This window comes from Oncorhynchus clarkii, chromosome 19 (genome assembly GCF_045791955.1).
Source record: "Oncorhynchus clarkii lewisi isolate Uvic-CL-2024 chromosome 19, UVic_Ocla_1.0, whole genome shotgun sequence".
Classification (NCBI taxonomy): domain Eukaryota; kingdom Metazoa; phylum Chordata; class Actinopteri; order Salmoniformes; family Salmonidae; genus Oncorhynchus; species Oncorhynchus clarkii.
In genome coordinates, this window is record NC_092165.1 from 15,710,475 (window position 1) to 15,782,563 (window position 72,089).

A 72,089-nucleotide genomic window follows, 5' to 3' on the forward strand; every position below is an offset into this window, starting at 1 on the left:
GACTAAGTCTAGTTATTGTTTTGGGTTTGACAGTCTGTTTCTGGTTGTGGTTAAGAATGTTGTTCCTCAGCCCAGAGATGAGGATGCTGTCCCATCCACTGACCTCCACTATGTCGCCTCTGGTGCTGGCCAGCTCAGTGATGTCGTCCCCCAGGCCCTTGGCTGCACCCGTCTGGGAATCCAAAATGGCCGCCCAGTCTCCTCTGTTAGCCTCCAGCCAATCACCTACAGAAAGAGGTTACAAAATATACTTTGCAAACATGGCAGAGAAAGCTCTACATGAAGTTTTTTTGTCAATTACCAGGTCAAGTTCATACATTGTGTGTTTTTGTATGTAAACACAAGTTTGTTGATTTCATTTTATGAATGAAGAATAAATAGCCAGGTTGTTACTGTAATTTAATTATGCCAATGTGTTTTCATTAATTGAAAACCCTTCATCTATTTTATGAGAATTTGTAAGATTCTTGTTTGCATAAAATAGACGGAGACCAGCCATTTCAATAATAGGTAACACAATTTATTCTCGGAGCGCGCTGCCACGTTCCCACGAGCAACAGTTTATATACAAATAACATGATGTCATTTCATTGCTTAACAGAATCCCCTCCTCTCGACCGGGACAAAGTGAGGTGAAAAGTTCATTCTAACTTACTAACACACTCCCAGGTAACTTTTGACCCCTCAACATTATCGATCACCACTCAGCTGACAGTTCTAATTAACAGAAAACCAGGAATGCACTCACTGTCTTATCTTAAACACCCCAGAGCTCAGTTTCGTCGGTTCAGCCATAGGTTAACGACCTTATCTGTTTACACAGTCCACTTCTTTCTTCCTAGTTGGAATGGTGTTTATTAACTTGAATTACTCCTTGTCTGTGTCACACAAGTCAAGGCAAGGGGTATGAATACTTTCTAAAGACACTGTAGTTATGAAAATACCTTCAAATAAAAAGTGACATTCTGTACTGTCACCTCACATGAAACAGTTGACCTCAAATCCAAAATTCTGGGAATAGAGCCAAATTAAAAAATGTAGCTTCACTGTCCAAATAAATACTAGGGGAGTGTAGATCAGTATACATACAGCCAACTTTGAGTGTGTGACTTGTGTGGCTGAGTAAGTAAATGATTGAGTGGCAATGTTTGCTACAGACATGAGGGATTCATAATATCTAGGTTTAGATCCAATTAGCAACAGATTTTCATGCGAATAAATCTAACATCTGCATAAAAACAATGTGCACATTTTCCCACCAGAGATGTTTCCATCAAAACAACTTGTTGCGGATGAAAGACCGAGTCTGCGTCTCTCACATGGGTAGACAGACCATTCCATAAAAATGGAGCTCTATAGGAGAAAGCCCTGCCTCCAGCTGTTTGCTTAGAAATTCTAGGGACATTTAGGAGGCCTGCGTCTTGTGACCGTAGCGTACGTGTAGGTATGTACAGCAGGACCAAATCAGAAAATAGGTAGGAGCAAGCCCATGTAATGCTTTGTAGGTTAGCAGTAAAACCTTGAAATCAGCCCTTGCCTTAACAGGAAGCCAGTGTAGGGAGACTAGCACTGGAGTAATATGATATTTTTTTTTGGTTCTAGTCAGGATTCTAGCAGCCGTATTTAGCACTAACTGAAGTTTATTTAGTGCTTTATCCAGGTAGCCGGAAAGTAGAGCATTGCAGTAGTCTAACCTAGAAGTGATAAAAGCATGGATTAATTTCTCTGCATAATTTTCTGATTTTTGCAATGTTACGTAGATGGATAAAAGCTGTCCTTCAAATATTCTTGATATCAAAAGAGAGATCAGGGTCCAGAGTAACACCAAGGTCCTTCACAATTTTATTTGAGATGACTGTACAACCATCAAGATTAATTGTCAGATTCAACAGAAGATCTCTTTGTTTCTTGGGACCTAGAACAAGCATCTCTGTTCTGTCTGAATTTAAAAGTAGAACATTTGCAGCCATCCACTTCCTTGTGTCTGAAACACAGGCTTCCAGCGAGGGCAATTTTGGGGCTTCACCATGTTTCATCGAAATGTACAGCTGTGTGTCATCTGCATAGCAGTGAAAGTTAACATTATGTTTTCGAATGACATCCCTAAGAGGTAAAATATATAGTGAAAACAATATTGGTCCTAATACGGAACCTTGAGGAATACCAAAATTTACAGTTGATTTGTCAGAAGACAAACCATCCACAGAGACAAACTGATATCTTTCTGACAGATAAGATCTAAACCAGGCCAGAACTTGTCCGTGTAGACCAATTAGGGTTTCCAATCTCTCCAAAAGAATGTGGTGATCGATGGTATCAAAAGCAGCACTAAGGTCTAGGAGCACAAGGACAGATGCAGAGCCCCGGTCTGACGCCATGAAAAGGTAATTTACCATCTTTACAAGTGCAGTCTTAGTGCTATGATGGGGTCTAAAACCAGACTGAAGCATTTCGTATACATTGTTTGTCTGCAGTGAGTTGCTGCGCCACAGATTTTTCAATTTTTTTTGAGAGGAATGGGAGATTCGATATAGGCCAATTGTTTTTTACATTTTCTGTGTCAAGGTTTGGCATTTTCAAGAGAGGCTTTATTACTGCCACTTTTAGTGAGTTTGGTACACATCTGGTGGATAGAGAGCCGTTTATTATGTTCACCATAGGAGGGCCAAGCACAGGAAGCAGCTCTTTCAGTAGTTTAGTTGGAATAGGGTCCAGTATGCAGCGTGAAGGTTTAGAGGCCATGATTATTTTCATCATTGTATCAAGAGATATAGTACTAAAACACTTGAGTGTCTCCCTTAATCCTAGGTCCTGGCAGAGTAGTGCAGACTCAGGACAACTGAGCTTTGGAGGAATACGCAGATTTAAAGAGGAGTCTGTAATTTGCTTATTAATGATCATGATCATTAGTGTTCAACACCATAGTGCCCCCAAAGCTCATCATTAAGCTAAGGACCCTGGGACTAAACACCTCCCTCTGCAACTGGATCCTGGACTTCCTGATGGGCCGCACCCAGGTGGTAAGGGTAAGTAACGACACATCCGCCACACTGATCCTCAAAACGGAGGCCCCTCAGGGGTGCGTGCTCAGTCGCCACCTGTACTCCTCCTTTTTTCTGGTCTATCCGGTAGCTCCTCTCTGAGAAATTTTTCCGCGCAGTGTGTACATGCGAACGGCCTTTCTGGACTTTCATGTGTATTTTCAGATGGTGCTGGGGGGAGAACCTCTTCTCACACAGTGCAGATGTAGGATTTCTTCCGTGTGGACTCTCTGGTGCCTCTTCAGGTTGGACAACTGGGAGAAACTGGCCCGGTACAAAGATGGCAGCCAAACTATTTCTCCCATGTGCATCCTCTGGTGGAGCTACACTTGTTTGGGGAAACTGAAGACTTTCCCAGAGAATGAACACAGGAAGCGCTTCTCTCTGCCACCGGATCTACTGATAGCCTTACTTCTACTGTCATTTGTCAATGGGCTTGTGTTGCCATTTAGTGTTGAGGCACAGGCATTGTCTGAGGTCTGGTTTAACATTAGGAGAGTTTGAGGAGGACGAAGGCCAGGGGGTGTCTGTGTAGTCGCAGGGTCCATGTTCCAGTTGATATATCCTATAGAAGGCAGGCTGAAGGCAGCACCTGTTAGGGGGTTAACCTGAGGCGCCATCAGTCTCTCTGAATCACAACTATAGGAGCAGGACGGAGCATCGCTAGCCCAGTATGTGTCTGTTCTCTTCCGCTGCATACCAAAACCTCCCCGTCCCGCAGACAAAATCTATACCTCGCCCTGGTCTCAGTCAGTCTGTTGTCATGGAGACTAAGTCTAGTTATTGTTTTGGGTTTGACAGTCTGTTTCTGGTTGTGGTTAAGAATGTTGTTCCTCAGCCCAGAGATGAGGATGCTGTCCCATCCACTGACCTCCACTATGTCGCCTCTGGTGCTGGCCAGCTCAGTGATGTCGTCCCCCAGGCCCTTGGCTGCACCCGTCTGGGAATCCAAAATGGCCGCCCAGTCTCCTCTGTTAGCCTCCAGCCAATCACCTACAGAAAGAGGTTACAAAATATACTTTGCAAACATGGCAGAGAAAGCTCTACATTAAGTTTTTTTGTCAATTACCAGGTCAAGTTCATACATTGTGTGTTTTTGTATGTAAACACAAGTTTGTTGATTTCATTTTATGAATGAAGAATAAATAGCCAGGTTGTTACTGTAATTTAATTATGCCAATGTGTTTTCATTAATTGAAAACCCTTCATCTATTTTATGAGAATTTGTAAGATTCTTGTTTGCATAAAATAGACGGAGACCAGCCATTTCAATAATAGGTAACAGAATTTATTCTCGGAGCGCGCTGCCACGTTCCCACGAGCAACAGTTTATATACAAATAACATGATGTCATTTCATTGCTTAACAGAATCCCCTCCTCTCGACCGGGACAAAGTGAGGTGAAAAGTTCATTCTAACTTACTAACACACTCCCAGGTAACTTTTGACCCCTCAACATTATCGATCACCACTCAGCTGACAGTTCTAATTAACAGAAAACCAGGAATGCACTCACTGTCTTATCTTAAACACCCCAGAGCTCAGTTTCGTCGGTTCAGCCATAGGTTAACGACCTTATCTGTTTACACAGTCCACTTCTTTCTTCCTAGTTGGAATGGTGTTTATTAACTTGAATTACTCCTTGTCTGTGTCACACAATCCCATCTTATGAACTCATATTGTTAATCAGATATAATAAAACAGAGTATAAGTTTACTTAGTCACAGTTCCATTTAAAATGATTTGTTCAGTCATTTAATCATACTTTTACTAACACAGGTGCATCACTATTCCAATTGAAGATGTATGCAGGCTGTATGCAGGCTATATGTATTTCTCTCTTACCTTGCTCCCCCATCTTTAGTCCACTCAGCAGATCGATGCTCTTTGGTCTGTCTTCTATTGTCTCCTCTTTGACAAGCAGCAGATCAGGCTTCCCATCCTCCATGTCTACTGGCTGTAAGAGATACAGAGTGAGAGGATGTTGGATCAAGAAATCTGATATGAGCATCCTGCTATCGAGCATCTTCTGATTGAGCAATGAGGGATTGCTATGAGTATAGTCTCGCATTGCCATACCTTCGAAATCACATCGTTGTCACGCCTCCCTTGAATGTCTGGAGAATTTTGTATTGCAAAATTGGTTTGAATGGGCTGCTGGCTCCCAGGGGCAAAATTCTGAATGGATGTTAAAGTTCAAGAACCCTCCCCCATAGCCCTGTAGAAGGGTTCTGCGTGTCACTGTTTTCTGTCCGGGTAGGACACATTTTGAAGAGAGTTGTTGCGTATGCTTGTTTCAAGTTATGAAGTGTGGTCGACAGTCTTGCGATTTATATTTATTGAAATTGAAAGTGGATTACGCTGGTAAAGTCAAACGTCACAACACATTCTAAACCGCTCTGGTGACGTACACACCTTTTGCCCAGTCTCTATTCATCCACATGGCTACTGGCTGCGCTTTGCTACCACCGGATATATATCTTGAACATTGTCCATTATTTCGTTGTTGTAAGGACCCAAAAAACAGAGGCACTGTTAGCTATTCAAGTAAGTAAATACATTTTGAAAATGTAAAAAAAACAACAACTATGTATTACAGTACTAGTAGTAGGCTACTTTGTAAGATAACTCAACTAACTTTACACCAGTCGTCACCAACCTTTTCTGAGTCAAAATAATTTTGTGGGAGGACATTATGAAAAGATTCTCCAGTTCCAGTCCCTAGAGGAAAACTATGAGGACAGAGAGATAATAGCAACATAATATTCAGTGATGTCTAATTTGGAGTCTAATGAAGCCTGTGTCTTTGAGATGTTTTCTGTCCTAAGATATGGAAAGCTGTGAAAGCCTCTGTTTGCAGATAAAAAGAGAGGTCCCAAGAGACTAATGACGCATTTCCATATCAGAGTTTCCATCTACGCGGGGCAGCACCCGTATCTCACCGGACCATGGTTCTGGCGGACCTGCTCTCACTTTGGGCCCAAGGCAAGCCACTGGTACTTTTCAGCTAACTGTGAACATTAACACCTTCTCACAAAACAACTGTGTATATTATCAGGATTTTTCCATTCAACATGTGCTAACATAGGTAGGCCTACCTACAGTGCATTCGGAAAGTATTCAGACCCCTTGACTTTTTCCACATTTTGTTACATTACAACCTTATTCATTTTGTCCTCATAAATCTACACACAATACCTCCTAATGACAAAGTGAAAACAGGTTTTTGCAAAGTTATTCAACATAACAAATAGATACCTTATTTATTCAGAAACTTTGCTATGAGACTCAAAATTGAGCTCAGGTACATGCTGTTTCCATCGATCATCCTTGAGATGTTTCTACAACTTGATTGGAGTCCACCTGTGGTAAATTCAATTGATTGGACATGCTTTGGATTGGCACACACCTGTCTATATAAGGTCCCACAGTTGACAATACATGTCAGAGCAAAAACCAAGCCATGAGGTCGAAGGAAATATCTGTAGAGCTTTCCACACGTGGATTGTGCAACATTTGCCCATTATTCTTTTCAAAATTCTTCATGCTCTGCCATAGATTTTCAAGTAGATTTAAGTAAACTGTAACTCGGCCACTCAGGAACCTTCACTGTCTTCTTAGTAAGCAACTCCAGTGTAGAGTAGATTTAGCCTTGTGTTTTAGGTTATTGGGCCTGCTGAAAGACAAATTCATCTCCCGGTATCTGGTGAAAAGCAGACTGATCCAGGTTTTCCTTTAGGACTTTGCCTGTGCTTAGCTCTATGCCGTTTCATTTTTATCCTAAAAAACTCCCCAGTCCTTAACGATTACAAGCATACCCATAACATGATGCAGCCAACACTATGCTTGAAAATATGGTGATACTCAGTAATTTGTTGTATTGGATTTGCCACAAACATAAGACTTTGTATTCAGCACAGCGCAAACAGGATGCATGTTTTGAGAATATTCTGTACAGGCTTCCTTCTTTTCACTCTGACAATTAGGTTAGTATTGTGGACTAACTATATTGTTGTTGATCCTTCCTCAGTTTTCTCCTATCACAGCCATTAAACTCTGTAACCGTTTTAAAGTCACCATTGGCCTCATGCTGAAATCTCTGAGCAGTTTCCTTCCTCTCCGGCAACTGAGTTAGGAAGGACACCTGTATCTTTGTATTAACTGTGTATATTGATACACCATCCATATTGTAATTAATAACTTCACCATGCTCAAAGGGATATTCAATGTCTTCTTCTTTTTTTTACCAATTGTGCCCTTCTTTGTGAGGTCTTTGTGGTTGAATCTGCGTTTGAAATTCACTGCTCGACTGAGGGACCTTACAAATAATTGTATGTGTGGGATACAAAAAACATGCAACTTATTATGTGACTTGTTAAGCTTTTTTTTTGTTACTCCTGAATTTATTTAGGCTTTCCATAACAGGGACGTAATACTTATTGACTCAATACATTTCAGCTTTTTTATTCATTTGTAAAAATTACGGAATACATCATTCCACTTTGACATTATGGGTTATTGTGTAGGCCAGTGTCAACAAATCTCAATTTAATAAATGTTAAATTCGGGCTGTAACAACATTTGGAAAAAGTCAAGGGGTATGAATACTTTCTAAAGACACTGTAGTTATGAAAATACCTTCAAATAAAAAGTGACATTCTGTACTGTCACCTCACATGAAACAGTTGACCTCAAATCCAAAATTCTGGGAATAGAGCCAAATTAAAAAATGTAGCTTCACTGTCCAAATAAATACTAGGGGAGTGTAGATCAGTATACATACAGCCAACTTTGAGTGTGTGACTTGTGTGGCTGAGTAAGTAAATGATTGAGTGGCAATGTTTGCTACAGACATGAGGGATACATAATATCTAGGTTTAGATCCAATTAGCAACAGATTTTCATGCGAATAAATCTAACATCTGCATAAAAACAATGTGCACATTTTCCCACCAGAGATGTTTCCATCAAAACAACTTGTTGCGGATGAAAGGCTCTGCGTGATCACGTAGTGCACATGCAAATAATTTTAGAAGTTATGTTTTCATGTACCGAATAAAAATCTACTGATTTGTCACAAAAACTGTTGTGTTAAATCGCAAATTCTCTGGTCTTGGCACGTGAGCCCTAGCCAACAGCTCACAGATACAGTGCGGGAAGGCTGTGAGGGTTGGGTAGTCTAGGCTACATGATTAAATTATTATGGATAAGAGCTAGAATATTGTCAAGCATCGATCATCAAGTCACCAGAATCAGACCCTCTATATTTATTGGAAAAAAGCATCAAGATCACCGTGCACTTTAACCACCCTGTGAACTTCATAAATTATTGAATCTGTAGCCTAATAAACTGCATGTTTTCCCGAGTGGTAGTGGGAGGACCACACACCATATCATAGCAGGACTCCACATTTACTTCGATATGCAGCCTCGGGATATGTGGTTTCAGTTCACATAGAGTCCAAGAAGTTATTTCGGGGCCGTTGAGGTGTCTGCTTGGGGGGGATATACACGACTGTGATTATAATCGAAGAGAATTCTCTTGGTAGATAATGCGGTCGGGATTTGATTGTAAGGAATTCTAGGTTAGGTGAACAAAAGGACTTGAGTTCCTGTATGTTGTTATGATCACACCACGACTCGTTAATCATAAGGCATACACCCCCGCCCTTCTTCTTACCAGAGAGATGTTTGTTTCTGTCAGCACGATGCGTGAAGAAACCAGGAGGCTGTACCGACTCTGATAACGTATCCCGAGTGAGCCATGTTTCCATGAAGCAGAGAATGTTGCAATCTCTGATGTCTCTCTGGAAGGCAACCCTTGCTCGGATTTCGTCTACCTTGTTGTCAAGAGACTGGACATTGGTAAGTAGTATACTCGGGAGCGGTGGGCGATGTGCCTGTCTACAAGACCAGAAGACCTCTCCGTCTGCCCCTTCTGCGGAGCCATTGTTTTGGGTCGCCTGCTGGAATCCGATCCTTTTTTATTTATTTTTAATTTTACCTTTATTTAACTAAGCAAGTTAAGAACAAATTCTTATTTTCAATGACGGCCTTGGAACAGTGGGTTAACTGCCTGTTCAGGGGCAGAACGACAGATTTGTACTTTGTCAGCCGGAGATTTGAACTTGCAATAACAGAGGATCCGCTTCGGAAAAGTCCTATTCCTGGTCATAATGTTGGTAAGTTGACGTTGGTCTTATATCCAATAGTTCCTCCAAGCTGTATGTAATAAGACTTAAGATTTCCTGGGGTAACAGCGCAAGAAATAATACATAAAAAAACAAAATACTGCATAGTTTCCTAAGAACGCGAAACAAGCCGGCCATCTCTTTTGGCGCCGAATGTTGATTCATCCTTGATGTTTCTACAACTTGATTGGAGTCCACCTGTGGTAAATTCAATTGATTGGACATGATTTGGAAAAGCGCACACCTGTCTATATAAGGTCTGACAGTTGACAGTGCATGTCAGAGCAAAAACCAAGCCATGAGGTTGAAAGAATTGTCCATAGAGCTCCGAGACAGGATTGTGTTGAGGAACAGATTTGGGGAAGGGTTCCAAAAAATGAAGGACATTGAAGGACCCCAAGAACACCGTGGACTCAATCCTTCTTAAATGGAAGAAGTTTGGAACCACCAAGACTCTTCCTAGAGCTGGCCCCCTTGCCATACTGAGCAATCGGGGAAGAATGGACTTGGTCAGGTAGGTGACCAAGAACCCGATGGTCACTCTGACAGAGCTCCAGAGTTCCTCTGCAGCACTCCACCAATCATTTCTGCAGCACTCCACCAATCAGGCCTTTATGGTAGAGTGGCCAGACAGAGGCCATTCTTCAGTAAAAGGCACATGACAGCCCGCTTGGAGTTTGCCAAAAGGCACCTTGGATTTTTGTATTTTATTTATCTAACCAGAAAATGATTGTAAACTGTCATGGTCAAAACATATTAATTGAGTGGTTGTAAAGATGGAGAGAGATCTGTCCATGATAAAGATAATGCTCTGCTTTTTTGACACCACACTCCACAAAGAAAGCTCTAGTTTTATCTCATCTTGATTATTGCCCGGTCTGGTGCTGCAAAGGACATAGAAAAACTGCAGCTGGTCCAGAACAGAGCGGCACGTGTTGCCCTTCACTGTAATCAGAGAGCTAATATCAATACTATACACACCAGTCTCTCTTGGCTAAAAGTGACTGCATCACTTTTTTTCATAAGAAACAATGTGTTGAAAATTCCAAATTCTTTGCATTGTCCACTTACACATAGCTCTGACACACACACTTAGCCTACCCGACATGCCACTAGGGGTCTTTTCAGTCCTAAATCCAGAACAAATGAAAGAAACATACAGTATTATATACAGCCATGATTGCATGGATCTCTCTTCCATCTCAAATTACTCAAGTGAACAGCAAACCTGTTTAAAAAAAAAACAGATTAATGAACATCTCATGTCACAGAGCCTCTGCCCTATTTGACCTAGATATTTTGTGTGTATGTGCTCATATGTAGTCTGTGTGACGTTTTAAATGTATGTAGTTCTGTCCATAAGCTGTTCTTGTCTATTAATGTTCTGTATTGTGTCATGTTTTTTGTGGACCCCAGGAAGAGAACCTGATGCTTTTGCAAAAGCTAATGGGGATCCTAATAAAATACCAATACTAACAAAACTCAAGCCACACTGCTACAATTTCTCCATATTGTGGACACTCCTGTGTCTGATAAGGATACTCAGGGAGAAGCTCTTGTAAGATACACTATATATACAAAGGTATGTGGACACCCCTTCAAATTAGTGGATTCACCATTGTGGAAGGACCACCAGGGGGCAGGCTGGTCCCACGGATAGTAGCCTAGTCCGGCATGTGAGTCAAGGTGATCAGAGGCACGTAAGCACAGCTGACGGTATGAATTACCTATTCTCTTCCCCCTACAAGAGAGAGGAGGGAACCGGCAGTGGGGGAGACTGGAGAAAAAAAAGAGTGATTGCTTCTCCAAAGGTGAAGACCTACCGGATGGGAGGGAGAAGAAGAGGACAAACGACCTCTTGGGAATGGCAACCATGGATCCGCAACACCACCAGAAGGGAGCTCTCCACGAACGGATAGTTAAGGCGGGGACACACCCGTAATTATGTTATAGTGAAAGGTTGTGTTCCTTGTTCCTGTAAAGAAGAAGATTTCTGTTTTTCTTGTGAGATCATCCTTGATTGTGTGGGATTCTTTGAGAAGTAAGAAAGACATCAATAGACAACTTTGTTCAATGTAAGAAAACCTGCTCCCGACTTGTTTATTCCACCTTTCAGCTTTAGAGCAGCCTCAAAGGTCTTGGTCTGCTCACACCATAAACAAATATTGGTAGTGGAATGACCTTACTGAAGAGCTCAGTGACTTTCAATGTGGCACCGTCACAGGATGCCACCTTTCCAACAAGTCCGTTTGTCAAATTTCTGCCCTGCTACAGCTGCCCCGGTCAACTGTAAATGCTGTTATTTTGAAGTGGAAACATTTAGTAGGAACAATGGCACAGCTGCGAAGTGGTAGGCCGCACAAGTTCACAGAACTGGACTGCTGAAGAGCGTAGCGTGTACAAATTGTCGGTAGCAACACTCACTACCCAGTTCCCAGCTGCCTCTGGAAGCAACGTCAGCACAAGAATTGTTCGTCTGGAGCTTCATGAAATGGGTTTCTATGGCTGAGCAGCCGCACACAAGTCTAAGATCACCATACGCAATGCCAACTGTTGGCATTGGACTCTGGAGCAGAGGAAACGCATTCTCTGGAGTGATGAATCACGCTTCGCAATCTGGCAGTCCAACTTCACCATGGCAGTCCGACCGACAAATCTGAGTTTGGCAGATGCCACGAGAACACTACTTGCCCGAATTCATAGTGCCAACTGTAAAGTTGGGTGGAGGAGGAATAATGGTTTGGAGCTGTTTTTCATGGTTCGGGCTAGGCCCCTTAGTTCCAGTGAAGGGAAATCTTAACGCTACAGCATGCAATGACATTCTAGACGATTCTGTGCGTCCAAGTTTGTGGCAACAGTTTGGGGAAGACCCTTTCCTGTTTCAGCATGACAACGCCCCTGTGCACAAAGCAAGGTCCATACACAAATGGTCTGTTGAGATCGGTGTGGAAGAACTTGACTGGCCTGCACAGAGCCCTGACCTCAACCCCATCTTACACCTTTGGGATGAATTGGAACGCCGACTGCGAGCCAGGCCTAATTGCCCAACATCAGTGCCCGAGCTCACTAATTATTTTGTGGTTGAATGGAAGGAAGTCCCTGCAGCAATGTTCCAACATGTAGTGGAAAGCCTTCCCAGAAGAGTGGATGATGTTATAGCAGCAAAGGGGATACCAATATTAATGCCCATGATTTTGGAATGAGATGTTTGACGAGCAGGTGTCCACATACGTTTGGTCATGTCAGCTAAATAATGGTTCCCAGATATTCCCTGTTTAAAACTCAAGCCACACTGCTATGATTTCTCTCCTTTGTGGACACTATGTTTGGTAAGGTTAGTCAGGAAGGAGAAGCTCTTGTGACATAGTTTGCATTTGAAGGGCCTCTCCTTGGTGTGAACGGTCTGGTGCTTCTTCACATAGGTCGCCTCAGTAAAGCGCTTCCCACACGTGGGGCAGATGTACGGCTTGTCTGCGTCTGTCCTAATGCTCAGCCTCCCACGTTGTGACCCAATGACACCAGAGTAGGTAGAATCAGGGGCCACCGCCCTCAGGTGGTTAGTCTTTGAGCTCCCTCCTTGACCTCTTGTCAATGTTTGGGTGTTGTTGGGATTGTGTGCTGTGTTATAAGCAAGGTAAATCTCGTGGTGAACGCTCATCCTTACCCTGTCTGTATTGGTGGGGTAACCATGAGGTAACTGAGGAAGGCTAGACCCAGGTCCAGGACTTCTATGAACCCAGTCACCAGGCATTAGACGAGATCCTAAAGAAGACAGACCTCCTGAAAGACAATCACCCGGGGGGTCTCCCACCACCCTCTGTGAAGGCTGAAGCCCAGGGTGACCTGCTTTGTTCATCATGGATACTGTGGTGTTTGTATCATAGGAACAGGAGGGTCTATCTCTATCAGCCCCAGGCCCTGCTTCATCCCTGCACTGAGACTGTGAAGAGAAGGGTCTATGCTGCAGACTGGATCCCTGATTGGAGCCTGTCTCTCTGAGGTTGTTCAGTCCCCCTGTCCACTGGTTGTGTTCTGTGTGGTGCTGTAGTCTCTGTCCCTCACGGTTGGGTGCTGGTTCCGACTTGGGAAGGAAGCATGACAGCTCCTGATCCACTGTTCTGATCTGAGGCCAGGGTTTGTGTCCAGCCGCCTCAGAGATCCAGTCTCTCCCGCCAGCAACACCTGATATCTGCAGGTCTTCATGGACTGCAGACTGTAAACACAAATTGTACAGAAGAGCATATAAAGGTTTATATAAGAAACCATTTGCTCTACACACATGTTCTCAGCTCAAATGCCATGTTTAGCAACAGAGGCCAGAACAAATGGATGCGTTTCGCCGGCAGCCTTCATCAGCGGCACCCGCAGAACTCTTGTCACTATGAACATTTGAGCTGCGCACACCCATTTCTCTTTCTATGATTATAAAACATTAACCATTAGAACAAGCTCCCCAAGGAGCGAAAAGATGCAGAAACAAATCTGTGGACATTTGATTTGGAATGTACTACAGTCCGTCGACAAGAAATGATCAATGCTAGAAGTTGTGTGCAAATGGACAGTGTTTCCTCCGACACATTGGTGCGGCTGGCTTCCGGGTTAAGTGAGCAGTGTGTCAAGAAGAAGTTTGGCTTGGCAGGGTCGCGTTTCGGTGGACGCATGGCTCTCGACCTTCACCTCTCCTGAGTCTGTAGGAGGGTTGCAGCGATGGGACAAGACTAACTACCAAATGGATATCATGAAATTGGGGAGAATAAGCGGTAAATGTACTACAACAAAAACGTGTGCACAAATATCTCAGCCAGCTCCAATTAAAATACCTGATCAAAGACAACCTACAGCTCAAAGGTAATGTCAAAACATTCACAACTACTGTTAATTCATTATCAAGTGACAAAATGCTCAAATACATGTTATTTCTCTAGAGTTTAAGACTGGGGGGTTATTTTTGTTCTAAGATGGTCATACCGTGTATTATTTAGCTATTCGATTTTGAATTTGTAGGTCTAAAAATAGATATATAGTACCAGTCAAGTTTGGACACACCTACTCATTCAAAGGTTGTTTTTTTTTTGCTATTTTCTACAGTGTAAAATAATAGTGAAGACATTCAAACTATGAAATAACACATATGGAATCATGTAGTAACCAAAAAAGTGTTAAACAAATCAAAATATATTTTAGATTCTTCAAAGTAGCCAACCTTTGCCTTGATGACAGCTTTGCACACTCTTGGCATTCTCTCAACCAGCTTCTCCTGGAATGCTTTTCATATACTGAACACTTGTTGGCTGCTTTTCTTTCACTCTGAGGTTCAACTCATCCAATACCATCTCAATTGGGTTGAGGTTTGGTGATTATGGAGTCTAGGTAATCGGATGCAGCTCTCCATCATTCTACTTCTTGGTCAAATAGCCCTTACACAGCCTAGAGGTGTGTTGGATCATTGTCCTGTTGAAAAACAAAAGATAGTCCCACGAAGCGCAAACCAGATGGAGTGGTGTATCGCTGCAGAATGCTGTGGTAGCCATGCTGGTTAAGTCTGCTTTGAATTCTAAACAAATCACAGACACCTCCACCACTTCACAGTGGGAACCACACATGCGGAGATCATCCATTCACTTACTCTGCGTCTCACAAAGACACGGTGGTTGGAACCAAAAATCTCAAATTTGGACTCATCAGACCAACTGACAGATTTCCACCGGTCTAATTTCCATTGATCGTGTTTCTTGGCCCAAGCAAGTCTCTTCTTCTTATTGGTGTCCTTTAGTAGTGGTTTCTTTGCAGCAATTTGACCATGAAGGCCTGATTTCATGCAGTCTCCTCTGAACAGTTGATGTTGAGATGTGACTGTTGCTTGAACTCTGTGAAGCATTTATTTGGGCTGCAATTTCTGAGGCTGGTAACTCTAATGAACTTATCCTCTGCAGCAGAGAACTCTGGGTCTTCCATTCCTGTGGCGGTCCTCATGAACCAGTTTCTTCACAGAGCTTGATGGTTTTTGCGACTGCACTTGAAGAAACTTTCAAAGTCTCAAAGTTCTTTAGGACCTTCATGTCCTAAACTAATGATGGACTGTCGTTTCTCTTTGCTTATTCGAGCTGTTCTTGCCATAATATGGACTTGGTCTTTAACCAAATAGGGCTATCTTCTGTATACCACCCTTAACTTGTCACAACACAACTGATTGGCTCAAATGCATTAAGAAGGAAATTAGTTCCACAAATGAACTTTGAAATGCATTCCAGGTGACTGCCTCATGAAGCTGGTTGAGAGAATGCCAAGTGTGCAAAGCTGTCATCAAGTAAAAGGGTGGCTACTTTGAATCTCAAATATAAAATACATTTTGATTTGTTTAACACTTTTTTTGTTACTACATGATTCCATGTGTGTTATTTCATAGTTTTGATGTCTTCACTATTATTCTACAATGTAGAAAATAGTAAAAATAAAGAAAAACCCTTGAATGAGTTGGTGTGTCAACTTTGACTGGTACTGTATATATTTGATCAAATATAGACTTTGGCCTTTAGTACCAGATCCCCCAAAAACACATTGAATAACACATTCATAAATGGAAATATCAAATCAAAATTGAGACTCAGCCTATGCCACAAAACAGATTTCTCTAGCTTAAACTGAAAGATTTTGATGGGAATTTTTAAGTGTTACTTATATTGATGCACTGGTGTATCAATAGACTCTAGGGGGATTTATTAGACCTACAGTCCCATTCGATGAGAGAGAACCTGGTTTTCACAGGTCTTTCTGAGAATAATGATGGAAATATACAAACAAAACCATATATCCTAGCAGATGAGGTATTGAAAATTGCCCCATCATGGCCAAATTCGGTCATTGGAGAAAAATAAAAAGTACCAGTTAAATCCAAGGGTAGACTATTACAAAGCTTAATGACCAGTTTCCTAAAGAAAGAAATAACAGGTGGAAAACATCCTACCCAATGCTTAAATATGCAATATGAAGCACTGGTTGCTAAAATTCTAATAGTTTGCCTAATTTCAGTTTATGTGACAAAACAAGAAATCAGTGTAGAGAATCATTGTACTATCTAAACCGTCTGAAGTATCTTTTCAACCGTCTGAAGCTGTTTCACAAAACCGAAAGTAAAAGATGCAAAAACTAAACTTAAGAAATTCGCACATAGAACAGATCTACCGCTTCTTAGACTTGCGTTCAATGAGATTGACAGATCTATAACGCACATTTCTATATGAATTTGATTGGGTCGCCCAAAATATTACATATTGCAGCTTTAAGGAAGATAGACTTGGCTTGGTGCTTATATTGTTGTTCACAAGCTCTATATTAACGGCAAGCTATACTGAGATGAAAAGGATTGACCTTGGCTTTCAATGTGAATTTGGTAGGGTCACCCAAAAAGTTACATATTGCAGCTTAACAGAAATACAAATAGCATCCTGTGAGGGGTTGATCGCTGACGATAAACTAGTAATGGCAATTAACTCATTCCAAACTAACTGGTAAATCTCCTGGCTTGGACGGTATGCCAATTGAGGGGTACAGGGTATTTTTACAGAAAACTAAGAACCTTTGCTCACCTGCTTACATTTTTCATTTGAACAGGGGGAATGATCAACATCCCAAAGAGAGGGACTAATTACATTAATATTGAAGCAGGAAGCAAATGGCCATTATATAAGCCCTGTGCACCTCAAACTGAAGACCCCTCACTTTGTGCTGTGATACCCATATTCTATCAAGATGTTTAGCACTTAGAATGAAGAAAGTAATAAACAAAGTGAGCAATCTGGCTTTATTTAGGGTTGCTACATAGGTGTCAATATTGGTTATTTTTTGTAAACTATTGAACATTGTGAAATAGAAGAAAAGACAGGTGCAGATTTTGAGGAGGCTTTTGATCGTCGTTTATATCAGAAACCAGTGAGTAAAGTAGTGAATATTGGGTATTTATTTATTTAGAGGGTCCGACAAGGGGATCCAGTTTCGCCTTATTTATTCTTATTGGCTATCGAGATTCTGGCCATCCCAATCAGGAACAATTCCAATATATACTGAACAAAAATATAAACCCAACATGTAAAGTGTTGGTCCCATGTTGATCTGAAATAAAAGATCACAGAAATGTTCCATACACAAGAAAATATTATTTCTCTCTAGTGAGTATTTTTCCTTTGCCAAGATAATCCATCCACCTGACAGGTGTGGCATATCAAGAAGCTGATTAAACAGCATGATCATTACACAGGTGCACCTTGTGTTGGGGACAATAAAAGGCCACTCTAAAATGTGCAGTTTTGTCACACATTACAATGCCACAGGTTTCTCAAGTTTAGAAGGTGTGCGCAATTGGCATGCTGACAGCAGGAATGTCCACCAGAGCTGTTCCCAGAGAATCTAATGTTCATTTCTCTACCATAAGTCACCTTCAACGTCTGTTTAGAGAATTTGACAGTACAGGATCTCCACATCTGTCTTATTTACCTGCGGGATCACCTGAGACCAGCCACCCAGACAGCTGATGAAACTGAGGAGTATTTCTGTCTGTAATAAAGCCCTTTTGTAGGGATAAACTCATTCTGATTGGCTGCACCTGGCTCCTCAGTAGGTGGGCCTATGCCCTCCCAGGCCCAACCATGGCTGTGCCCCTGCCCAGTCATGTGAAATCCATAGATTCGGGCATAATGAATTTATTTCAATTGACTGATGTTCTTATATGAACTGTAACTAAGTAAAATCATGAAGTTGTTGCATTTATTTTTGTTCAGTATAGTAGGTCTGTGTATCAGTGGTATTACAACCAAAATGTCCTTATATGCAGATGATACAGCATTTGCCTTTCAGCCTCAACAATCATCACTAGTTGCTCTTATTGAAGATTTTAATGACTTTTCTAATTTATCGGGTCTGAAACCAAATTATGAGAAATACACCTTTTTGAGAGTGGGTTCCTTAAGAAAGTTAAGAACTATCTTTTGCCCTGTTGTGTACCAATGAAGTGGAGCAATGGCCCAGTGGACATGCTTGGCATCCACATTCCAAAAGAATGAAGGATCTTGTAAAGGAGAACTTAGATGTGAAGCTAGCCAAGATTGACAAAATACTATTGCTGTGGAAAGGTAAAGCTTTGTCTTTATATGGCAGAATAACCTTGAAAAACACATTCATTACCCTGTTTATCTACAGTGCCTTCAGAAAGTATTCACACCCCTTTACAGCCTGAATTTTGTGTCACTGGACTACACACATTACCCTATAATGTCAAAGTGGAATTATGTTTTTAGAAATGTTTACAAATAAATACAAAATAAAAACCTGAAATGTCTCGAGTCAATACAGTGGCAAGAAAAAGTATGTGAACCCTTTGGAATTACCTGGATTTATGCATAAATTGGTTATCAAATTTAATCTGATCTTCATCTAAGTCACAACATCAGACAAATATAGTGTTCTTAAACTAATAACACACAAATTATTGTATTTGTCTTGTCTATATTGAATACATAATTTAAACAATCACAGTGTAGGTTGGAAAAAGTATGTGAATAGGCTAATGACTTCTCTAAAAGCTAATTTAAGTCAGGAGTCAGCTAACCTGGAGCCCAATCAGTGAGACGAGATTGGAGATGTTGGTTAGAGCTGCCTTGCCCTATAAAATAATAATCTATACACCTAGTCACTACAAAGATAGATGTTCTTCCTAACTCAGTTGCCGGAGAAAAAGGAAACTGCTCAGGATTTATCAGGATAAAAAAAAATTATGGAACGGAGCTAAGCACAGGCAAAGTCCTAGAGGAAAACCTGGTTCAGTCTGCTTTTCACCAGACACTGGGAGATGATTTCACCTTTCAGCAGGACAATAGCCTAAAACACAAGGCCAAATCTACACTGGAGTTGCTTATCAAAGAAGATAATGAATGTTCAGTGTGCAATAATAGTGTTTAGCATACTTTTTGAATGACTACCTCATCTCTGTATCCCACACATACATATTATATGTAAGGTCCCTCAGTTGAGCTGTGAATTTCAAACAAACACTGATTCAACCACAAAGACCACGGAGGTTTTACAATGCCTTGCAAATAAGGGCACCTATTGGTAGATGGGTAAAAATGTAAAAAAGCAGACATTGAATATCCCTTTGGACATGGTGAAGTTATTAATTAAACTTTGGATGGTGTATCAATACACCATCACTACAAAGACACAGGCATCCTTCCTAACTCAGTTGCCGGACAGGAAGGAAACTGTTCCATGAGGCCAATGGTGACCAATTTCACCATGACGCCAATGGTGACTTTAAAACAATTACAAAGTTTAATGGCTGTGATAGGAGAAAACTGAGGATGGATGAACAACATTGTAGTTTCTCCACTATTAACCTAAATGACAGAATGAAAAGAATTAAGCCTGTACATAATAAATATATTCCAAAACATGTTTGCAATAAGGCACTAAAGTAAAACATGTGGCAAAGAAATTAACTTTTTATACTGAATAGTAAGTGTTATGTTTGAGGCAAATCCAACACAACACAGAGTACCAGTCTTCATACACTGCTCAAAAAAATAAAGGGAACACTTAAACAACACAATGTAACTCCAAGTCAATCACACTTCTGTGAAATGAAACTGTCCACTTAGGAAGCAACACTGATTGACAATAAATGTCACATGCTGTTGTGCAAATCGAATAGACAACAGGTGGAAATTATAGGCAATTAGCAAGACACCCCCAATAAAGGAGTGGTTCTGCAGGTGGTGACAACAGACCACTTCTCAGTTCCTATGCTTCCTGGCTGATGTTTTGGTCACTTTTGAATGCTGGTGGTCTTTTCACTCTAGTGGTAGCATGAGACGGAGTCTAGAACCTACACAAGTGTCTCAGGTAGTGCAGCTCATCCAGGATGGCACATGAGAGCTGAGGCAAGAAGGTTTGCTGTGTCTGTCAGAGTAGTGTCCAGAGCATGGAGGCGCTACCAGGAGACAGGCCAGTACATCAGGAGACGTGGAGGAGGCCGTAGGAGGGCAACAACCCAGCAGCAGGACCGCTACCTCCGCCTTTGTGCAAGGAGGAGCAGGAGGAGCACTGCCAGAGTCCTGCAAAATGACCTCCAGCAGGCCACAAATGTGCATGTGTCTGCTCAAACGGTCAGAAACAGACTCCATGAGGGTGGTATGAGGGCCCGACGTCCACAGGTGGGGGTTGTGCTTACAGCCCAACACCGTGCAGGACGTTTGGCATTTGCCAGAGAACACCAAGATTGGCAAATTTGCTACTGGCGCCCTGTGCTCTTCACAGATGAAAGCAGATTCACACTCAGCACGTGACAGACGTGACAGAGTCTGGAGACGCCGTGGAGAACGTTCTGCTGCCTGCAACATCCTCCAGCATGACCGGTTTGGCGGTGGGTCAGTCATGGTGTGGGGTGGCACAGCCCTCCATGTGCTCGCCAGAGGTAGCCTGACTGCCATTAGGTACCGAGATGAGATCCTCAGACCCCCTGTGAGACCATATGCTGGTGTGGTTGGCCCTGGGTTCCTCCTACTGCAAGACAATGTGGCTGGAGTGTGTCAGCAGTTCCTGCAAGAGGAAGGCATTGATGCTATGGACTGGCCCACCCGTTCCCCAGACCTGAATCCAATTGAGCACATCTGGGACATCATGTCTCGCTCCATCCACCAACGCCACGTTGCACCACAGACTGTCCAGGAGTTGGCGGATGCTTTAGTCCAGGTCAGGGAGGAGATCCCTCAGGAGACCATCCGCCACCTCATCAGGAGCATGCCCAGGCATTGTAGGGAGGGCATACAGGCACGTGGAGGCCACACACACTACTGAGCCTCATTTTGACTTGTTTTAAGGACATTACATCAAAGTTGGATCAGCCTGTAGTGTGGTTTTACACTTTAATTTTGAGTGTGATTCCAAATCCAGACCTCCATGAGTTGATAAATTTGATTTCCATTGATCATTTTTGTGTGATTTTGTTGTCAGCACATTCAACTATGTAAAGAAAAAAGTATTTAATAAGAATATTTCATTCATTCAGATCTAGGATGTGTTATTTTAGTGTTCCCTTTATTTTTTTGAGCAGTGTATTTTAAAACATGGTGGTGGCTGCATCATGTTATGGGTATGCTTGTCATCGGCAAGGGACTTTTTTTCTTAGGATAAAAAGAAACGGAATAAAGCTAAGCACAGGAAAATCCTAGAGGAAGACCTGGTTCAGTCTGCATTCCAACACACTGGGAGACAAATTCACCTTTCAGCAGGACAATAACCTAAAACACAAGGCCAAATACACACTGGAGTTGCTTACCAAGATGACATTGAATGTTCCTGAGTGGCCTAGTTACAGTTTTGACTTAAATCAGCTTGAAAATATATAGCAAGACTTCAAAATGGCTGTCTAGCTATGATCAACAACCAACTTGAATTAAAACAAAATGTTAACAATGTGCAAATATTGTACAATTCAGGTGTGCAACACTCTTACAGACTTATCCAGAAAGACTCACAGCTGTAATCGCTGCCAACGGTGATTTTAACATATATTGACTTGTGGGTGTGAATATTTATGTCAATTATATATTTATGTATGTCATTTTCAATACATTTTCTGACATTTCTAAAAACACTGCATTAATTCAAGAGATATTCATATGTTATGAAGGCACCCATTCTTCAAATAATCAATAAAAGCTTTCTTGCATTTTCAATATTATCCCCAGGAGAATTCAGAGCCATTATCCTCAGGAAAATTCAGAGGCAGATCATATGGTTGAATTCAAATATACTGATGAATTTTAAAAAATTGGGAATGTGTTTCTGGAAAAGAAGATATATATTTTTTAATTATATCATTGATAGTAATGGGAATTTTACACTGTGCACAATTGTATGGGAAAATATTTACTATCAGGTACTGGCAGCAATTCCAACAGAATGGAAGAAAAAGTTAAGGGAAAGGAAAGAGAAACTGTTTGTAGATATCATATTAAATCTCACAGATGGTTAACTAGAGATACAGTGCCTTGCGAAAGTATTCGGCCATCTTGAACTTTGCGACCTTTTGCCACATTTCAGGCTTCAAACATAAAGATATAAAACTGTATTTGTTTGTGAAGAATCAACAACAAGTGGGACACAATCATGAAGTGGAACGACATTTATTGGATATTTCAAACTTTTTTAACAAATCAAAAACTGAAAAATTGGGCGTGCAAAATTATTCAGCCCCTTTACTTTCAGTGCAGCAAACTCTCTCCAGAAGTTCAGTGAGGATCTCTGAATGATCCAATGTTGACCTAAATGACTAATGATGATAAATACAATCCATCTGTGTGTAATCAAGTCTCCGTATAAATGCACCTGCACTGTGATAGTCTCAGAGGTCCGTTAAAAGCGCAGAGAGCATCATGAAGAACAAGGAACACACCAGGCAGGTCCGAGATACTGTTGTGAAGAAGTTTAAAGCCGGATTTGGATACAAAAAGATTTCCCAAGCTTTAAACATCCCAAGGAGCACTGTGCAAGCGATAATATTGAAATGGAAGGAGTATCAGACCACTGCAAATCTACCAAGACCTGGCCGTCCCTCTAAACTTTCAGCTCATACAAGGAGAAGACTGATCAGAGATGCAGCCAAGAGGCCCATGATCACTCTGGATGAACTGCAGAGATCTACAGCTGAGGTGGGAGACTCTGTCCATAGGACAACAATCAGTCGTATATTGCACAAATCTGGCCTTTATGGAAGAGTGGCAAGAAGAAAGCCATTTCTTAAAGATATCCATAAAAAGTGTCATTTAAAGTTTGCCACAAGCCACCTGGGAGACACACCAAACATGTGGAAGAAGGTGCTCTGGTCAGATGAAACCAAATTTGAACTTTTTGGCAACAATGCAAAACGTTATGTTTGGCGTAAAAGCAACACAGCTGAACACACCATCCCCACTGTCAAACATGGTGGTGGCAGCATCATGGTTTGGGCCTGCTTTTCTTCAGCAGGGACAGGGAAGATGGTTAAAATTGATGGGAAGATGGATGGAGCCAAATACAGGACCATTCTGGAAGAAAACCTGATGGAGTCTGCAAAAGACCTGAGACTGGGACAGAGATTTGTCTTCCAACAAGACAATGATCCAAAACATAAAGCAAAATCTACAATGGAATGGTTCAAAAATAAACATATCCAGGTGTTAGAATCGCCAAGTCAAAGTCCAGACCTGAATCCAATCGAGAATCTGTGGAAAGAACTGAAAACTGCTGTTCACAAATGCTCTCCATCCAACCTCACTGAGCTCGAGCTGTTTTGCAAGGAGGAATGGGAAAAAATGTCAGTCTCTCGATGTGCAAAACTGATAGAGACATACCCCAAGCGACTTACAGCTGTAAAGCATTTATAGAACATTAGAAGCATTTATAGAACATTAGACTCCACAATCTGAATGTTTCAGTTGAAGATATTGTACATATTTTTGGCTACTAATAAGATGGAGGATTTCTTACATATTTTCTGGTATTGCCACATAGGTGTTAACTTTTGGACAAAAGTACAAGAGTGGTTACTCCCTGTTTTACACGGTTTTGTTATTTTTTCACAAACAGTAAAATTGGCTGCTGCTGGGGGAGGTTTCCATTTTTAAAACTCAGAAAACAAATATGTTAATATTGGACTCTTTCAACCTAATTGTCAAACACTATTATACACTAGATTGCAAAAGAAAATGTGAGGTCTCCAGATTTAACTGATAAGTGGGACCAAATAACACATCAAGAAGGATGGGCCTTGATTTCATATACAAAAGAAAGGTGCTCCTGATTGCCAGTAATATGACAATTCTATTTGTTTAGTTTTTGTTTGTTTGTTGAGTTGTATTTATTGTGGTTGTTTTGTATTTTTGCATGTGATTCCTGTTTATGTCCTTTTCTAGTTTAATAATTAAGGTAATTGCTTCTTTGCTTTTGTGTGTCCACCACACCGAGGTAGTGGACTGAAGAGGGTTGGGTGGTCTGGGGGAGATGTGGCTGGTAGTCTGGGTGACCATGAACCTTTAGCTCCCACTTCCCTATCGTGGGATGGTTATTTGTAACATCTGTCAATGATATTACATGCCTACGATTGAAACAAATACAAGGAAAGAAAAAAAACCAAAAGATAAAGGACGGCTCCTTGAAAAAAATAATATATATATATTTAGAATAATAAATAGTTTCATAATAAAAAATAGTTTAGTTCCCCTAAATGTGGGAAGGTGGAGGTGGGTAAAACATTTTTTTTTTTTTTTTTTTTTTAAATAAGTCTAGTCCATCTCTAACACTGTGATTCAAGTACCTAACAATATGGAGCCATTGGAGTTAATAATTAAAAAAAAAGGTTTTCCATATGTGTTGATTCATGAATGAAGTATAATGTTTTGGTCAGAGTGAGATAAAGGAAATGAGTCCTTAAAACTATACAAAAATAACCAAGTCAGTCAGCACAGAGTCCATTTTGAATTTAATTTCAACAAAATGGTCATACACTCACATAACATGAAGTACAGTACTTATATTGCACAAAATGATACGTGACAAGTAGAATAACTTGTCTCACTCTGGTACACTTTTCTGTGAATCTAGTACCCTCGCTTTGATACAATTCATTTGAAAAAACGTAGGAAAAGGTTCAACATTACCTTTCACATATTTTCAACACTTTATACCAGTGAAGAGTTTTTACAGACACCTTCACACCAACCATCACCATATCATCTACCCTGCCTCATCATACTCATTATTTCACCAGTTCACTTCATCCAGTTCACTACTACATCCAAAACCAACAGAATTAACTACAAACTAACTAGTACTACATATTCATATACAAACTAACTAGTATTACATTTTCTGCTGGAATGACCTTACTGAAGAGCTTAGTGACTTTCAATGTGGCACCGTCACAGGATGCCACCTTTCCAACAAGTCAGTTTGTCAAATTTCTGACCTGCTATAGCTGCCCCGGTCAACTGTAAATGCTGTTATTTGAAGTGGAAACGTCTAGTAGGAACAATGCCTCAGCCGCAAAGTGATAGGCCGCACAAGATCACAGAACTGGACCGCTGAAGCGCGTAGCATGTAAAAATCGTTGGTGGCAACACTCACTACCCAGTTCCAAGCTGCCTCTGGAAGCAACATCAGCACAAGAACTGTTCATCGGGAGCTTCATGAAATGGGTTTCTATGGCCAAGCAGCCGCACACAAGCCTAAGAGCACCATGCGCAATGCCAAAGGTTGGCTGGAATGGTGTAAAGCTGCCCGCCATTGGACTCTGGAGCAGAGGAAACGCATTCTCTGGTGTGATGAATCACGCTTCACAATCTGGCAGTCTTAACGCGACAGCATGCAATGATATTCTAGACGATTCTGTGCATCCAAGTTTGTGACAACAGTTTGGGGAAGGCTCTTTCCTGTTTCAGCATGACAACGCCCCTGTGCACAAAGTGAGGTCCATACACAAATGGTTTGTTGAGATCGGTGTGGAAGAACTTGACTGGCCTGCACAGAGCCCTGACCTCAACCCCATCTTACACCTTTGGGATGAATTGGAACGCCGATTGCGAGCCAGGCCTAATTGCCCAACATCAGTGCCCGATCTCACTAATTATTTTGTGGTTGAATGGAAGGAAGTCCCTGCAGCAATGTTCCAACATGTAGTGGAAAGCCTTCCCAGAAGAGTGGATGATGTTATAGCAGCAAAGGGGATAGCAATATTAACGCCCATGATTTTGGAATGAGATGTTCGACGAGCAGGTGTCCACATACTTTTGGTCATGTCAGCTAAAGAATGGTTCCCAGATATCCCCTGTGTAAAACTTAAGCCACACTGCTACAATTTCTCTCCTTTGTGGACACTCCTATGTCTGGTAAGGTTAGTCAGGAAGGAGAAGCTCTTGTGACATAGTTTGCACTTGAAGGGCCTCTCCTTGGTGTGAACGGTCTGGTGCTTCTTCACATAGGTCGCCTCAGTAAAGCGCTTCCCACACGTGGGGCAGGCGTACGGCTTGTCTGCGTCTGTCCTAATGCTCAGCCTCCCACGTTGTGACCCAATGACACCAGAGGAGGTAGAAGCAGGAGCCACCGCCCTCAGGTGGTTAGACTTTGAGCTCCCTCCTTGACCTCTTGTCATTGTTTGGGTGTTGTTTGGATTGTGTGCTGTGTTATAAGCAAGGTAAATCTTGTGGTGAACGCCCATCCTTACCCTGTCTGTATTGGTGGGGTAACCATGAGGTAACTGAGGAAGGCTAGACCCAGGGTGACCTGCATTGTTCATCATGGATACTGTGGTGTTTGTATCATAGGAACAGGAGGGTCTGTCTCTATCATCCCCAGGTCCTGCTCCTTCCCTGCACTGAGACTGTGAAGAGAAGGGTCTGGGCTGCAGACTGGATCCCTGATTCGAGCCTCTGTCTCTCTGATGACCACCAGGACTGAGATTGTTCAGTCCCCCTGTCCACTGGTTGTGTTCTGTGTGGTGGTGGAGTCTCTGTCCCTCACGGTTGGGTACTGGTTCTGACTTGGGAAGGAAGCATGACAGCTCCTGATCCACTGTCCTGATCTGAGGCCAGGGTTTGTGTCCAGCCGCCTCAGAGGTCCAGTCTCTCCCGCCAACAACACCTGATATCTGCAGGTCTTCGTGGACTGCAGACTGTAAACACAAATTGTACAGAAGAGCATATAAAGGTTTATATGAGAAACAATTTGCTGTACACACGTGCTCAGCTCAAATGTCATGTTTAGCAACAGAGGCCAGAACAAATGGATGCGTTTCACCGGCAGCCTTCATCAGCGGCACCCGCAGAACTTTTGTCACTATGAACATTTGAGCTGCGCACACCCATTTCTCTTTCTATGATTATAAAACATTAACCATTAGAACAAGCTCCCCAAGGAGCGAAAAGATGCAGAAACAAATCTATGGACATTTGATTTGGAATGTACTACAGTCCATCGACAAGAAATGATCCATGCTAGAAGTTGTGTACAAATGGACAGTGTTTCCTCCGACACATTGGTGCGGCTGGCTTCCTGGATAAGTGAGCAGTGTGTCAAGAAGCAGTTCGGCTTGGCAGGGTCGTGTTTCTGTGTTACAGATGTGAAATGGCTAGCTAGTTAGCGGTGGTGCGCGCTAATAGCATTTCAATCGGTGACGTCACTCGCTTTGAGACCTGGAAGTAGTGGTTCCCCTTGCTCTGCAAGGGCCGCGGCTTTTGTGGAGCGATCGGTAACGATGCTTCGAGGGTGACTGTGGATGTGTGCAGAGGGTCCCCGATCGCGTCCAGGTAGGGGCGAGGGGACGGACGGAAGCTATACTGTTAAACATGGCTCTCGACCTTCGCCTCTCCCGAATCTGTAGGAGAGTTGCAGCGATGGGACAAGACTAACTACCAATTGGATGTCACAAAATTGGGGAGAATAAGCGGAAAATGTACAACAACAAAAATGTGTGCACAAATATCTCAGTGACCTAACAGCCAGTCTGGAATTCAGCCAGCTCCAATTAAAAAACCTGATCAAAGACAACCTACAGCTCAAAGGTAATGTCAAAACATTCACAACTACTGTTAATTCATTATCAAGTGACAAAATGCTCAAATAAATGTTATTTCTCTAGAGTTTAAGACTGGGGGGTTAATATTGTTCTAAGATGGTCATACCATGGATTATTTAGCTATTTGATTTTGAATTTGTAGGTCTAAAAATAGATATACAGTACCAGTCAAGTTTGGACACACCTACTCATTCAAATATTATAACAATTTTTTTAGCTATTTTTTTTAGCTATTTTCTACATTGTAAAATAATAATGAAGACATCAAAACTATGAAATAACACATATGGAATCATGTAGTAACCAAAAAAGTGTTAAACAAATCAAAATATATTTTAGATTCTTCAAAGTAGCCAACCTTTGCCTTGATGACAGCTTTGCACAATCTTGGCATTCTCTCAACCAGCTTCACCTGGAATGCTTTTCATATACTGAGCACTTGTTGGCTGCTTTTCTTTCACTCTGAGGTTCAACTCATCCAATACCATCTCAATTGGGTTGAGGTTGGGAGACTATGGAGGCTAGGTAATCTGATGCAGCACTCTATCACTCTACTTCTTGGTCAAATAGCCCTTACACAGCCTGGAGGTGTGTTGGATCATTGTCCTGTTGAAAAACAAAAGAAAGTCCCACGAAGCGCAAACCAGATGGGATGGTGTATCGCTGCAGAATGCTGTGGTAGCCATGCTGGTTAAGTCTGCCTTGAATTCTAAACAAATCACAGACACCTCCACCACTTCACGGTGGGAACCACATATGCGGAGATCATCCATTCACTTACTCTGCATCTCACAAAGACACAGTGGTTGGAACCAAAAATCTAAAATTTGGACTCATCAGACCAACTGACAGATTTCCACCGGTCTAATTTCCATTGATCGTGTTTCTTGGCCCAAGCAAGTCTCTTCTTCTTATTGGTGTCCTTTAGTAGTGGTTTCTTTGCAGCAATTTGACCATGAAGGCCTGATTTCATGCAGTCTCCTCTGAACAGTTGATGTTGAGATGTGACTGTTGCTTGAACTCTGTGAAGCATTTATTTGGGCTGCAATTTCTGAGGCTGGTAACTCTAATGAACTTATCCTCTGCAGCAGAGAACTCTGGGTCTTCCATTCCTGTGGCGGTCCTCATGAACCAGTTTCTTCACAGAGCTTGATGGTTTTTGCGACTGCACTTGAAGAAACTTTCAAAGTCTCAAAGTTCTTTAGGACCTTCATGTCCTAAACTAATGATGGACTGTCGTTTCTCTTTGCTTATTCGAGCTGTTCTTGCCATAATATGGACTTGGTCTTTAACCAAATAGGGCTATCTTCTGTATACCACCCTTAACTTGTCACAACACAACTGATTGGCTCAAATGCATTAAGAAGGAAATTAGTTCCACAAATGAACTTTGAAATGCATTCCAGGTGACTGCCTCATGAAGCTGGTTGAGAGAATGCCAAGTGTGCAAAGCTGTCATCAAGTAAAAGGGTGGCTACTTTGAATCTCAAATATAAAATATATTTTGATTTGTTTAACACTTTTTTTGTTACTACATGATTCCATGTGTGTTATTTCATAGTTTTGATGTCTTCACTATTATTCTACAATGTAGAAAATAGTAAAAATAAAGAAAAACCCTTGAATGAGTTGGTGTGTCAACTTTGACTGGTACTGTATATATTTGATCAAATATAGACTTTGGCCTTTAGTACCAGATCCCCCAAAAACACATTGAATAACACATTCATAAATGGAAATATCAAATCAAAATTGAGACTCAGCCTATGCCACAAAACAGATTTCTCTAGCTTAAACTGAAAGATTTTGATGGGAATTTTTAAGTGTTACTTATATTGATGCACTGGTGTATCAATAGACTCTAGGGGGATTTATTAGACCTACAGTCCCATTCGATGAGAGAGAACCTGGTTTTCACAGGTCTTTCTGAGAATAATGATGGAAATATACAAACAAAACCATATATCCTAGCAGATGAGGTATTGAAAATTGCCCCATCATGACCAAATTCGGTCATTGGAGAAAAATAAAAAGTACCAGTTAAATCCAAGGGTAGACTATTACAAAGCTTAATGACCAGTTTCCTAAAGAAAAAATAACAGGTGGAAAACATCCTACCCAATGCTTAAATATGCAATATGAAGCACTGGTTGCTAAAATTCTAATAGTTTGCCTAATTTCAGTTTATGTGACAAAACAAGAAATCAGTGTAGAGAATCATTGTACTATCTAAACCGTCTGAAGTATCTTTTCAACCGTCTGAAGCTGTTTCACAAAACCGAAAGTAAAAGATGCAAAAACTAAACTTAAGAAATTCGCACATAGAACAGATCTACCGCTTCTTAGACTTGCGTTCAATGAGATTGACAGATCTATAACGCACATTTCTATATGAATTTGATTGGGTCGCCCAAAATATTACATATTGCAGCTTTAAGGAAGATAGACTTGGCTTGGTGCTTATATTGTTGTTCACAAGCTCTATATTAACGGCAAGCTATACTGAGATGAAAAGGATTGACCTTGGCTTTCAATGTGAATTTGGTAGGGTCACCCAAAAAGTTACATATTGCAGCTTAACAGAAATACAAATAGCATCCTGTGAGGGGTTGATCGCTGACGATAAACTAGTAATGGCAATTAACTCATTCCAAACTAACTGGTAAATCTCCTGGCTTGGACGGTATGCCAATTGAGGGGTACAGGGTATTTTTACAGAAAACTAAGAACCTTTGCTCACCTGCTTACATTTTTCATTTGAACAGGGGGAATGATCAACATCCCAAAGAGAGGGACTAATTACATTAATATTGAAGCAGGAAGCAAATGGCCATTATATAAGCCCTGTGCATCTCAAACTGAAGACACCTCACTTTGTGCTGTGATACCCATATTCTATCAAGATGTTTAGCACTTAGAATGAAGAAAGTAATAAACAAAGTGAGCAATCTGGCTTTATTTAGGGTTGCTACATAGGTGTCAATATTGGTTATTTTTTGTAAACTATTGAACATTGTGAAATAGAAGAAAAGACAGGTGCAGATTTTGAGGAGGCTTTTGATCGTCGTTTATTCAATTATTTAGAGTCTTATATCAGAAACCAATGAGTAAAGTAGTGAATATTGGGTATTTATTTATTTAGAGGGTCCGACAAGGGGATCCAGTTTCGCCTTATTTATTCTTATTGGCTATCGAGATTCTGGCCATCCCAATCAGGAACAATTCCAATATATACTGAACAAAAATATAAACCCAACATGTAAAGTGTTGGTCCCATGTTGATCTGAAATAAAAGATCACAGAAATGTTCCATACACAAGAAAATATTATTTCTCTCTAGTGAGTATTTTTCCTTTGCCAAGATAATCCATCCACCTGACAGGTGTGGCATATCAAGAAGCTGATTAAACAGCATGATCATTACACAGGTGCACCTTGTGCTGGGGACAATAAAAGGCCACTCTAAAATGTGCAGTTTTGTCACACATTACAATGCCACAGGTTTCTCAAGTTTAGAAGGTGTGCGCAATTGGCATGCTGACAGCAGGAATGTCCACCAGAGCTGTTCCCAGAGAATCTAATGTTCATTTCTCTACCATAAGTCACCTTCAACGTCTGTTTAGAGAATTTGACAGTACAGGATCTCCACATTTACCCTTATTTACCTGCGGGATCACCTGAGACCAGCCACCCAGACAGCTGGCCTATGCCCTCCCAGGCCCAACCATGGCTGTGCCCCTGCCCAGTCATGTGAAATCCATAGATTCGGGCATAATGAATTTATTTCAATTGACTGATGTTCTTATATGAACTGTAACTAAGTAAAATCATGTAGTTGTTGCATTTATTTTTGTTCAGTATAGTAGGTCTGTGTATCAGTGGTATTACAACCAAAATGTCCTTATATGCAGATGATACAGCATTTGCCTTTCAGCCTCAACAATCATCACTAGTTGCTCTTATTGAAGATTTTAATGACTTTTCTAATTTATCGGGTCTGAAACCAAATTATGAGAAATACACCTTTTTGAGAGTGGGTTCCTTAAGAAAGTTAAGAACTATCTTTTGCCCTGTTGTGTACCAATGAAGTGGAGCAATGGCCCAGTGGACATGCTTGGCATCCACATTCCAAAAGAATGAAGGATCTTGTAAAGGAGAACTTAGATGTGAAGCTAGCCAAGATTGACAAAATACTATTGCTGTGGAAAGGTAAAGCTTTGTCTTTATATGGCAGAATAACCTTGAAAAACACATTCATTACCCTGTTTATCTACAGTGCTTTCAGAAAGTATTCACACCCCTTTACAGCCTGAATTTTGTGTCACTGGACTACACACATTACCCTATAATGTCAAAGTGGAATTATGTTTTTAGAAATGTTTACAAATAAATACAAAATAAAAACCTGAAATGTCTCGAGTCAATACAGTGGCAAGAAAAAGTATGTGAACCCTTTGGAATTACCTGGATTTATGCATAAATCAAATTTAATCTGATCTTCATCTAAGTCACAACATCAGACAAATATAGTGTGCTTAAACTAATAACACACAAATTATTGTATTTGTCTTGTCTATATTGAATACATCATTTAAACAATCACAGTGTAGGTTGGAAAAAGTATGTGAATAGGCTAATGACTTCTCTAAAAGCTAATTTAAGTTAGGAGTCAGCTAACCTGGAGTCCAATCAGTGAGACGAGATTGGAGATGTTGGTTAGAGCTGCCTTGCCCTATAAAATAATAATCTATACACCCAGTCACTACAAAGATACAGGTGTTCTTCCTAACTCAGTTGCCGGAGAAGAAGGAAACTGCTCAGGAATTATCAGGATAAAAACGGAGATAAGCGCAGGCAAAGTCATGAATGAAGTATAATGTTTTGGTCAGACTGAGATAAAGGAAACTCAGTCCCTAAAATGATACAAAAATAACCAAGTCAGTCAGCACAGAGTCAATTTTGAATTTAATTTCAACAAAATGGTCATATACTCACATAACGTGAAGTATAGTACTTCTATTGCACAAAACGATACGTGACAAGTTGAATAACTTGTCTCACTATGGTACACTTTTCTGTAAATCTAGTACCATCGCTTTGATAAAATTCATTTGAGAAAACTTTGGAAAAGGTTCAACATTACCTTTTACATATTTTCAATACTTTATACCAGTGAAGAGTTTTTACAGACACCTTCACACCAACCATCACCATATCATCTACTCTGTCTCATCATACTCATTCTTTCCTCGGTTTACTTCATCCAGTTCACTACTACATCCAAAACCAACAGATTTAACTACAAACTAACTAATACTACATTACATGTCACTCACTATACATGGGCCGTGTGCATTTTCTGCTGGTGTATCCTGAGGTAGCTCCTCTCTGAGAACCTCTTCCCACAGTGCGTACAGGCGAACGGCCTCTCTCCCGTGTGGACTTTCAGGTGCATCTTCAGCTGGTGCTGGTGGGAGAACCTCTTCTCACACTGGGGGCAGCTGTAGGGTTTCTCCCCTGTGTGGACCCTCTGGTGTCTCTTTAGGTGACCAGCCTGAGCGAAGCACATTTGACAATGGGTACAACTGTAGGGTTTCTCCCCTGTGTGCATCCTCTGATGGATCTCCACCTGTTTGGGGAAACTGAAGGCTTTCCCACAGAACAAACACGGGAAGCGCTTCTCTTTGCCACTGGATCTGCAGATAGAGTTACTGCTACTGTAATTTGTCAATGGGCTTGTGTAGCCATTTGGTGTTGAGGCACTGGCATTGTCGGAAGTCTGGTTTAACATTAGGAAAGTGTGAGGAGGATGAAGGCCAGGGAATGTCTGTGTTGTTGCAGGGTCCATGTTCCAGTTTATAGATCCTATAGAAGGCAGGCTGAAGGAAGCACCTATTAGGGGGTTAACCTGAGGCGCCACCAATGTCTCTGAATCACAATTATAGGAGCAGGACGGAGCATTGCTAGCCCAGTCTGTGTCTGTTGTTCTCTCCCCTCGCATACGGACACCTCCTTGTCCCCGCATACCAAATCTACACCTTGCCCTGGTCTCAGACAGTCTATTGTCATGGTGACTAAGTTTGGTTATTGTTTTGGGTTCAACAGTCTGTTTCTGGTTGTGTTTAACAGTGTTGTTCCCCAGCCCAGAGTTGAGAACGCTGTCCCATCCACTGACCTCCACTATGTCGCCTCTGGTCCTGGCCTTCTCAGTGATGTCCCCTGGGCCCTTGGTTGCACCCGTCTGGTTCTGGGAATCCAAGATGGCCACCCAGTCTCCCCTGTTAGCCTGCAGCCAACCACCTGCAAGAAGAGGTTAGAATATAGACTTATATTTAGTTTTTTTTTGTCTGTTACCAGGTCAAGTTCATACATTTATAATTTGAGTTTTTGTATGTAAACATAAGTTGTATTGATTTAATTGTATGAATGAAAAAAAATAATAGCCAGGTGCATCACTATTTCAATGGAAGATCTATCCCTATATGTAGGCTGTATGTACACTGAGTATACAAAACATGCTCTTTCCTTGACATTGAGATGACAGACTGAAAGGGAGGGGACAGGAAAAAATAAGGATTTTTAAGTCTTGAGACAATTGAGACATGGTTTGTGTATGTACAGCGGGGCAAAAAAGTATTTAGTCAGCCACCAATTGTGCAAGTTCTCCCGCTTAAAAAGATGAGAGGCCTGTAATTTTCATCATAGGTGCACTTCAACTATGATAGACAAAATACTTAAAAAATCCAGAAAATCACATTGTAGGATTTTTTATGAATTTATTTGCAAATGATGGTGGAAAATAAGTATTTGGTCAATAACAAAAGTTTATCTCAATACTTTGTTATATTCCCTTTGTTGGCAATGACAGAGGTCAAATGTTTTCTGTAAGTCTTCACAAGGTTTTCACACACTGTTGCTGGAATTTTGGCCCATTCCTCCATGCAGATCTCCTCTAGAGCAGTGATGTTTTGGGGCTGTTGCTGGGCAACACGGACTTTCAACTCCCTCCAAAGATTTTCTATCGGGTTGAGATCTGGAGACTGGCTAGGTTACTCCAGGACCTTGAAATGCTTCTTACGAAGCCACTCCTTCGTTGCCCGGGCGGTGTGTTTGGGATCATTGTCATGCTGAAAGATCCAGCCACGTTTCATCTTCAATGCCCTTGCTGATGGAAGGAGGTTTTCACTCAAAATCTCACGATACATGGCCCCATTCATTCTTTCCTTTACACGGATCAGTCGTCCTGGTCCCTTTGCAGAAAAACAGCCCCAAAGCATGATGTTTCCACCCCCATGCTTCACAGTAGGTATGGTGTTCTTTGGATGCAACTCAGCATTCTTTGTCCTCCAAACACGACGAGTTGAGTTTTTACCAAAAAGTTCTATTTTGGTTTCATCTGACCATATGACATTCTCCCAATCTTCTTCTGGATCATCCAAATGCTCTCTAGCAAACTTCAGACGGGCCTGGACGTGTACTGGCTTAAGCAGGGGGACACGTCTGGCACTGCAGGATTTGAGTCCCTGGCGGCGTAGTGTGTTACTGATGGTAGGCTTTATTACTTTGGTCCCAGCTCTCTGCAGGTCATTCACTAGGTCCCCCCGTGTGGTTCTGGGATTTTTGCTCACCATTCTTGTGATCATTTTGACCTCACAGGGTGAGATCTTGCGTGGAGCGCCAGATCGAGGGAGATTATCAGTGGTCTTGTATGTCTTCCATTTCCTAATAATTGCTCCCACAGTTGATTTCTTCAAACCAAGCTGCTTACCTATTGCAGATTCAGTCTTCCCAGCCTGGTGCAGGTCTACAATTTTGTTTCTGGTGTCCTTTGACAGCTCTTTGGTCTTGGCCATAGTGCAGTTTGGAGTGTGACTGTTTGAGGTTGTGGACAGGTGTCTTTTATACTGATAACAAGTTCAAACAGGTGCCATTAATACAGGTAACGAGTGGAGGACAGAGGAGCCTCTTAAAGAAGAAGTTACAGGTCTGTGAGAGACAGAAATCTTGCTTATTTGTAGGTGACCAAATACTTATTTTCCACCATAATTTGCAAATAAATTCATTAAAAATCCTACAATGTGATTTTCTGGATTTTTTTTCTCAATTTGTCTGTCATAGTTGAAGTGTACCTATGATGAAAATTGCAGGCCTCTCATCTTTTTAAGTGGGAGAACTTGCACAATAGGTGGCTGACTAAATACTTTTTTGCCCCACTGTATGTGTGCCATTTAGATGGTGAATGGGCAAGACAAAAGATTTAAGTGCCTTTGAACGGGGTATGGGAGTAGGTGCCAGGCATAGTGCTGTTGAGGTGACTGTATTACCGCCACACCAGCAGTCACAAGTCATGAAGGCAGTCAAATTCGGCTTGACCGTTTAGTCATAGTAATTAGGCTTCTCCAAGCTCTGATGCTGCTGCTTGTCATTAGTGGCCTACCAAACTTGCTAACTGCCTTGTAATCAGCACTCTATTGTCCTTCTAATCACTCTGACAATGCAAATGCATTCGAAAATCTAATCAAACAATTAATGAGAGCCCATGAGCTCATGTTGAGCAACATTTCAATAGGCTATGCAATTGCGTGATGGCCTCTTAAAAAGAGGAGGAACCCATCAGCTTTCTATAGGCTAGGCCACTATATTTATTTCTCAACTTTCCTAATATTAAGAACATTTCTTATATTTACAACAGGAGTATAGCCTACCTGGCTGGAATGAAAATAAATCACGGGGAAAAACATCCTCCATTTGCTACTTACAATAAGTGCATAGATGACATGTATTTTTTCCCACTGCCCCTGTTTCGAAACAGGTGCATGATAATGGTCCATTCTAAATCAACACAAATTTCACACATATATTATTTAGTATATGTACAGACAAGAATAAATCAGGAATAGTCTGATGTGTGACAATATTAGCCTATCACTTGTGAATGATGCCCAGCATAAGAACAATGACTTTTGTTTGCAACTTTTTCTAATCATAGTAGCACACCTCATGTGGTCTAGCTCATGGGTCTATATGTTTTAATAAGGTTTGTATCACAACTAAAGTGGCCAAATAACTTTACAAGGGGTGTATAGCCTAACTGGCATACATAAGCAGCGCATGAGTTTCAAGTTTGGGTTAGATAATTTTCACCATAAAAAATCAAATGTATAATAAAAGCATGCATAATTGCATTTGTGGTCACTCTTGACAAAGGTGTTTTCCGCTAATGGAACATCCGCGCTTATAGCCTACTACCATGTGCGCAATGCTGCGCTTATAATGTTAAAAAAATTGCCTAACATTTTAAGCTAAACATTCTGATTTGTTGTGTCAGCCACATTGCGTAAAAAAGTTTTTTTGATGTAAGTGGTTGTATTCATTTGGGATCTATCGCATCCCACAACTGTCCCAGACTATGTTTGGAATATTTATTTATTGCACAGAATAGGTCGGCTTTTGTACTATGGAGGATAGTAGATTGACAAAGGCTAGTGCTTTTGCTGTTCGTTAGGCCTACTCATCTTGTTGGCTGACGAAAAGTAAATGTGGACAGTTCTTCAAATATGTTCAATATGCACCTTGGAATTGGATAAGGACACGCGCAGTTGCGTCCCCGATGTGTCTATCTTCACTTGTAGCCTGTGAGAAAGACCCGATCACTTGAAGGAGCACGCAGCACTCAGGGAGAAGGGCACAATGGCCACTGGCCGGAAAAGGCATGGATTTTTTTAGGGTGCATTACGGCCACACAAAGGGGTTGCCGCAGTAAAATTCTAGGCATTATCAAGTGCTTGTCAAATTGTGAATGAGTGACTGATGTAGTGTGTACAGTCTGCGCAAAAAACTAAGCAGAGCCCATGCCTTTCAAGCTATTTTTTTCAAATAATCATTAAGAGTCGCATCATGCAGCCTTCCAATGTATTACAAATCAAATTACAAATCAAAATAAATCAAAACATATAGCCCAACGTTTGTATCACAACTAAAGTTACAAATTAATAACTATAAATTAAGCACCTATTTCTTTGTTAACCACCCAACGCAGAATAACCGCATGCGCACTCCCTCAAAAATATCCTTTCTATTTTATTCAGATTTGTTCAATTGTATTCTTCATACTATAAAATAATGCCACGGAATTCTAAGCAAATCTTGTCTGCTAAATTAACTAGTATAGCCCACAGCCATTTGGCATAGCCAGATCAGGACCTAACATAAGGACAACTCAGAGTAAGCTATTCTGTTCTTCTGTGTCACGTTCTGACCTTTATTTCCATCGTTTTGTCATTATTTAGTATAGTCAGGGCGTGAGTTGGGGTGTTTGTTTTCTATGATTTTGGGATTTCTATGTTTCGGCCTAGTATGGTTCTCAATCAGAGGCAGGTGTCATTAGTTGTCTCTGATTGAGAATCATACTTAGGTAGCCTGGGTTTCACTGTTTGTTCGTGGGTGTTTGTTTCCGTGTCTGTGTTTTTCACCACACGGTACTGTTTTGGTTTTAGTTCGTTCCACGTTTATTGTTTTTGTATTCAGTTGTTCATGTTGAGTATTTCTTTTTTTTTTCTCTTCTTTTTAAATTTTTTTTTACCCCTTTTTCTCCCCAATTTCGTGGTATCCAATTGTTGTAGTAGCTACTATCTTGTCTCATCGCTACAACTCCAGTACAGGCTCGGGAGAGACGAAGGTTGAAAGTCATCGTCCTCCGATACACAACCCAACCAAGCCGCACTGCTTCTTAACACAGCGCGCATCCAACCCGGAAGCCAGTCGCACCAATGTGTCGGAGGAAACACCGTGAACCTGGAACCTTGGTTAGCGCGCACTGCGCCCGGCCCGCCACAGGAGTCGCTGGTGCGCGATGAGACAAGGACATCCCTACCGACCAAGCCCTCCCTAACCCGGACAACGCTAGGCCAATTTTGCGTCGCCCCACGGACCTCCCGGTCGCGGCCGGTTACGACAGAGCCTGGGCGCGAACCCAGGGACTCTGATGGCACAGCTGGCGCTGCAGTACAGCGCCCTTAACCGCTGCGCCACCCGGGAGGCCCATGTTGAGTATTTCTTATTAAAAGAACCATGGACACTTACCATGCCGCATATTGGTCCTCCGATCCTTCTCGCCTCTCCTCTTCAGAAGAAAAGGAAAACCTTTACATTCTGAAATAGACTACATTTTCTTCATATCATGCTTCTTTAGACCTGTCTAAAATAAATAATGGATTTATTGTGATGGTGTAGGCTATATTAAATGGATTTATTATACTTTTAAAAATGTAGATGTAGGCAATATGTTGTAGCCAGGAGATGCTAAATATGTTTATGTTAATTAATGGTCAATTACCGTGAGACAGACAGTTATTTGCTTGGCAATCACAAGCTGACAAAATTTCGCGACCACCACAGCCATAGCCAGGCACACCGGTTTGTGTCAAGAACTGCAACGCTGCTAGGTTTTTCACGCTCAACAGTTTCCCGTGTGTATCAAGAATGGCCCCCCACACAAAGGACATCCAACCAACTTGACACAACTGTGGGAAGCATTGGAGTCAACATGGGCCAGCATCCCTGTGGAACGCTTTCAATACTTTGTAGAGTCCATGCCCTGACGAATTGAGGCTGCTCTGAGTGGGGAGGGTGCAACTCAATATTAGGAAGGTGTTCTTAATGTTTGGCAATCTCAGTGTATTTCTCCCTTACCTTGCTCCCCCATCTTTAGTCCACTCAAAAGGTCAATGCTCTCTGGTCCATCTTCTATTGTCTCCTCTTTGACTAACAACAGATCAAGACTCCCATCCTCCATGTCTACTGACTGTAAGATACAGAGCGAGAGGATGTTGGATCATGAAATCTAATATGGAGCATCTTCTGATTGGGCAATGGGGTACTGCTATTAATACTAAGCAAGTGTGTTAGTTGATTTGATTACTTGACACTCTTTAATGTTTTGATAATTCAAAGACACAAATAATTAGACACAAATAATTAATCAAGACCTGGGCCCGTATCCACAAAGAGTCTGAGTAAGAGTGCTGATCTAGGATCTTTCCATATAATCTTATTCATTATGATCTAAAAGGCTAAACTTATCCTAAATCAGCACTCCAACTCTGAGAGGCTTCGTGGATACAGACCCTGACCTAATAACATTCAGACAGTAGTTCACAGTGGGTTTACCTCAGTGAGACTGTGTTTGGTCCTGTGCTGCTCAGCTGGTTCCTCTGTGGATTCAGGAGGAGGTGTAGTCTGGTTGTCCTCCATGACCATGGGACCCTCAGGGTTCCCCAGACCCTCCTCACACCCCTCCTCCTTCACCAGCAGCACCTCTGGACCCTCCTCCTCCTGGAAGAGAGAGGTGATACAGACATTCACTCCCTCAGGTACATACACACACAAGATAATAAACACATTCAACATGGAGGGGCCAAACTTGCAAACATAAGCAAGCATTTAAAGTTAAACAGGTTATCACGCAGAAAATGCACATAAGCCAACTAAAATGTGTGTTTTACTTGCAAGTGACAGAAAGCTAAATTGTAACTGGTCCCATCAGATAACACAGATTAGCCCTTTGCTAACCTCACCAGGTGGCAGTGATTACTTCCTGGCACAACTTCTGCAGCCAATTAAAGTCGTAGATGTAGTTGGACGTGTTCATGGAAGCATCCTTAAAGCACGCCAGTCCAAAAGCACATTCTGATCAGCAAAGCAACAAGGCTATCGTGTGTATTTCATTGACTGGTGGAATTGCTCTCTGTCTAAAGTGCCTAGTCCATGTAATTGTCGCAGATTGTGGCAAGGGTTCGAATCTCACATGAGTCGCCACCCCCCGCACACAAACAAACTGCTATTGCCAAATAATCACATTGCATATGATTACATGGATGTGTACACCTAAATGTAGGCCGAGGTTTTATATGCATTTTTATAATCTGCTTTGTCACACGTATTTTTTCCCTCGAGGAAGATGATCCAAAGTGTACAGTAGAAATAGTTTGCACTCTCGTTCTCGTCCTACAGGTGGCAGTGTTGCAGCTTGAATCAACCATCTTAATATTTTTTCCCTCGAGGAAGATGATCCAAAGTGTCCAATAGAAATAGTTTGCACTCTCGTTCTCGTCCTACAGGTGGCAGTGTTGCAGCTTGAATCAACAGTCTTAATGGGACATTTCAAAATGTTTTTTTTGTTATTTAACCAGGCAAGTCAGTCAAATTCTTATTTACAATGACAGCCTAGGAACAGTGAGTTAGCTGCCTTGTTCAGGGGCAGAACTACAGATTTGTACCTTGTCAGCTTGGGGATTCGATCTATGGAATCATGTAGTAACCAAACAGGTGTTAAACAAATCAAAATATATTTGATATTCTTCAAAGTAGCCACCCTTCGCCTTGATGACAGCTTTGCACATTTTTGGCATTCTCTCAACTGAAAATGTTAGAAATGTCCCTTTAATGTAGGAAGATACTTGGCTGTCATCAGTATATTTTATGTAGTCTACACTACAATGTTTTATAGTTTATGCATTATTATAATATTCCACTTCGTCACATGTGCTTTGAATCAAGTATCAAGGACTGACATTGAACAGTTTATTCCTCAACAAAAAAGCTTGATGTGAGGTTACAAGTCAACCTCTTTAGCAGCCACCTAGAAGTGATGAGGATGGCAATAGCCTTCATGACCGCTATTTGACAAATCCATAAGGCTCTTGATTTTTATTTAACGATAAACTTTCTTTCATACAAGCACATGGATGTGTGTGAAACAGATAAACCAAAAATGTGGATTTTGTCATAATGTGGAAAATGTTGTCTGGCGTTAACAAGTCTAAAAAGCAGTAGCTCTGTTCTATTTGAGTTATTTCTATGCTTCAGTTCTTAAGTTTAGTTTTTGCGTGTCGTACACCAGCTTCAAACAGCTGAAAATGCAATCTTTTTTGGTTCTGAAAAATATTTTTCACAGTGGTTTAGATGGTACAATGACTCTCTACACTATACTTGCTTGTTTTGTCACATAAACTGAAATTAGGTAAAATATTAGAATTTTAACAACCAGGAAATGGCAGAGCGATTTCTGCATAGTGCATATTTAAGAAATGCCATTGGATGGTGGGTAGAAAATCTAAGACCTTTGATAGGCTGAAGCAGAAGTTCTGCCAGGATGTAATCAGTGCCACCTGGTGAGGTCAGCATACTGTAGGGCTAACTTCTACCATGTTATCTGATGGGACCAGTAACAAGTTTGCGTTTGGTCACATGGAAGTAAATCAACTATTTGAATTGGTGCCAAAACATTGCTGGGAATGTATGTGTATATATATATATATATATATATATTTTCTCATTTTTTTATATATATATATATATATATATATATATATATATATATATATATATATATATAAACATAAATATATATATATATATATATATATATATATACACACACACACACAGTGGGGCAAAAAAGTATTTAGTCAGCCACCTATTGTGCACGTTGTCCCACTTAAAAAGATGAGAGAGGACAGTAATTTTCATCATAGGTACACTTCAACTATGACAGACAGAATGAAAAATCCAGAAAATGTAGGATTTTTTATGAATTTATTTGCAAATTATGGTGGAAAATAAGTATTTGGTCACCTACAAACAAGCAAGATTTCTGGCTCTCACAGACCTGTAACAACTTATTTAAGAGGCTCCTCTGTCCTCCACTCGTTACCTGTATTAATGGCACCTGTTTGAACTTGTTATCAGTATAAAAGACACCTGTCCACAACCTCAAACAGTCACACTCCAAACTCCACTATGACCAAGACCAAAGAGCTGTCAAAGGACACCAGAAACAAAATTGTAGACCTGCACCAGGCTGGGAAGACTGAATCTGCAATAGGTAAGCAGCTTGGTTTGAAGAAATCAACTGTGGGAGCAATTATTAGGAAATGGAAGACATACAAGACCACTGATAATCTCCCTCGATCTGGCACAAGATCTCACCCAGTGGGGTCAAAATGATCACAAGAACGGTGAGCAAAAATCCCAGAACCACACGGGGGGACCTGGTGAATGACCTGCAGAGAGCTGGGACCAAAGTAACAAAGCCTACCATCAGCAAGGGCATTGAAGATGAAACGTGGCTGGGTCTTTCAGCATGACAATGATCCCAAACACACCGCCCGGGCAACGAAGGAGTGGCTTCGTAAGAAGCATTTCAAGGTCCTGGAGTGGCCTAGCCAGTCTCCAGACCTCAACCCCATAGAAAATCTTTGGAGGGAGTTGAAAGTCCGTGTTGCCCAGCAACAGCCACAAAACATCACTGCTCTAGAGGAGATCTGCATGGAGGGATGGGCCAAAATACCAGCAACAGTGTGTGAAAACCTTGTGAAGACTTACAGAAAACGTTTGACCTCTGTCGTTGCCAACAAAGGGTATATAACAAAGTATTGAGATAAACTTTTGTTATTGACCAAATACTTATTTTCCACCATAATTTGCAAATAAATAAATTAAAAATCCTACAATGTGATTTTCTGGAATTTTTTTTCTGATTTTGTCTGTCATAGTTGAAGTGTACCTATGATGAAAATTACAGGCCTCTCATCTTTTTAAGTGGGATAACTTGCACAATTGGTGGCTGACTAAATACTTTTTTTCCCCACTGTGTGTGTGTGTGTGTGTGTGTGTGTGTGTGTGTGTGTGTGTATATATATATATATATATATATATATATATATATCACTGCTCAAAAAAATAAAGGGAACACTAAAACAACACAATGTAACTCCAAGTCAATCACACTTCTGTGAAATCAAACTGTCCACTTAGGAAGCAACACTGATTGACAAAAAATGTAACATGCTGTTGTGCAAATAGAATAGACAACAGGTGGAAATTATAGGCATTTAGCAAGACACTCCCAATAAAGGAGTGGTTCTGCAGGTTGAGACCACAGACCACTTCTCAGTTCCTATGCTTCCTGGCTGATGTTTTGGTCACTTTTGAATGCTGGCGGTGCTTTCACTCTAGTGGTAGCATGAGACGGAGTCTACAACCCACACAAGTGGCTCAGGTAGTGCAGCTCATCCAGGATGGCACATCAATGTGAGATGTGGCAAGAAGGTTTGCTGTGTCTGTCAGCGTAGTGTCCAGAGCATGGAGGCGCTACCAGGAGACAGGCCAGTACATCATGAGACGTGGAGGAGGCCGTAGGAGGGCAATAACCCAGCAGCAGGACCTCTACCTCCGCCTTTGTGCAAGGAGGAGCACTGCCAGAGCCCTGCAAAATGACCTCCAGCAGGCCACAAATGTGCATGTGTCTGCTCAAATGGTCAGAAACAGACGCCATGAGGGTGGTATGAGGGCCCGACGTCCACAGGTGGGGGTTGTGCTTACAGCCCAACACCGTGCAGGACGTTTGGCATTTGCCAGAGAACACCAAGATTGGCAAATTTGCCACTGGCGCCCTGTGCTCTTCACAGATGAAAGCAGGCTCACACTGAGCACGTGACAGAGTCTGGAGACGCCGTGGAGAACGTTCTGCTGCCTGCAACATCCTCCAGCATGACCAGTTTGGCGGTGGGTCGGTCATGGTGTGGGGTGGCATTTCTTTGGGGCCTGACTGCCATTAGGTACCGAGGTGAGATCCTCAGACCCCTTGTGAGACCATATGCTGGTGTGGTTGGCCCTGGGTTCCTCCTACTGCAAGACAATGCTAGACCTCATGTGGCTGGAGTGTGTCAGCAGTTCCTGCAAGAGGAAGGCATTGATGCTATGGACTGGCCCGCCCATTCCCCAGACCTGAATCCAATTGAGCACATCTGGGACATCATGTCTCGCTCCATCCACCAACGCTACATTGCACCATAGACTGTCCAGGAGTTGGCGGATGCTTTAGTCCAGGTCTGGGAGGAGATCCCTCAGGAGACCATCCGCCCCCTCATCAGGAGCATGCCCAGGCATTGTAGGGAGGTCATACAGGCACGTGGAGGCCACACACACTTTAAGGACATTACATCAAAGTTGGATCAGCCTGTAGTGTGGTTTTCCACTTTGATTTTGAGTGTGACTCCAAATCCAGACCTCCATGGGTTGATAAATTTGATTTCCATTGATAATTTTTGTGTGATTTTGTTGTCAGCACATTCAACTATGTAAAGAAAAAAGTATTTAATAAGAATATTTCATTGATTCAGATCTAGGATGTGTTATTTTAGTGTTCCCTTTATTTTTTTGAGCAGTGTATATATATATATATATATATATATAAATTACTGGGAGTTTTTCTATATATATATATATATGAGGTCGACTGGTTAATCGGAATGGCCAATTAATTAGGGCCGATTTCAAGTTTTCATAACAATCGGAAATCGGTATTTTTCAACGCCAATTTTGTAAATAAAAAATAAAAAAATTACAACTTTATTTAACGAGGCATGTCAGTTAAGAACACATTCTTATTTTCAATGACGGCCTAGGAACGGTGGGTTAACTGCCTTGTTCCGGGGCAGAACGAGGGGATTCAATCTTGCAACCTTTCGGTTAACTAGTCCAACGCTCTAACCACCTGCCTCACGAGGAGCCTGCCTGTTACGCGAATGCAGCAAGAAGCCAAGGTAAGTTGCTAGCTAGCATTAAACTTATCTTATAAAAATCAATCAATCAATCATAATCACTAGTTATAACTACACATGGTTGATGATATATATCATAATATATATAATCATAATATATATATTACTGGTTTATCTAGCGTGTCCTGTGTTGCATATAATCGATGTGGTAGGCATTCGCGGAAAAGGACTATCATTGCTCTGTGTACCTAACCATAAAGATCAATGCCTTTCTTAAAATCAATACACAGAAGTATATATTTTTAAACCTGCATATTTAGCTAAAAGAAAGGTTAGCAGGCAATTTTAACCAGGTGAAATTGTGTCACTTCTCCTGCGTTCATTGCACAGTTTGCAACAGTTTGGGCCGCCTGGCTCATTGCAAACTAATTTGCCAGAATTTTACATAATTATGACATAACATTGAAGGTTGTGCAATGTAACAGCAATATTTAGACTTAGGGATACCATCCGTTAGACAAAATATGTAACGGTTCCGCATTTCACTGAAAGAATAAACGTTTTGTTTTCAAAATGATAGTTTCCGGATTCTACCATATTAATGACCTAAGGCTCGTATTACTGTGTGTTATTATGTTATAATTAAGTCTATGATTTGATAGAGCAGTCTGACTGAGCGGTGGTAGGCAGCAGCAGGCTCGTAAGCATTCATTCAAACAGCACTTTTGTGCGTTTTGCCAGCAGCTCGTCGCTGTGCTTCAAGCATTGAGCTGTTTATAACTTCAAGCCTATCAACCCCCGAGATTAGGCTGGTGTAACCGATGTGAAATGGGGTGGCTGTTGTCGATGTGTTCCTGGTTTGCGCCCAGGTAGGAACGAGGAGAGGGATGGAAGCTATACCATTACACTGGCAATACTAAATTGCCTATAAGAACATCTAATAGTCAAAGGTATATGAAATACAAATCGTAGAGAGAGAAATAGTCCTATAATTCCTATAATAACTACAACCTAAAACTTCTTACCTGGGAATACTCATGTTAAAAGGAACCACCAGCTGTCATATGTTCTGAGCAAGGAACTTAAACGTTAGCTTTCTTACATGGCACATATTGCACTTTTACTTTCTTCTCCAACACTTTGTTTTTGCATTATTTAAACCAAATCGAACATGTTTCATTATTTATTTGAGGCTAAATTGATTTTATTGATGTATTATATTAAGTTAAAATAAGTGTTCATTCAGTATTGTTGTAATTGTTATTATTACAAATAAATAAAATTAAAAATGTTTTAAAAAATCGGCCGATTAATCGGTATCGGCTTTTTTGGTCCTCCAATAATCGGTATCGGCGTTGAAAAATCATATATATTTTTTTTTACCTTGATTTAACTAGGCAAGTCAGTTAAGAACACATTCTTAGTTTCAATGATGGCCTAGGAACAGTGGGTTAACTATCCTTGTTCAGGGGCAGAACGACAGATTTTACCTTATCAGCTCGGGGATTCGATCTTGCAGCCTTTCGGTTACTAGTCCAACGCTCTAACCACTAGGCTACCTGCCTAGTGTGCAACTATTTATTTTTAAACCCATCATGGTGGACATAAATATGTCAGCTATGATAAGTCAAAAGTAATCAGCAGACAAATGTGACTAAACTATGACGTGTACAGTAGGTGTTTGTTAGTGTGTGGGTATGTGTAGGTATATTTAGCAAGTGTATATTGGTTATAAAGTGCTGTCGGATGCATGCAGAATAGGGTGAGATCCGATGTGATGTACACGGAGTATACCAAACATTAGGAACACCTTCCTAATATTTAGTTACCCCCCGCTATTTTGTGCCATCAGAACAACTTCAATATGTCGGGGCATAGACTTTACCAGGTGTTGAAAGCGTTCCACAGGGATGCTGGCCCATGTTGACTCCAATGCTTCCCACAGTTGTGTCAAGTTAACTGGATGTCCTTTGGGTGTTGGACCATTCTTGATACACACAGGAAACTGTTGAGCGTGGAAAAACCCAGCACCGTTGCAGTTCTTGACACAAACTGGTGCGCTGGCACCTACTACCATACCCTGTTCAAAGTCACTTAAATCTTGTCTTGCCCCATCAACCTCTGAATGGCACACACACACAATCCATGTCTCAAATGTCTTAAGGCGTAAAAGTCCATCTTTACCCTGTCTCCTCCTCTTCAGCTACACTGATTGAAGTGGATTTAACAAGTGACATCAATAACGGATCACAGCTTTCACCTGGTCAGTCTATGTCATGGAAAGAGCAGATGTTATTAATGTTATGTATACTCCGTGTATATTAAAGGGAGTCTCAATGAAAGTCAGAATAAAAATACCCATTTTGTGTTTATTAAACATAAACAAGGGTTAAATACACCATATGAAAACCACATATACACATATCTAAACTAAAACTGCATTCACTTTCTTACTAAAAGTGTCTTGGGAAAAAATGTATTGTTGAATGGAAGTAATGAAATAGACATTTGTAAACATTACAGTACAAACACTATGTAAAATACTTTTCAGGCTTATATATGCCTTACATATCGCATGTCTGGATGCAATATTCTACCCAGGAATATTCAACACTGAAATCTGTGACTCTCGTTATTCCAAATGCATCTGTGGATCTTTTCAGCTGACATTTTTTTTATGCAGGGTTTGATATAAACGTCAGAAGCTATCGAGTGGAATGGTTACTTTCTATGTTATAGAGTGGAATGTTTTTTCTGCTGGTGTAGCCTGAGGTAGCTCCTCTCTGAGAACCTCTTCCCGCAGTGAATACAGGCAAATGGCCTTTCTCCCGTGTGGACCTTCAAGTGCATCTTCAGTTGACCAGGCTGTGCGAAGCACATGTGACACTGTGAACAGCTGTAAGGTTTCTCCCCTGTGTGGATCCTCTGGTGCCTCTTCAGGGTGTCCTGGCGGGAGAACCTCTTCTCACACTGGGTACAGCTGAATGGTTTCTCTCCTGTGTGTACCCTCTGGTGCCTCTCCACCTTCTGGGAGCTGCTGAAGCCTTTGTTACAGAACATGCAGAGGAACCGTTTCTCTTTATTATTTCCTGATGTGGCTCCCCCTCCCTGAGCCCTGTCGTTTGAGTTCAATACCTGATCGAAAAGGACACGGCCGCGTGAATCGGAAGGTGCCATCAACGTGGACACTGGGTCGCGATCCTTGAACACGTGTAAAGGGGAGTGGGTGGCGACATTTGGATTTGTCTCCAAGCTTCCCCTGTAATCTAAGAAATCTCTGCCCTGTGAGTGTCCGTCTCCAAGGTGACTATCTGCATTCCACGTGGGAGGAACGTTGCCCTCCACTTTTACAGTCCCCTCATCTGCCAATATAACCTCCTCTTTCTTATCTAGGCACCCTTCAGAGTATACACTACTACTGCGCCGGTTCCAGTCCCCTCTAGACAGATCAGTCTGTGTGTCTAAACCCAAGGGTATGTTGCCAGGGTCCATCTCTGTAGTGTAAGAACAAGACGGATCATCACCGGCAGTGTCTAACGCGTCACCATCACCATGGGAACTAACCATCCTCTGGCTCTGGTGAAATACTGGTAAATACTCTGAGCTGGGAGCAAGAGGACTGCCCAGACTACCCAGCCCCAATCTCTCTGGGTCTGATCTGTGGTCAGATCCTGTGTGTAAGAGCCTGTGTGTTACAGTTAAAGTCTTGGTGTCTGTCTCTGACTTGAGGACAGCGTTCGGTGTTCCACTGACCTCCGTGATGCTGCGTCGGGTCCTGGGCTGCGCTGGGGTGGTGGGGTCCTCCGTAGCTACAGAGGGCGCTCCAGACTGAATGTCTCTGATGTTCTGTGGGTCCTCCTCTCCTTCAGACCTCTCCAGTTTGACCCCAGGACCTGCAGCCTCTGCATCTGTAGACTGGAACAAGAAGATAACAATGTCGTAAGGAAGTCTCACATGCTCCCCTATGGCAGATGACTTCTTTTTTTTCTCTCTTTCCTTTATTTAACTGACGATAAATGAGGACGTTACATGTAAGCAAGTGAATAGCTGAGGGGAGATTTTCTGAAATAAACGGGACACATTTGATTTACAAAGTAACTCATTGTTTTTAATGCAACACTATTACACTAACCTCTATCATGATAATGTGCTGGGTTGAGGTTCCACTCCCCTCATCAACAGTGATTGGTTGGTCATCTCTCCATGTATTGTGTTCTGCTGGCTTCACAAAGCTTCTGTGGCCTCCAGTGAGATGTCCTTCACCTGAGAGAGTGATTGGGGGAAATGAGCTGGTTAGGTTAGCTACTGTCAATGCTATATTGTACACTTTTGACACTGTCTACAATTGGTAAGGATGTAAGGTAAAACTTCTCATAACTTCTTGAAAAACTATTTATTGAGTATGGATTATGTTCCATGCATCTAATTGTTTAATTTAATAAATAATAGAAAATGCAGTAAATCAAGAATCAGGTTAGAATATGATTGTGTCTCTCACAAGATAGCGAAGTAATCAGGGGATTTATTGTATACGATCCAAAAACTGACCAAGACCCAATTCTGGGTAATATCTGAACACATGTGCAGAGGGGAACGGTTCGACAGGCACTGAACTTTATATGAACGGCAACAGGTAGCACAGCCTCTGCCTTCTGCAAAATGTACCTCTTGTCATTCCTCTGTATCGGTCAAGGATCTTGACACTACTTGGGCGACTGGCGAGGACGCGCTCTCGCATTGTCCTCTCTGCGCGCTCCCGTGCAACCTTCAGTTCTAGTAGTTTCCTCCGCAATGCCCTGTTTTCTTTCTGGCTTTGATTTATTTCCAAACGAAACACTGCATAGTCGTCGTCTACCAGTTTACATATTTCTGCCACGGCTGCATTCGCAAGCACCTCCATGATGGAGGCTATTTGAGTGTGAAAAACCATACAGTTAGCCATTTTTGCTAACGTTAGCAGCTAGCTAGCTAGCGTTTCCTAGATAACAGCTATCAACCAAGTCCTGTCTCCAACGTGAATTAAACACGACATGGGGTTTGATGCTATACAGTTAAAGGAGTCAGTGTGTTCCAGTGTGTCAATACACGTCTAAATAAAAACGATAACGTGGAAATGAACTTGTAATAACTGTTCACTTCCGTTTACTTCTTCGTGTGAGTTTCCGGCAGACTCGACGTTGTTTTGCGTATTTCCGCCTTTCACAGGGGTCCCACTAGTTACCACAGCCACAAAGTCAAAATTGTCTATATCGTAAAAGTTAATGTGAATAAAAACATATTTTTTGGTCTTAATTTAGGGTTAGGTTTAAAATCAGAAGGCAATTTGTAGAAATATGCGGGGTTTTGAAAGGGGGCCAAAGAGGAGTTGGCTTTGTGGATGACCAGTGAGAAATACCTGCTGGAGCGCGTGCTACGGGTGGGTTTTGCTAAGGTGACAAGTGAGCTGAGATAAGGTGGGGCTTTACCTAGCAAAGACTTATAGATGACCTGGAGCCAGTGGGTTTGGCGATGAATATGTAGCGAGGACCAGCCAACGAGAGCATACAGGATGCAATGGTAGGTAGTATATGGGGCTTTGGTGATGTGATGCTAGACAAACTTTTATTCCATCATGCAACCTTGCAAGGTTTTCACTGTACACAGACTTGAAATGATATACTGTAATATTCTGCTAAAAAGAGGAGTTGGCTTTGTGGATGACCTGAGAAATACCTTGGAGCGCGTGCTACGGGTGGGTTTTGCTAAGGGACAATGAGCATTAGCAAAGACTTATAGATGACCTGGAGCCAGTGGGTTTGGCGATATATGTAAACAGGATGCAATGGTAGGTAGTATATGGGGCATGGACAAACTTTTATTCCATCATGCAACCTTGCAAGGTTTTCACTGTTGAGTAATATTCTCACTTTTGGATGGGATGCATTGCGCAATTATTTAAACCCAGGAATAACGCATGTCAAGATCTGCCCATCTGCACAAGACACTTGAAATAACGCCAACATCGAACTTGCCCACGTGTTGACACTGACATCATGTAACAATGCGCAAAGAATGGGGTTGAAAAGAAGGTAAGTGTGCAAAATCCAGACATGAAAAATTGCTGCGAAAGAAACAAAAGTGTTGTAGATCAAAAATGTCAACACGGGAGATAGAAAGTAAGTTTTCTCTGCAATTTGTTTCGTTTTTTTTATACATGAACTCAGCTGGACAATTTAGCATAGGTAGTTAGCTAGAATTTGCTCGCCAGCTAGCCTAGTGCTGCTAGCTAGCTAACTGTAGCTAACTAGATAGAAAACGTTAGCTGGAGTTTTTGTTGGGCCTACCAACTAGGCTAGCTAGTTAGCATCTACATCTAGACTTCCGTTCAATCTCTTGAGTTTTTGGGGATTAGCTAGCACGCTAGCTAGCTAGTTTTCTAACCTTGACTTAAGCTAAAGCTGGCAAGTATGCTATGATTGCTGCTAGCTAACGTTACCTGGGCTCAATAGTCTTCCCTGAACCTTTATCTCACAGTATCTGTTACCCAAGAGTGTTATGTGAGTAGGCCTATATATTTGTTTAATCTAATAATGAATTATTAATCTAACAATAAAAATCCTTCTTATTTTGTGAGAAATGTAATGTCTTTTTACATATTGCAAAAAAGTTTACTAAAGTAGAAGCTCATCTTTTGTTTGAGTAATGAGTAATAAGTAATTAATTAATAAGGCACTAAAGTAATACTGCAAGAAATGTGGTAAAGAAAATAACTTTTTGGCCTGAATACAAAACATAATGTTTGGGGCAAATCCAACATTAACACATCACAGACTGCATCATGTTATGGGTATACTTGTCATCGGCAAGGACTAGGGAGTTTTTTTAGGATAAAAAGAAAGGTAATAGAGCTAGGCACAGGCAAAATCCTAGAAGAAAACATGGTTTGGTCTGCTTTCCAACACACACTGGGAATTCACCTTTCAGCAGGACAACTACCTAAATCACAAGGCCACATATACACTGGAGTTGCTTGCCAAGATGACATTGAATGTTCCTGAGTGGCCTAGTTACAGTTTTAACTTAAATCGGTTTGAAAATCTATGGCAAGACTTAAAAATGATCAATGATCAATGACAACAAACTTGAGCTTGAAGAATAAAAAAACAAATTATGGACAAATATTGTACAATCCAAAGCTCTTAAAGCCAAGCAAGTTCTTGTTGAGAGGATAAATGTAATTATGTATGTGCAATAAGTGTGACATACTAACTCTTCCACCTTTCCTGTCACAGGATGAGATTATAGTTGTGTATAGTAATGTCAGTGTTGGAGAAAGCTGGTGATAACAATGTAAATAAAACCACTAGTTTTTTGTACTTTATACCAGCTGCTGTTGCTACTCTATACCTCCTGTCTGATTATGTTTAGCTAACACCCTGTTACTTTCACCATAATCTGTTTACCTCACACAAGAACACATTACAGGCTTCAAATCAAATCAAACCAAATTGTATTTGTCACATGCGCCAAATACAACCGTGAAATGCTTACTTACAAGCCCTTAATTAACCAACAATGCAGTTCAAGAAATAGAGTTAATAAAATATTTACTAAATAAACTAAAGTGAAAATAAATGAATAAGATCAAAAGGTAACAAAAAAATGTGTGTGGGGGGGGAAGTCAATGTAAATAGTCTGGGTGTCATGACTTCTGCCGAAGTTGGTCCCTCTCCTTGTTCGGGCGGCGTTCGGCGGTCGACGTCACCGGCTTTCTAGTCACCACCGAATCATGTTTCATTTCCGTTTTGTTTTGTCTTTATTATACACACCTGGTTTCCATTCCATTAATTATGTTCCTTATTTAACCATCTGGCTTCCCTCTCTGTTTTGTGCGTTATTGTTTGTCATGTGGGTTCGTGTTTTTTGTGCTCTGGATTATTGTGTTTTTCCTTGTTGGAACATTACTTATATTTTGAGTAAATTTCTGACTATTACTCATATCTGTGTCCTGCGCCTGACTCCGCATTTTTCCATTCACCAACACCCTCACAGAATAACGCACCATTTATGGAGTCAGCAGGTACAGCCAGCCCTCCTCTCCCAATGTGTTCAGCAGCACCCGACCATGTTACAGAGTCTCGGTACAGATGTTCACACCTCCTTCATCAGGATCCAGTGGGATTCGGCTCTCGCTCCCGGGGGCGTATGGTGAAATGGCTGCCGGGTGCCAGGGGTTCCTACTCCAGCTGGAACTCTACCTGGCAGCTGTTCAGCCGGCCCCCTCGGGACGCGAGAGAGTGAGCGCCCTCATCTCTTGTCTGACTGGAAAAGCACTGGTTGGACAACTATGAAGATTTCACCCGCTGCTTCCGGGGGTTTTCGATCATCCATCTGAAGGGAGAGCGGTGAGGGAACGCTTGTCCCATTTAAGACAGGGGATGAGGAGCGCTCAAGAGTTCGCTCTGGACTTTAGAACTCTGGCCGCTGGTGCGGGATGGAATGAGCGCCCTGATAGACCACTAAAGGTGTAGTTTACGCGAGGACGTTCGTAGGGAGCTAGCCTGCAGTGACACCACCCTTAACCTGGACCAACTACTGGACCTATCCATCCGGCCAGATAACCTGTTGGCCTCCCGCGGACGTCTGGATCGGAGTCTGTCAGTTCCACCCCCCAGCACCTCTGATCCTACCCCTATGGAGCTGGGAGGTGCTGCTATGAGGGGGACCGGAGGGGGGACCGTTCCCTGCACCACCTGTGGCTGCAGAGGACACACTGCTGGTCGGTGCTGGGGAGGTTCCCCAGGGAGTTGAGGTGGCAGGCGGAGCACTGGTGGATCATCTCAGGTGTGTAGGCACACACCTCACCCAGAGCTCCCTGTTGCACACATGTGGTTGTATATAGCATTTCCTGAGTTTTCCCAGTATTCCCAGCATAAGGCGCTAGTAGATTCAGGCGCAGCTTTATTGACCGTACCTTTGCACTTAGTTTAGGGATCCCTATTGTTCCTGTTGATGTCCCCTTCCCTGTACATGCCTTAGATAGTCATTCTTTGGGGTCAGGGCTAATCAGGGAGGCCACCGCTCCACTCCGTAGGATAACGCAGGAGAGTCATGAGAGAGAATTAGTATTTTTCTGATCGACTCTCCTGCGTTTCCTGTTGTGTTGGGCCTTCCCTGGTTGGCCTCTCATGATCCTACTATTTCATGGCAACAGAAGGCTCTCAAGGGATGGTCCCGTCAGTGCTCAGGGAGGTGTGTAGGTGTTTCCTTAGGTGCCACTACGGTGGAGAGTCCAAACCAGGTATCCACCATGCACATTCCTCCCGAATATGCCGATTTGGCACTCGCCTTCTGTAAAAAGAAGGCGACTCAATTACCTTGTCAAGTGTATCCTCTGTCACAGGAGGAGACGGTGGCTATGGAAACATATGTCACCGAATCTCTGGGAGAGGGATACATTCGGCCTTCCATTTCACCTGTCTCTTCAAGTTTTTTTTGTGAAGAAGAAGGATGGAGGTTTGCGCCAGTGTATTGACTATCGAGGTTTGAATCAGATCACGGTAAAATACAGTTACCCACTACCTCTCATAGCCAGTATGACAGAGTCATTGCACGGGACGCGCTTCTTCACAAAATTGGACCTCAGGAGCGCTTACAACCTGGTACGTATCAAGGCGGGGATGAGTGGAAGACGGCATTTAGCACCACATCTGGGCACTATGAGTATCTCGTCATGCCGTACAGGTTAATGAATGCTCCATCAGTCTTCAATCCTTTGTAGATGAGATTTTCAGGGACCTGCACGGGCAGGGTGTAGTGGTGTATATAGATGACATTCTAATATACTCCGCTACACGCGCCGAGCATGTGTCTCTGGTGCGCAAGGTGCTTGGTCGACTGTTGGAGCATGACCTGTACGTCAAGGCTGAGAAATGTCTGTTCTTCCAACAGTCCATCTCCTTCCTAGGGTACCGCTTTTCCGCATCAGTAGAGGTAATTGGCCGACTCCAACCACAGTAAAGGAGGTGCAGCGGTTCTTAGGGTTTGCCAACTACTACTGGAGGTTTATCCGGGGTTTCGGTCAGGTAGCGGCTCCCATTACCTCCTTGCTGAAGGGGGGACCAGTGTGACTGCAGTGGACAGGGCTTTTAGTCAACCGAAGGCTCTGTTTACCTCGGCTCCCGTGCTGGCTTGTTTCGTTATTGTTTGTCATGTGGGTTCGTGTTTTTTGTGCTCTGGATTATTGTGTTTTCCTTGTTGGAACATTACTTATATTTTGAGTACATTTCGGACTATTACCCCTATCTGTGTCCTGCGCCTGACTCCACATTTTTCCATTCACCAACACCCTCACACTGGGTGGAATAATTGTCCAGCAGAATTATGGCTTATGGGTAGAAGCTGTTAATGAGCCTTTTGGTCCTAGACTTGACGCGCAGGTACCGCTTGCCATGCGGTAGCAGAGAGAACAGTCTATGACTTGGGTGACTGGAGTCACCAACACCCTCACAGAATAACGCACCATTTATGGAGTCAGCAGGTACAGCCAGCCCTCCTCTCCCAATGTGTTCAGCAGCACCCGACCACATGGGTAGAAGCTGACCATTTTTTGGGTCTTCCTCTGACACCACTTAGAATATAGATCCTGGATGTCAGGAAGCTTGGCCCCAGTGATGTACTGGGCCGTACGCACTACCCTCTGTAGTGCTTTACGGTCAGATGCCGAGCAGGTGATGCAACCGGTCAGGATGCTCTCGATGGTGCAGCTGTAGAACTTTTTGAAGATCTGGGGACCCATGCCAAATCTTTTCAGTTTCCTGAGGGGGAAAAGGTTTTGTCATGCACTCTTCACAACAGTCTTGGTGTGTTTGGATCATGATAGTTTGTTGGTGATGTGGACACCAAGGAACTTGAAACCCTCGAACCCGCTCTACTACAGCCCCATCAATGTTAATGGGGGCCTGTACGGCCCTCCTTTTCCTATAGGCTGTCTCATCGTTGTCAGTAATCAGGCCTACCAGTGTAGTGTCATCAGCAAACTTAGTGAGGGTGTTGGAGTCGTGCTTGGCTACGCAGTCGTGGGTGAACAGGGAGTACAGGAGGGGACTAAGCACACACCCCTGAGGGACCCCAGTGTTGAGGATTAGCATGACAGATGTGTTGTTGCCTACCCTTACCACCTGGGGGCGGTCTGTCAGGAAGTCCAAGATCCAGTTGCAGAGGGAGGTGTTTAGTCCCAGGGTCCTTAGCTTAGTGATGAGCTTCGTGGGCACTATGTTGTTGAACGCTGAGCTGTAGTCAATGAACAGCATTCTCACATAGGTATTCCTTTTGTCCAGGTGGGAAAGGGTAGTGTGGAGTGCGATTGAGTCATCTGTGGATCTGTTGGGGTGGTATTCAAATTGGAGTGGGTCTAGGGTTTCCGGCATGATGGTGTTGGTGTGAGCCATGACCAGCCTTTCAAAGCACTTCATGGCTCACCGACATGAGTGCTACGGGGCTGTAATCATTTAGGCAGGTGACCTTCGCTTTCTTGGGCACAGGGACTATGGTGGTCTGTTTGAAACATGTAGGTATTACAGACTCGGTCAGGGAGAGATTGGAAATGTCAGTGAAGACACTTGTCAGTCGGTCCGCACATGCTTTTGAGTACACGTCCTGGTAATCCGTCTGGCTTGAGCACATAACTTGAAAAGACACTTACATGCCATGATTTAGACTTTCATTATAACCGTTTTTACGATCTGTTTATTATGTTATGTCAATAACTGAAAGGATAATTTATGAAGAATGACAACAATCTTTCATTGCAGTCTGGTTTCTTTATTTACTTTCAACAGCAAAACATTCCAAACTGTGTATTCATTCGAAAAATGTAAATCAGTTATCATCTCCAGTATCATCACAAAGTCTATTTCGTAAAATGTTGTCGACATTCACATAGCAGTTATTTTGGTGGTGTCGGAGGTGGAACTGTGTTAGAGCTGTCAAATCCACAAGGGGCTCCTAGCATTATAACTAAAGCGGACATTGCCATTGGCTGCACGCAGTCGCATTAACAGAAATAATATACAGCCTTGTTTACAAGTTTGAACACTGGAATGTAAAATGTAATCTACACCTCGATTAGGATGATAGAGATCCTCATTATTTAGTTGAATGATTTTTCAAGTTGAATGTAATTATTTCTACATAGTCTACACTTTCTTGTTTTGAACTAAATCGAGGGGGTGGGTGTGGCTTTGTGACCATAATCACAAGAGCAGCTGCTCACCAATTTGACAGCTGCAACGCAGTTCCACCTCCGACACCACAAAAACATCCGGTATCGCCAGTTAACGCTTGATCTGATTGATTCTATGCTTTATTGATGATTACTGAAGATTATACCATATAGACTGCCCTGTAGATAATCATTGCATTCTGCAATGAATTGTTTTATTTATTATGGATCCCCATTAGCTGCTGCCTGGGGTTCATCAAAATTAAGGCAGTTTATACAATAAAAACATTACAACACATTCACAGATTTCACAACACACTGTGTGCCCTCAGGCCCCTACTCCACCACTACCACATATCTACAGTACACGGCAGTACACAGGCCAGGCTGGTCCACCATGCAAAAAGTCTGTTCTGGCCCTGCATCTTCTGGTGACCTATTGGAAAACGTACAACAATGATATTAAGATTACTTTTGTTTTGATGACAAGACAAAGTAACCTACACACCTGTGGAAGTTATCTACACCCCTCCTATCAGCCAATCAGGACTGTGTATGTAAATATATAATTTCATATTCAAATTTGATTCCTAACTTCCACACGATCAGACTGAGCATTTCAGTGGAGTCTCAGGGAAATAAATGATAAAAAAATATATTTTGGCATTCTATTAAAAAAAATAAACACACAGTGAATTATTAGACAAAGTGACGATTAAAAAAATGTAATTAAAAAGACTGCTTTAAAATGAGTAATTAAAAAGAGTTGTATGATTTGTTGAACAACTTGTATGATCACTTTGATCAAATTTATTTTAGAATACTTTGGAAAAGGTTTAACATTACATTACACACAGCTTCATGTCAAGTAAACATTTCCTCATTATAAAACACCAAAATTCAAACAATAGGACAAGGTTGTCCCTTTTCATCGGTGAAGCATTTTTACAGACACCATCACACCAACCATCATCACCATATCATCTACTAATTCTTTCCTCAGTTCACCTCATCCAGTTCCTTCTACATCCAACACCAACAGAATTAACAAATGTACTATTACTACGTTACATGTCCCTATACTCTATACATGGGCCATGTGCATTTTCTGCTGGTGTATTCTGAGGTAGCTCCTCTCTGAGAACCTCTTCCCACAGTGCGTACAGGCAAACGGCCTCTCTCCCGTGTGGACCTTCAGGTGCATCTTCAGCTGGTCCTGGCGGGAGAACCTCTTCTCACACTGGGGGCAGCTGTGGGGTTTCTCCCCTGTGTGGACCCTCTGGTGCCTCTTCAGGTTGGACGAGTCGGAGAAACTTGCCCGGCACAGTTGGCAGCCGAATGGTTTCTCCCCCGTGTGCATCCTCTGGTGGATCTCCACCTGTTTGGGGAAACTGAAGGCTTTCCCACAGAAGGAACACGGGAAGCGCTTCTCTTTGGTGCTGCCACCTTTACTGACTCCATCTCTATTACTCTCATTTGTCAATGGGCTTGTGTAGCCATTTGGTGTTGAGGCACTGGCATTGTCTGAGGTCTGGTTTAACATTAGGAGAGTGTCAGGAGGACAAAGGCCAGGGAGTGTCTGTGTTGTCGCAGGGTCCATGTTCCAGTTGATAGATCCTATAGAAGGCAGGATGAAGGCACCACCTGTTAGGGGGTCAACCTGAAGTGCCATCAGTCTCTCTGAATCACAACTATAGGAGCAGGACGGAGCATCGCTAGCCGAGTCTGTGTCTGTTCTCGCCAGCCGAATAGGGACATCTCCAAATCTACGTCTCGCCCTGGTCTCAGCCAGTCTGTTGTCATGGAGACTACGTTCGGACGTTGTTTTGTGTCCGACTGTCTGTTTCTGGTTGTGGTTAACAGCGTTGTTCCCCAGCCCAGAGTTGAGGACGCTGTCCCATCCACTGACTTCCACTATGTCGCCTCTGGTCCTCGCCTGCTCAGTGATGTTGTCCCCAGGCCCCTTGGCTGCACCTTCCTGGTAGGGGGAATCCAAGATGGCTACCCAGTCTCCTCTGTTAGCCTCCAGCCAACCACCTGCAGGAAGAGGTTAGAAAATTGACCTTACAAACATGGCAGAGAGAACTCTACATATGGAGTTTTAAAAAAAAATCAATTATCTGGTCAAGTTCATACATTGTGTGTTTTTGTATGTAAACACAAGTTGAATTGATTTAATTTGATGAATGAAGAAAATGAAAAAAATTATAGCCAGGCGCTATTCCCATTGAAGATCTATTACTGTATGTAGGCTATATGTATTTCTCCCTTACCTTGCTCCCCCATCTTTAGTTGACTCAGCAGGTCAATGCTCTCTGGTTCGTCTTCTATTGTCTCCTCTTTGACTATCAGCAGATCAGGCTTCCCATTCTCCATGTCTACTGACTGTAAGAGATACAGAGTGAGAGGATGTTGGATCAAGAAATCTGATACGAGCACCCTGCTATGAAGCAGCTTCTGATTGGGCAATGAGGGATTTCTATGAGTACTATGCAAACATGTTAGTTGATTTTATTACTTGATACTCTTTAATGGTTTGATAATTCAAAGACATGGTCCCACACTTCATACAAAATGAATCAAGACCAGGACCCGTATCCACAAAGAGTCTCAGAGTAGAAATACTGATCGAGGATCATGTCCCCACCTGTCTACATAGTCTTATTCATTATGATCTAAAAGGCTAAACTGATCCTAGACCAGCACTCATGCAACGAGAGGCTTTGTGGATCCGAGCTCTGACTTAATACCATGCAGACAGTAGTTTACAGTGGGCTCACCTCAGTGATACTGTATGTGGTCTTGTGCTGCTCAGCTGGTTCCTCTGTGGGTTCAGGAGGAGGTGTAGTCTGGTTGTCCTCCATGACCATGTTCCCCAGACCCTCCTCACACCCCTCATCCTTCACCAAAAGCACCTCTGGACCCTCCTCCTCCTGGAATAGACAGGTGATACAGATTACACAGACATACACTCCCTCAGGTACATACACACAGATAATAAACACACTTTCAACATGGAGTGTTTACCCATCCCCACTACGTTTGAGTCCTATACTGTAGTTACAGAATGACTTCATTGTCCCCCACGATGAAATCAGAGAGGGGACTATGGAACTGTCTCTGTACGCACGTTAGTCACACGCAATATCTCAGACACCACTGGCCCGAATTTGACTAAAGTTGGATTAATAAAACATCTTGCCATAGAGCTCTGGGTCCCAGTTTCCCAAAAACATCTTAAGGCTAAGTTCATCATTAGCACCATTTTGGGAAACCGGGCCCTAGCATTTACAAAATGACACTGATTGGCTCAAGAGGGCGCTATAGCAATCAACTGAAATTCCAAACTTTTAACAAGCAGATCTTCTGTCTCGACATGTTTACTGTTGCTTTGTTGTTGTTAAAACCATCAAGGTGGACATAAACTGAGTGTACAATACATTAGGAACACCTGCTCTCTCCATGACATAGACTGACCAGGTGAAAGCTATGATCCCTTCTTGATGTCACTTGTTAAATCCACTTCAATCAGTGTAGCGGAGGAGAAATTTTTTTAAATATTTCCGGTTAAAAAAAAATATTTTCAAGCCTTGAGATAATTAAGACATGGAATGTGTATGTGTACCAATCAGAGGGTGAAGGGGCAAGACAAAAGATGTAAGTGCCTTTGAAAGGGGTATGGTAGTAGGTGCCAGGCGCACCAGTTTGAGTGTGTCAAGAACTGCAACGCTGCTGGGTTTTTCACGCTCAACAGAATGGTCCACCACCTGACATCCAGCCAACTTGACATAACTGTGGGAAGCATTGGAGTCAACATGGGCCAGCATCCCTGTGGGATGCTTGTAGATGACTTGTAGAGTCCATTCCCATACAAATTGATTTTTTTCCATCACTTTACTTAGATTTGTGTGTATTAAGTAGTTGTTGGGGAATTGTTAGATTACTTGTTAGATATTACTGCACTGTCAGAACTAGAAACACAAGCATTTTGCTACATTCGCAATAACATCTGCTAACCATGTGTATGTGACCAATAAAAATTGATTTGATTTGTTCTTAGGGCGAAAGGGGGTGAAACTCAATATTAGGAAGGTGTTTCTAATTTTTTGTGCTCTCGGTGTAAATATGTTGTGGGTAAATAAGTCAGCTATGACAAGTCAAAAGTCATCATCAGACAAACCTGACTGAACTATTTTGAGGGGTACAGTAGGTGTTTGTTAGTGTGTAAGGTATATTTAGTAAGTGTATATTGATTATAAAGGAAAAACTACTGTCATGTGTATGCAGAATAGGGTGAGATCAGATGTAATGTATACTAAAGAGACTGTCAATGGATGTCTTAGAATGAAAAGTCAAATTTTGTGTTTATTAAACAAACAAGTTTTGAATACACCATCTGAAAACCACATACATGTCTCAACTACAATTCTGCATGAACTTGATAAACTACTTTCATTTTCTTATTAAAAGCATCTTGGGAAAAACATTAAGTAGTTGAATTAAAGTAATAATAGGCATTTAAATAGGCATTTGTGAACATCATATAACTTACACAGTACAAACACAATATGTTAGACTTTTTAGGCTTATGCCTTATATCACACAACGCTCTTAGTTGTTGCAGAAAAGGACACACTACTGCTGTTTATTTTTTTATTTAGTATTTTCTTAGGATCCACAATGAGCTGCTGTTAAGGCAGCGGTGACTCTTCCTGGGGTCCAAGCAGAAAACACAACAACAAATAAAATACATGATATACATGAATATATACTGAACAAAATTATAAATGCAACAATTGTATAGATTTTACTGAGTTACAGTTCATATAAGGAAATCAATTAATTGAAATACATTCATTAGGCCCTAATCTATGGATTTCACAACTGGTCACAGATACCTTCATAAAATGGACCTCAAGAGCTCATTACGGTATTTTTGTGCATTCCAATTGCCATTGATAAAATGCAGTTGTGTTCGTTGTCCGTAGTGTATGCCTGCTCATACCATAAGCCCACCGCCACCATGGGGAACTCTATTCACAACAGCAAACCACTTGCCCACACGATGTGATCTGCAGTTATGAGGCCCGTTGGACGTACAGCCAAATTCTCTAAAAACAACGTTGGAGGTGGCTTATGGTAGAGAATTGAACATTAAATTCTATGGCAAAAGCTCATGCAAATTGCACGCTCCCTTGAGACATCTGTGGCATTGTGTTGTGTGGCAAAACTGCACATTTTAGAGAGGCCTTTTATTGTCCCTAGCACAAGGGGCACCTGTGTAATGATTATGCTGTTTAATCAGATTATTGATATGCCACACCTGTCAGATGGATGTATTATCTTGGCAAAGGAGAAATGCTCACTAACAGGGATGTAAACAAATTTGTGCAGAAAATTTGAGAGAAATAAGCTTTTTGTGCGTATAGAAAATGTTATATTTTATTTCAGCTCATGAAACATGGGACCAACACTTTACATGTTGCATTTATATTTTTGTTCAGTGTACATACATACCACTACATTTACATTACAATTGAGTCATTCAGCAGATGCACCCATCCAGAGTGACCCACAGCTAGTGCATTCATCTTAAGATAGTCAGGCGAGACCACATATCACAGTCGTATCCCAACCACGTATCACATGCATAATACAATACGTAATACAATACAAAATGAATAGAATTGTCTGTGTGTCTCTTTACAATCACTGTTGTACTCTTATCTGTTTTTTATTATCTTGAGTTACCTGGGGTGGCAGAGAGTTCAATTTAGTCATGGCTCTATTTAATACTGTGTGTTTCCCAGCCTCTGTTCTGGACCTGGAGACTGACGAGACCTCCGGTTGCATGTCTTGCGTGATATAGATAAGTTACTGTGTGCCAACTGCTTGAACAGATAGTTCGGTACCTTCAAAGCATCAACACCTCGCACAAAGACCAACACTGACGCAGTCAATCTCTCCTCAACTTTGACATTCGCCATCTGTGTACATCTAAGTGCAAAACCTGCTGCTCTGTTTTGGACCAACTGCAATTTGCCTATGTTCTTCTCTAGAGTGACACGCAGCAGTTTAGTCTCTTCAACTTGCTCAATTGCCACATTTTTAAATAATAGATCCAAATTAGGTTTAAGGTTGAGCCAGTGATTTTTACCAGAAATTATGATTTTAGTTTTTGAGATATTTAGCACCAGACTACTGCTAGTTACAAAATTCTAAAACTGACTGGAGCTCTATGTTAAGGGTGTCAGTTATTTATTTTGCACCAGCAGTGTATACTGTTGAGTCGTCATTGTACATGGACAAACAGGCTTTATTCAAAGTCAGTGGAAGGTCATAAGTAAACACAGAAAACAATAATGGTCCAAGCCGGCTGCCCTGCGGTACACCACACAAAATCAAATTTGCATTAGAGAGGCTTCCATTAAAGAAAACCCTCTGTGTTCTATTGGATTGATAACTGTCCATCCATAAGGCAGAGGACATTAATCCATAACACCTATGTTTTTTCAGCAATTTGTTATGATTAATGATATCAAAGTCTAACAAAACAACTCCCACAATCTTCTTACAATTTCTTGTCGTGTCATCAGTCGTGTCAGTGCCGAGTTTGTTGAGTGCCCTTCCCTATAAGCATGCTGAAAGTCTGTTGTTAATTTGTTTTCTGTAAAATAACATAGTATTTGGTCGAAGGTGCTTTGCTATTTTTGGGCAGCGGAATGACCTTTGCCTCCTTCCAGGCCTGAGGGCACACTGTCTTCTAGGCTTCGATTGAATATCTGGAAAATAGGAGTCGCAATATATTCCGCAACAAACCTCAGTAATTTACCATCCAGGTAGTCAGTTCCAGGTGGTTTGTCCTTATTTATAGATCACACTTAAAAAAAAAAAAAAATCTCTTCCACACCAACTTTGCAGGATTCAAAGCTACAGCGCTTGTCTTTCATAATTTGGTGTGTTATGCATGAATATGAAGGCTCAGCATTTCTTGTTTGCATGTCATGCTAATCTTGTCAACAAAAACGTTATTAAAGTAGTTGGCAATATTCAAAGGGTTTTGTTATGAATGAGCCATCAGCCTTAATGAAGGATGGAGCCGAGTTAGCTTTAATGCCTAGAATTTAATTTAAGAATTCCAAAGCTTTTTATTATAATTCTTTATATAATTTATCTTTGTTCCATTGTATAGTTTCTTCTTCTTTTTGTTTAGTTTAGTTACATGATTTATCAATTTGCTGAATGTTTGCCAATCTGCTGTGTTTCCAGACTTATTTTCCATTCCCTTAGCGTACAGGCGAACGACCTCTCTACCGTGTGGACCTTCAGGTGCCTCTTCAGATGGTGCTGGTGGCAGGACCGCTTCTCACAGTGGGGGTAGCTGTAGCGTTTCATCCCTGTGTGGACCCTCTGATACTTCTACAGGGTGCTAGCTTCGACGAAGCGCATGTGACACTGTGTACAGCTGTAGGGTTTCTCCCGTATGGACCCTCTTGTGGATCTCCTTCTGGGGGCAGCTGAAGCCTTTGTTACAGAACATGCAGAAGACCAGTTTTCTTTACGATTGCCTGATGTGGCTCCGACTCCCTGAGCTCTAGGCATGTAGTTTGAGTTAAATACCTGATCGAAAAGGACATGGCCGCGTGAATCGGAAGGCCCCATCGCGGTGGACACTGGGTCGCGATCCCTCAACGCGTTTCGTGACATTTATCGAAGCTTTCCCTGTAATCTAATAAATCTCTGCCCTGTGAGTGTCTGTCACCTAGGTGATTATCTGCATTCCATGTTGTAGGAACTTCACAGTCACTTCATCTACGACCAGACCCTCCCCTTTCTTATCTTGGCACCCTTCAGAGTATACACTACTACTGTACCAGTTCCAGTCCCCTCTAAATCAGTCTGTGTCTCTAAACCCAAGGGCATGTTGCCAGGGTCCTTCTCTGTAGTGTAAGAACAAGCAGGATCACCACCACCAGTTTCTAACGTATCACCATCCCCATGGGAATGAACCGTCCTCTGGCTCTGGTGAAATACCAAGAGGACAGCCCAGTCTCCCCAGACCCAGTCTCTCTGAGTCTGATCTGTGGTCAGATCCTGTGTGTAAGGGCCTGTGTGTTACAGTTAAAGCCTTGGGTGTCTGTTTCTGATTTGAGGACGGCGATCTGCGTTCCACTGACCTCCGTCATGCTGCGTCGGGACCTGGGCTGCACTGGGGCGGTGGTGGGGTCTTCTGTGGCTACTGGGGTCGCTCCAGCCACTCCAGTTTTGATGTCTCTGCTGTGCAGTGGAGCTTGCTCTCCTTCAGACCTTTCCAGCTTGACCCCAGGACCTGCAGTCTCTGCATCTGCATACTGACACAAGAAGAGAGGAGGTTATTACTGGTACATGAGTACAATTCGATAACAATGTCCTAGGGAAGTCTCACAAGCTCCCCTATGGCAGATGTACATGTAAGCAAGTAAATAGCTGAGTGGAGACGTTCTGAAATAAATCAGCCACATTTGATTTACAAAGTACTTGTAATTATTAATGCAACAATGTTACCCTAACCTCTATCACGTGCTGGGTTAATGTTCCACTCCCCTCATCAACAGTGATTGGTTGGTCATCTCTCCATGTATCGTGTCCCGCTGGCTTCTCAAAGCGCCTGTGGCCTCCAGTGAGATGTCCTTCACCTGAGAAAGTGATTGGGGGAAAATAGGTTGTTAGGTTAGCTATTGTCTACTCAAAGGTATATAGACCCCTTTCTGTGTTTGCAAACATTGCTGCACGAGGGCGACATGCACAATTTGGTTGCAGAACACGGCAGAGTTGTCATAGAACGCCGCCCCCTCCCCAAAAAAAACATCTATTTACATATTTCTTATGAATGCATTGCAAACTACTTTTGGATTATAAGGCTTATATGAATGTCCTGCTTAATATAACGTTTGTGTCATCTCAAATCAACTGCATTATACTTTAACAAAACCACTTAAATTTGGCCCAGTAAAATGGCTCTTTGGCTAACTTTGCTACAGCCTATGTGAACGAGCGTCAGCATTCTAGCTAACAACTGCTGCATCCAAAGTAGATATATCGTACAAAGATCACAACCAAATATAATGTTGGTGACTGTTCAAGCAATAATCAAAACAACACTAAGTGTACGACAACCCAAAAATATATTGCTGTGGTTACAACAACCAATGAACGTTTCTTTGTGGCGCTGACTGATGACTGGGTGACCTGCTTTTATTCTGCAATCTGCATCCAAAAGCTGTGGTTAGAATATTCAGGGTTGGGTAGGTTACTTTCTAAATGTAATCGGGAATGAGTTACCTGTCCAAAATTGTAATCAGTAACGTAACTTTGGATTACCCAAACTCAGTAACGTAATCTGATTACTTTCAATTACTTTTAGATTACTTTCCACTTAAGAGGCATTAGAAGAAGACAAAAATGAATATTACCAATTGAGCGACATTATAAAAAAAAACTTCAGTATATTTTAGTAAATACTTTCATAACACTTATTTTTCTTAAAACTGCATTGTTGGTTAAGGGCTTGTAAGTAAGCATTTCACTGTAAGGTCAGTGCATGTGACAAAAAACATTTTAATTTATTTAACAATGACATTCTAGACGATTATGTACTTCCAACTTTGTGGCAACAGTTTGGAATAGGCCCTTTCAAGTTTCAGCATGACAATGCCACTGTGCACAAAGCGGTCCATATAGAAATGGTTTGTCGAGATCGGTGTGGAAGAACTTGACGGGTCTGCACAGAGCCCTGACCTCAACCCCATCAAACACCTTCGGGATGAATTGGAACGCCGACTGTGAACCAGGCCTACTTGCCCAACATCAGTACCCCATCTCACTAATGCTCTTGTGGCTGAATGGAAGCAAGACCCAGCAGCAATGTTTGAACATCTAGTGGAAAGCTTTCACAGAAAAGTGGAGGCTGTTATTTATTAATTAAACCCTTATTTTACCAGGTAAGTTGACTGAGAACACATTCTCATTTACAGCAACGACCTGGGGTATAGCTACACCCCTACTCTTACGATAAGTGCCATGGGATCTTTAGTGACCACAGATAGTCAGGACACCTGCTTAACGTCCCATCTGAAAGACGGCACCCTACATAGGGCAATGTCAAGCTGAGGGAAGGGATTGGAAAAATGTAACCGCTTTTGCTATGGATGCAAGGACTGACCATCCATTATATCACAATTCTAGTTTTAACCATGTTTTGAGTCTATATAGTGTTTGTTTACATTTACTTTGTTTACAAATATTGGAATAAAACAATTGTATATTTTGGGTTCTGATTGGGTTAGACAGTTGAACTAAGCTCATGAGGCAAAGGGGGACCAACTCCATATTAATTAGAGGTCGACCGATAAAATCGTAATGGCCGATTAATTAGGGCCGATTTCAAGTTTTCATAACAATCGGAAATCGGTATTTTTGGACACCGATTTTGCAGATTTATTATTTATTTTATTTACACCTTTATTTAATCTTCATTTAACTAGGCAAGTCAGTTAAGAACACATTCTTATTTTCAATGACGGCCTAGGAACGGTGGGTTAACTGCCTTGTTCAGGGGCAGAACGACAGATTTTCAACTTGTCAGCTCGGGGGATCCAATCTTGCAACTTTACAGTTAACTAGTCCAACGCAATAACAACCTGCCTCCTTGCACTCCACAAGGAGACTGTTACGCGAATGCAGTAAACCAAGGTAAGTTGCTAGCTAGCATTAACTTGTTATGGCTGCAATCCCGCTAACGGGATGACAACTACCAGTGAAAATAGAGGGCGCCAAATTCAAACCACAGAAATCTCATAATTACAATTCCTAAAACATACATGTGTTTTATATCATTTTAAAGTTCATCTTGTTGTTAATCCCACCAAAGTGTCCGATTTCAAATATGCTTTTCAGCAAAAGCACTACAAACGATTATGTTAGGTCTCCACCAAACCACAATAAGCACAGCCATTTTCCAGCGAAATATAGCATTCGCAAAAAGCAGAAAGAGAAAATTAATCACTAACCTTGAATTATCTTCATCAGAAGACACTCATATGACTTCATATTACACAATACATGCATGTTTTGTTTGATAAAGTTCATATTTACATAAAAAAATCTGAGTTTACATTGGCGTATTAAATTCACTAGTTCCAAAAACATCAAGTGATTTTGCATAGCCACATCGTTTCAACAGAAATACTCATAAATGTAGATGATAATACAAGTTATACACATGGAATTATAGATATACCTCTCCTTACTGCAACTGCTGTGTCAGATTTTTTTTTAAAGTTAATGGAAAAAGCAACCCATGCAATAATCTGAGACGGAGCTCAGAACAGAAAATACATGATAAATGTTTCCTTACCTTTGATGAACTTCATCAGAATGCAGTCCTAGGAATCCCAGGTCCACAATAAATGCTTGATTTGTTCGAAAATGTCCGTTATTTATGTCCAATTAGCTACTTTGGTTAGCGCGTTTGGTAAACAATTCCAAAGTCACAAAGCGTGTCCACTATAACGTGACGAAATGTCCAAAAGTTCCGTAACAGTCAGTAGAAACATGTCAAACGATGTACTGAATCAATCTTTAGAATGTTGTTTACATATATCTTGAAATATGTTCCAACCGGAGAATTAGAATGACTTCAGATGACCGGTGGAACGCAGGTCCTTCCCCTGTGAACGCGCATGGTGAAAGCATGGTCAACTCGTGGCAGTGGTGACTATTTCCTGTCTCATTCGACCCTCCTTCACATTAGAGTCATCAGACAAAGTTCTATTGACTGTTGACATCTAGTGGAAGGCGTAGGAAGTGAAAACTCATCCATATCTCGCTGTAATTTCAATGAGAGCTTGGTTGAAAATCTGCCACCCCCAGAAAAAAATACAAACAAGAAGTGGAATTTCTCAGGTTTTTGCCTGCAATATGAGTTCTGTTATACTCACAGACATAATTCACAGTTTTAGAAACTTCAGAGTGTTTTCTATCCAATACTACTAATAATATGCATATATTAGCAACTGAGACTGAGGAGCTGGCCGTTTACAATGGGCACCTTTTCATCCAAGCTACTCAATACTGCCCCTGCAGCCATAAAAAGTTAAACTTAAATTATAAAAAACAATCAATCAATCATAATCACGAGTTAACTACACATGGTTGATGATATTACTAGATATTATCTAGCGTGTCACGCATTGCGTATAATCTGACTGAGCATACAAGCGTTAAGTATCTGACTGAGCGGTGGTAGGCAGAAGCAGGCGCGTAAACATTCATTCAAACAGCACTTTCGTGCGTTTTGCCAGCAGCTCTTCTTGTGCGTCAAGCATTGCGCTGTTTATGACTTCAAGCATATCAACTCCCGAGATGAGGCTGGTGTAACCGAAGTGAAATGGCTGGCTAGTTAGCGTGCGCTAATAGCGTTTCAAATGTCACTCGCTCGCTCTGAGCCTTGGAGTGGTTGTTTCCCTTGCTCTGCATGGGTAACGCTGCTTCGAGGGTGGCTGTTGTCGATGTGTTCCTGGTTCGAGCCCAGGGAGGAGCGAGGAGAGTGAAGGAAGCTATACTGTTACACTGGCAATACTAAAGTGCCTATAAGTACATCCAATAGTCAAAGGTTAATGAAATACAAATGGTATAGAGAGAAATAGTCCTATAATTACTACAACCTAAAACTTCTTACCTGGGAATATTGAAGACTCATGTTAAAAGGAACCACCAGCTTTCATATGTTCTCAAGTTCTGAGCAAGGAACTTAAACGTTAGCTTTCTTACATGGCATATATTGCACTTTTACTTTCTCCAAAAGTAACACTTTGTTTTTGCATTATTTAAACCAAATTGAACATGTTTCATTATTTATTTGAGGCTAAATTGATTTTATTGATGTATTATATTAAGTTAAAATAAGTGTTCATTCAGTATTGTTGTAATTGTCATTATTACAAATAAAATAAATTGGCCGATTAATCGGTATCGGCTTTTTTGGGCCTCCAATAAATCGGTATTGGCGTTGAAAAATCACAATCGGTCGACCTCTAATATTAATGCCCATGATTTTGGAATAAGATGTTTGACAAGCAGGAGTCCACATACTTTTGGTCATGTAGTGTAGTAATCTGGGGGATTATTGCATACTGTCCAAAAACTGACCCAAGACCAAATTCTGGTTAACACATCTGAACACATGTGCAGAGGAGAACCGGGCAACAGGCACTGAGCTATATGAAGACAGGAACGGGGCGACAGCCCCCGCCTTCTGCAAAATGTACCTCTTGCCATTCCTCTGTACCGATCAAGGATCTTGACACTACTGGTACGACTGGCGAGGGTGCGCTCTCGAATGGTCCTCTCTGCGCGTTCCCGTGCCACCTTCAGGTCCAGTAGCTGTAGTTTCCTCCGCAATGCCCTGTTTTCTTTCTGGCTTTGAGTTATTTCCAAACGAAACACTGCATAGTCGTTGTCTACGAGTGTACATATCTCTGCAACGGCTGCATTCGCAAGCATCTCCATAATGGAGGCTATTTGAGTGTGAAAGCCCAAACCGTTAAAGTTATCCATTGGCATTGTTAGCTGATGTTAGCAGCTAGCTAGCGTTACTTAGAAAACATCTATCAAGCAAGTCCTGTCTCCAACACGAATTAAACGGCTTTCAGTTAAAATATGAATATGTTTTGTTCCCGTGTGTTAATAAACGTCTAAGTAACACAAATAAAACACTAACGTGGGAGTTGTTCTTGGTCAATGTTCACTTCCGTTTACACATAAGAGAAAGGATCTTATTGGTTCGCGTCATTGCTCAAAGGGCGTGGTGAAATGAAAAACGTGTTTGAAATCCAAATAAGGTACTGCTTATTACGTTACACATTAAAGCGCCAATCAGTGTTTGAAACAATAAGGGAAACAATAAGGGTTGGAAAAATGTAGCCGCTCTCAAATTCATAGACAAGCTAAGGATGCAAGGGCTGACCAGCCACTCGGGCGCAACGGTCTAAAGCATTACATCTCAGGGCAAGAGGCATCACTACAATTCCTTGTTCGAATCCAGGCTGTATCACATCCGGTCGTGATTGGGAGTCCCATAGGGCAGCGCATAATTGGCCCAGCGTCGTCTGGGTTTGGCCGGGGTAGGCCGTCATTGTAAGAATTTGTTCTTAACTGACGTATTTAAAATAAAATAAAAATCAATGATATCAAAATTCTAGTTTTAACCATGTTGAGGCTATATCGTTCTTGTTTACATTTACTTTGTCTACAAATATTGGAGTAAAACAATTGTATATTTTGGGTTCTGATGGGGTTAGACAGTTGAACTAAGCTCATGAGGCAATTCTAAGTTATATTATTCAAGAATGGGTACATATTCATTTATGAGAACAAAAATGCATGTAGAAACTGCAGATTGCCCCTTTAAAGAGAAAATGTGCAGTTACTTTATACATTTTTGGACTTATA

The 72,089-nt window shown here is 41.7% G+C and overlaps 3 protein-coding genes across 4 annotated transcripts; all 3 read right to left on the reverse strand.

Moving 5' to 3' along the window:
- Positions 1 to 12,349: 12,349 nt before the first annotated feature.
- Positions 12,350 to 50,553, reverse strand: LOC139374749 (uncharacterized). 2 transcript variants are annotated; one of them, XM_071115877.1, is made up of 7 exons: positions 50,063 to 50,553; positions 49,530 to 49,660; positions 49,151 to 49,312; positions 40,002 to 40,166; positions 39,525 to 39,636; positions 34,009 to 34,133; positions 12,350 to 13,445 (listed from the first exon to the last, which is right to left on the reverse strand). In XM_071115877.1, exons 1-7 carry the CDS (start codon positions 50,337 to 50,339, stop codon positions 12,528 to 12,530), a joined length of 1,890 nt encoding a protein of 629 aa, XP_070971978.1. In that variant the 5' UTR covers positions 50,340 to 50,553; the 3' UTR covers positions 12,350 to 12,527. The 2 variants fall into 2 exon arrangements, with proteins under 2 accessions (XP_070971978.1, XP_070971979.1); XM_071115878.1 differs by lacking the exon at positions 12,350 to 13,445 and adding an exon at positions 24,727 to 26,930 and having other exon boundaries at positions 50,063 to 50,551.
- Positions 50,554 to 57,185: 6,632 nt separating this feature from the next.
- Positions 57,186 to 60,526, reverse strand: LOC139374750 (uncharacterized). Its single transcript, XM_071115879.1, has 3 exons — positions 60,380 to 60,526; positions 59,873 to 59,984; positions 57,186 to 59,636 (listed from the first exon to the last, which is right to left on the reverse strand). Exons 1-3 carry the CDS (start codon positions 60,467 to 60,469, stop codon positions 58,684 to 58,686), a joined length of 1,155 nt encoding a protein of 384 aa, XP_070971980.1. The 5' UTR covers positions 60,470 to 60,526; the 3' UTR covers positions 57,186 to 58,683.
- Positions 60,527 to 65,686: 5,160 nt separating this feature from the next.
- LOC139374413 (uncharacterized) lies at positions 65,687 to 71,360 on the reverse strand. The gene is made up of 3 exons (XM_071115467.1): positions 70,907 to 71,360; positions 66,150 to 66,274; positions 65,687 to 65,950 (listed from the first exon to the last, which is right to left on the reverse strand). The coding sequence occupies exons 1-3, from the start codon at positions 71,199 to 71,201 to the stop codon at positions 65,687 to 65,689; spliced, it is 684 nt and encodes a 227-aa protein (XP_070971568.1). The 5' UTR covers positions 71,202 to 71,360.
- Positions 71,361 to 72,089: the final 729 nt, after the last annotated feature.

Bases quoted from the DNA above. Each gene is read 5' to 3' on its own strand.
- LOC139374749 (XM_071115877.1), bottom strand. From the start codon at position 50,339: ATGGCTAACTGTATGGTTTTTCACACTCAAATAGCCTCCATCATGGAG. The intron at 49,661-50,062 runs GTACATTTTGCA...TCACTCTCTCAG, and splicing joins ATACAGAGGAATGACAAGAG to GTGAAGGACATCTCACTGGA. The intron at 13,446-34,008 runs GTCAGTGGATGG...TTGTGTTTACAG, and splicing joins CCAGAGGCGACATAGTGGAG to TCTGCAGTCCATGAAGACCT.
- LOC139374750 (XM_071115879.1), bottom strand. From the start codon at position 60,469: ATGGTCATGGAGGACAACCAGACTACACCTCCTCCTGAACCCACAGAG. The intron at 59,985-60,379 runs GTGAGCCCACTG...TATCTCTTACAG, and splicing joins CCACATACAGTATCACTGAG to TCAGTAGACATGGAGAATGG. The intron at 59,637-59,872 runs GTAAGGGAGAAA...CTCTTCCTGCAG, and splicing joins ACTAAAGATGGGGGAGCAAG to GTGGTTGGCTGGAGGCTAAC.
- LOC139374413 (XM_071115467.1), bottom strand. From the start codon at position 71,201: ATGCCAATGGATAACTTTAACGGTTTGGGCTTTCACACTCAAATAGCC. The intron at 66,275-70,906 runs GTACATTTTGCA...TCACTTTCTCAG, and splicing joins GTACAGAGGAATGGCAAGAG to GTGAAGGACATCTCACTGGA. The intron at 65,951-66,149 runs GTTAGGGTAACA...TTCTTGTGTCAG, and splicing joins TAACCCAGCACGTGATAGAG to TATGCAGATGCAGAGACTGC.